The sequence below is a fragment of the Microtus oregoni genome, unplaced genomic scaffold (assembly GCF_018167655.1).
Source record: "Microtus oregoni isolate MIOR12 unplaced genomic scaffold, Mior012 000029F_ref0000214, whole genome shotgun sequence".
Lineage (NCBI taxonomy): Eukaryota > Metazoa > Chordata > Mammalia > Rodentia > Cricetidae > Microtus > Microtus oregoni.
Genome location: NW_024543088.1, coordinates 16,625,474 through 16,697,562, shown reverse-complemented (window position 1 = coordinate 16,697,562; position 72,089 = coordinate 16,625,474). Strand labels below are relative to the sequence as shown.

Sequence of the window (72,089 nt, the reverse complement as noted above, 5' to 3'; positions counted from 1 at the left end):
TTGTTAATGTATCTATTCTGGTCTTGTTTAAAGGAGCATCCATTTCTGGGCAATTGCAGTTTAATGTGCTGTGCCACGAAAAGGGAATTTAAATATAAATGAATCCGTTGCTAGACCTCTTGGTGCAGACCTATGTGTAATAGCTGCTGCTTGAAGGGCTAAGGCAGGGGGTCACAGCTCAAAGTCAGCCTGGGCTGCAGAGCACGGTCAAGGTCAGCCTGGTCACTGACCAAGATTCTGTCTCCACAAACAAATATTTTCCTGAGGGCTGGAAATATTGCTCAGTGGTGGAATTCTTGCCTAGTGTGTCCAAGACCCTGGGTACCATCTCTAGCACAACAAAACCAAGTAATGCGCAAAGAGCTTTCGCCTCCTTCTTTGGTTAAAAGCATCACCTCAGCCCCTAACATCCTTATCCAAAAATGTCTGGAATGTTTGATTGGGGGGCTTCACCCCAGGTCCCTGGCATCCATCTTGAAATATTGGGTGGAAAGTTCCATTTCAAAGCTCCCTCTCCTGGGAGTTGCCTCAGTCCAAACTCCACCTCCGAGAAAGCCCTCCAACCAGTGACCCCTCCCTAGGAAAGGTCAAGGCCACTCCCACAGGCTATTTAAACTGTTCCCCAGAGAATGAACAGGTGACGGTCTCTCCCTTTCCCTCTCCCGTGATCATTTCGGTTCTCCCACCTCCCCTCGTGTTTTCCCAGGGGGGTCACCTGGGAGTGCTGGTGTCCATTAAACCTGGACATCTTTTAATTTGGTCTGATTGGGATTATTGTGTCAGCAGAGAGGTTTGTGGGTCGGAAAATACTTAAGACTCCTTATGTATAAAATGACCTATAATTCAAATGCAAACTTGTCATATGTCACTGTGTTCAACAGAAAGGTATTGTTGCATTTAATAATAGTGTATGCAGTGCAGTTTGTTTTCAAGTGGGAAGAGGCTGGCAAGCTTCTTTTTAGAAATGAATTACCAAACAAAACATTTTTCTTAGCAAATAATTCTCTTTCTGTAACAAAAGTAAAACTGTAACCAAAAATATACATAACAGGTTAATGTAAAACCAAAAATATGCCTTGCAAGTTAAGAGTTCTGTTTATAGTCAAATCAGTTCCTGTCTGTTCCTAGCTAGGAGATATGTCCTCTGTCAAGTCCCTGCCAATGAAGACTTCTATTTGTAATCAGGAATAAGTTCCAGGTCTGATGTAAACTGACTGTAACTTCATTCACTTGATAGTGTTCTTGCCTTTGGTGTTTATCTTTGCCTTTGTTCCTTCCCTTTTATTGTATGGGTTGGAGGGATGGCTCGGCGGTTAAAGGCTAGGCCTACAGCTAAAAGTTATGGTGTCCTTTTAACAATAGATAGCCACCAACCCCTTGACCCTCCTGTGAATACCTTATCTCTCCTATAAAAGGAACTTTGAGAGCCCAGTGCTCTCAAAACTTGGACTTAGGAGGAGATAGGGTGGCCAGCCTGAGGTCCACCCAAATACAGCTTACTTTAATTTGGACAGTTGTGGACTTGGTCCTTTTTTTCTCTCAAATTTTGGGATTAACAGTAAACACATCTGTGGGGGGCAAAGAAGAATTTTAATATAGGTATTTGGAACAATGTTCCAAGCTACCTCATTTGAAGATTTCCTTTTCTTTCCTTTTTTTTTTCTTTTTGGTATTTGAAGACAGGGTTTCTCTGTATAGTCTTGCCTGTCTTCATGAGGCTAGTCTTGAACTCAGAGATCCATCTGCCTCTCCCTCCCAAGTGTTGTGATTAAATGTGTGTGCCACCACCACCTGGCTCCCTTGAAGATTTTCAAATCCTTATCTATATTTCTGATTCTTGATCCAGATTGTTCACATTTACCGATATACACTGACATCAATGCATGTCAGTGTTTTCACATGGAAAGTGTGATGATTTGAAAGAAAATGACCCCCAAATGGAATGGCACTATTAGGAGGTATGGCCTTGTTGGAGGAAGCGTGTCACTGCGGGGGCGGGCTTTAAGGTCTCTTTGGCTTAAGCTTCACTCAGTATGACAGTCAGTCGACTTCCTGTTGACTCTGAGTCTCTCAGCTCCAGCACTGTGTCTGCCTGCACGCCACCATGCTCCCTGCCATAATGATAATGGACAGAGCCTCTGAAACTGTAAGTGAGCCATCCCAATGAAACGTGTTCATTGGAAGGGTGCTGTGGTCATGGTGTCTTTTCCCAGAGATAAAAAACTGAGATGGAAGCCGGGCGGTGGTGGAGCACGCCTTTAATCCCAGCACTCGGGAGGCAGAGGCCGGCGGATCTCTGTGAGTTCGAGGCCAGCCTGGTCTACAAAGGGAGTTCCAGGACAGGCTCCAAAGCCACAAGAGAAACCCTGTCTCGAAAAACCAAAAAAAAAAAAAAAAAAAAAAAAACTGAGACGGAATGTTTTACAACTTCACTAGGAATTGACCTAACACAAACTTCATATATCATGCACGTAATGATATGCTGCTGGTTATTATTTTAATATAAATCATATTTTTATGACAGGATCTTTACATATAGGCCAGTCTGGCTTTGAATTCACTGTGCAGTTCAGCTTGGCCTGAAATTTGCGACAATCCTCCTGCCTGCATTTCTCTACTGCTGGGATTAAAGGAGTACCCCACCTTATCTAAAGGGCTTTGTTTTGGTGACTGTATTTTACCACACTAAACTAATGGAATCAATGGAATTTTATTTTATGTCAAGTTATATTTGGCTAAGGTATAAAAACATTGAATATTATCTTAGATATATAGTTTTAACATAACATTTTGTTAATATAGCTAACAGGAAATTTTGCACTAACTCGTTGATACTTATTGAGTGAGAAATGTATTGGATACCAAAAAGATTGATAAGCACAATAAATAGGTGTTTAGACCCTATTCTGTGACCAAGACAATTCTGAAGACTAACCAAACCCTTTCTAGTGTTTCTTGGGCAAATAGACAAAATTTAAACTGCCTTTGTAGAAGCAGGGATGTAGCTCAGGCCGAGAAACTTTGGCTGGGGAGCTGCTGTGGCTCCTGCCTACAGTTCCTCACTTACAAGGCTGAAGTAGAACGATTATGAATTTAATGCCAGACTGCTATTAAATTTAATACAGAAATTCTTCACAAAAGAAAAGGAAGAAATAGGGAGGAGGAAGGTGAGGTGGCTTCTAGCGTGTGAGCTCTGATCTACCGTACAAAAGGCTACCTTTCCTTCTAGCTGCCGCTTAGACTGCCAAAGGATTCGAACACTGCAGACCATGGTGAAGAGGAGTCATCCATTTTCTCAGAAATTAACATATAATGCTGGACTGGGGCATTTTAAGTCTTTGAACTGATTGTTTATATTTTCTAATGTACAAAAATTATATGTTGGAAGCCAGGTGTGATGGCACACACCTCTAATCCCAGCACTCTTGAGGCATAGGCAGGCACATCTCTGTGGGTTTGAGGCCAGTCTGGGCTATATAATGAGTTCCATGACAGCCAGAGCTACATAGAGAGACCCTGTCTTGTGTGTGTGTGTGTGTGTGTGTGTGTGTGTGGTGTGTGTTGGGGTTGGAGAGACGACTGAGTAACTAGAGGCACTTCCTGTTCTTGGAGAGGACCCAGTTTCAGGTCCCAAGCATCTACATGGTACTCAGAGCCATGTGAAGCTCCAGGTTCAGGGGATCCGATGCCTTCTTCTGACCCCTACAGGCACACATGTGATGTGTGGTGGTCTGAAGAATGGCCCCCAAAGGTTCATATGTTTGAGTACTTGGTTCACAGTCGGTAGAACTGTCTGTAAAGCATTGGGAGGTTGATGGAGAGGTGTGTCGCTGAGGAAGGGCTTTGAGGCTTCAAAAACCCATGCCATCCCCAGTTAACTCTCCCACCCCAGCATCCCTTGCGGTTGTTTTCTCAATGTATGAGCTCTTAGCTACTGCTTCAGTGCCACGCCTGACTGTCTGCCTGTGCCATATTCCCCACTTTGGTGGTCATGGACTCACCCTCTGTGTTATAGTTTAACACACTCAGAATAAACTTTTCTTTCATAATTTGCCTTAGGCATGCAGACAAAACAGTCATATAAATAAAATAAATCTTAAAAAAATCATGTTCATCATATTCCATCCTCTGTTACTATAACAAAATACTTGAATTCATAAAGAGTTGGTGCTAATGGGCCTGGAGAGATGGCTCAATAGTTAAAGAGCACTTACTGTTCTTCCAGAGGATCCAGGTTCAATTCCCAGCTCCTACATGTCACTCAAAACTATCTATAACTCCAGTTCTGGGAGGCCAACACCATTCCAGCCTCTATGGATACTACACATATGTGATACACCTATCTACATGCAGTCAAAATACCCATACACACAAAATAGAAATAAATAAAGGTCTTTAAGACTAGTTTACTTGTGTTCTGTACTTGGAGACTGAAATGTCTGAAGTAATGCATTTCCTTAAGACAATTCCATGCGTACGGGTCATTAACACATTGTTGTACTCTTTCTGGCATTCCTTGCCCTGGCCAATTCCCTTTCTTCTGCCACTGTTCTCCTACCATGTCACCACCAGAAATGTGTAGTGACACTTTGTTCTCCACATAGTCAGCCACATTTGTTCTTTGTTCTCTTGATGATGGTCATCCTGACTGGGATGAGATAGACTTTCAAGGCCATTTTAATTTGTGTGTCCCTAGTGGCTGATGTCCCAACTTGATATCCATTGCTGTGATAAACACCATGACCAAAAGCAACTTGGGGAGAAGAAAGTTTTCACATTCCAATCGCAGTTCATCATGAAGGGAAGTCAGGGCAGAAACCCAAGCAGGCACAAAAGCAGAAACCATAGAGGAATGCTGCTTACTGGCTTGCTCCCCGTGCCTTGCTCAGCTTGCATTTTTATATAACCCAAGACCACATGCACAAGGGCGGCACCACCCACGCTGGGCTGGGTCCTCACCTATCAATCATTAATCAACAAAATTCCCGCAGACATGCCCACAGGTATGGTGATATTTTGTTTATGATCTAACAAATAAAGCCTGCCTGAACATCAGAGTGCAGAGCTAGCTGTTAGTTAGCCATAGAGGCCAGGCAGTGGTGGCACATACCTTTAATCCTAGTACTTGGGAGACAGATGCCTTTAATCCCAGCACTAGGAAGGTAGAGAGATGAAGGGATTGGCTGGGTGGAGAGAGGACTATAAGGCAGGAGGAGACGGGAGCTCAGTGCATTCAGTTTTAGGATTGGTAGAGACAGGATCTTGCTCTTTGATCTGAGCATTGGGAGAGGCAAGAACTCTAGTGACTGACTGCCTGGCTTCTCTTTCAGCTTTCATCCCCTAATGTTTGACTCCAGATTTTGATTTAATAAGACTAATTAGGATTGTGTTACACACAGGCCAGTCTGATGGAGGCAATTCTTCAGCTAAGTCTCCCCCTTCCCAAGTGACCCTAATTTCAATCAAGTTTGCAAAAACTAATCAACATGGCTAAAGAATTTTGAACACTTTCTCAAACACCCATTGACTATTTGCATTTCCTGGTTTTTGTATTTATTTTTGTGTATGGGTGTTTGTCTGGATGCATGTCTGTGTACCAAGTGCATGCCTAGTGCCCACAGAGACCAAAAGTGGGCACTGACTCCCCTAGGACTGTGGTAACAAAGGGTTATGAGTTGCATTGTGGGTGCTAGGAACTGAACCCAGATTCTCTGGAAGAGCAACCAGTGCTCTTAACCACTGAGCCAGCCCCTGTATTTCTTGTTTTGAGAATTATATAGTCATTTCATTTGCCCATTTTTGGCTTATATTTTGTTTTTGAAATTGTGTAGGTTATGTTTTACTACACTGGTAGTTTTTTTTTTTTTTTAAGATTTATCTATTTATTATGTAGACAGTGTTCTGCCCGCACGTCTGCCTGCAGACCAGAAGAGGGCACCAGATCTCATTACAGATGGTTGTGAGCCACCATGTGGTTGTTGGGAATTGAACTCAGGCCCTCTGGAAGTGCCCTTAATCTCTGAGCCATCCTCTGGCCCGATAGTTTCCTTTGTTATACAGTAGTTGCCAACTCTCTGGAAGCGGCACCCTTCCAGAAGAAAACCAGTTTACTTCTCATCAGTAATTGTCAATGGCCAACAGATCTTTCACTGGAAGTGCGACTTTGTATTCATGCCCCTCTCCATGCTGGGCTTTTGTCTGCCTTGAGCTTGCACAGGTCTTGTTCATCCTATTTCAGCTTCTGTGAATTCATATGTGCAGCTTCCCACTGTGACCAGAAAACTCTTTTCTTGTACCCATTACCTACCTCTGGCTCCCTTCCACAATGATCTGAGTGTTGAGAGCATACGGTGTGATATAGGCATTTTATTTAGACCTGAGGAATGCCAGTCTCTTACTTGCTGTACCTTGATCCATTGTGGATCTCTGTTAATTGCCCTCTACTTCAAAAGGAAGCTTCTCTGATAAGTGCTAAGAGATGCTCTAAGCTACAAGCATAACTGTAAGTCCAGTTTAAAACTGCATCCATTTTGCAAAGTAGTAGAAGGAATTTCTATCCATGGCCTATGGCCAGTGTAGGCACAAGTTCTTCATCCCAAGAACAGTGCCAAATACGGACTTTAACTAAGAAAGTATTTGGTTACTTGCATCGCATTTGTGATATTCCTGCACCAAACGGCATGTCTTACCAGGCCATTTATTGTTGTGTTTTCAGACTTCACAGTTAAGTAAGACTGTGCTTCTCTTCCTCATCTGGTGGCATGCATACCACTTTCTGGCACTATGAGAGCTAGCTAGTGGGTATGAAGTTTATTGCTAAGTACAAGTTTGATTTCTCTGTTCCCTACCACTCAGAGTCCAGGGTCTTACCGTCACACTCGGAAGGGTAACCAAGAACATTGGCAATAGCTTATACTATTCTGGGATACATGGGACTTCATTTTTCAATGACTCCGAAAGCTGTAACCCATTCCTGCCACTGGGATGTTTACTTCTTATCCTGTGGTATCTAGGAGACACACTGTTGGCCAGCTATAGGGTGACTTCATTTATACTCTTTTTATATGTGTTATATGCACATATAGACCTTCTATAGTAGTAGTTTGCATATGATTTTTGACCTGCCTTTAGTGTTATCCTCCCCTATATAACTAATTATGCTAACCCCCATGCCTACCCTCCCAGCTCCGTCTCCAGTTAACCTTTCCTGCTCCCTTCATACTATGTTCTATCTTCTCCCCCACTGCTCCTTAATAATTACCTGACTTCTGTGGGTATTCTAATAGAACACACACATATGAAGACTCAAAGCTAACACCCACAAATAAGAGAAACCATATGGCATTTGTCTGTCTGGGTGTGGGTTACCTCACTCAGAATGCTTATTTCCAATCCCATCCATTTACCTGAGAATCTCACAATTTCACTTTTTAGACAGCTGAACAATTCCATTATTTAAATATACCACATTTATTCTTCATTCATCACTAATGGATGAAAGGTTTCAATACCCCAGTAATAAGTTTCTCCACTGATGCAGTAAGTCAGATCAAGTCAAGCTAAAATACTTATTGGGCCAAGCATTCCTGGGTGACCTTTCCAGCACCCCCACAGGTGAGGTGGGGGAAAAGATCAGGAGAAATCTTTGTGTGTGTGTGTGTGTGTGTGTCTGACATTTCTTCATTCCCTCACTACCCATTCTCGGGTTTCCAGGATCAAGCCAAACTGAACCCAGTACTTGGTCTTTCTCTATTTCTCTCTTTAATGGTCAAATCCATACAGTCTAACTTCAAAAGTACTTGTAGTCTTTAACAATTCTAGTGCTGCTTAAAAATCCAAAGAAAAGGAAGAAGAGGAGAAAATAATCTCAAATCAAAGTCTCATCTGAGACTCAGGGCAATTTCTCTACTGAGCATCTATGAAATCAGAAAAAAAGTGACATAATTCTAATAAACAGAATACAGATTTCCATTCCAAAAGGAAAGAGTAGGGCATAGCGAGAGCATACTGGACCAAAGGAAAACTCAAATCTAACTAGGCAAACATTAATCTTGCAGCTCTGTGTCCATGTCTGGCATTTAGATCTAATGGTGGAATCACCTGGCTTCCAAAGGGCTTGGGCAGCCCTAGCCCTCTACCTATGCTACCTTCAGCATGTCATCTCTCTCTTAAGCCAGCTTCACTCTCTTTGCCTTCACATTTCCTCAGTACCCATCCCATGGTACCGGTACCTCCAACATTGCAGATTTGTCATTAAAACTTAGGCTTCCTCTTTATGACTTCATGCAGTGGCCTCTTGGAACCTCCATGCAGTAACTCTGGCCCTGCCACATATTGCTTAATCTTGCAGGCTCTATGAAACCATGGCTTCCTCAATACTATGTCTTTCTTTCTTTTTTAATATTTTTTTATTTATTATGTATACAATATTCTGTCTGTGTGTATGCCTGCAGGCCAGAAGAGGGCACCAGACTTTATTACAGATGTTGTGAGCCACCATGTGATTGCTAGGAATTGAACTCAGGACCTTTGGAAGAGCAGGCAATGCTCTTAACTGCTGAGCCATGACTCCAGCCCCTACTGTGTCTTTCTTGACTATAAAATGAGTACCATGAAGACATTGCTCTGGTTCTGCCATCTGATAGGAATAGAACCTGCCCCCCTTAGACTACACTTATATTGGCTTTTATTTGTGGGCCATGGGGAAGCATTTTCCTAGGGGGTTATTTTTGAGCAGGGAGGCTTTCAGTATCATTCCAATTTAGGTGCTCTTCTTTAAATTAATTTACATTTTCACAAAATGGAGTCTTGGGCAGCTTTACTATTGTCCAAGTGCAGTGCTCATGATTATGCTATATCTGACAATACAGATACAACTTCTGCATCCCTCTCTGTATATTCCCATCAAATAAAGACCCCCAATCCATGCTTCTAACTCCATCCACTCCTACCAGAGTTTCTTCTCCATCTCTAGCCAGAGAACATAGACTCTCTCCAACTCAACTCCACTCGTTCCCAGTGCACACACCTGATCCCTTCTCTGAGCAGACACAGACAGGCACAGCCAACTACACCTATCCCATTGATCTGAGGAACAACCTCTTCAGCGATAGGGACCACTAGACCCACACCAGCAACTCTACCCACTCCTGTGCCCATGCCAATCATGCACAACCATTCAGCATTTCATCTGCCCTTTACACATGTTTACTTGCCTTTCCAAGTCCCTTTCCACATACACCTTTCAGAGAGCCCGAACCTGAACTGATATCCCCATCCACCCATGCCCGAATGTCTTTCCCTTATTCCTAGACAGGAAGACTAGACTCCCTGTTGAACTCCAATTCACACGCCCTCACCTACTCTACCCATCCAAGCTCCATACATCCAGTCCCTTCTCTGGCAAACACTAGACTCACATCAACTACATCTGCTTCCTAGACATGGGGACTATCCCTTTCCAGGGAAGGGCACTAGACCTACATTAGGAACTCTATCCACCTCCCCACAACTGATCTGAGGACCACACACCTGCCTTCTGACTATCCTTCATGGCCCTCTTCTTTAGGTACACAATCCCAGAACCATATCAGAACCATATCACCAACTCTACCAGTACCCTTTCTTGAACACCCCCACCACCACCACCAGACTGCTAAAGATGACTATGAGACTCCACTAATTCTACAAAGATTCTGCTCCTTGGCTTAGAAACCTCACTTAGCTAAAACTGAACTGAGTTTACTCCTGAAGCCCCACTCACACATCAATACTAAATCAAAGACCTATATTTGGTTAGCCAATGAGCAAGTTGAAATAACAGGAAACAAAACTTCAAACATCTATTCAACAAAGGGGAGTCAAATGTTTTATATCAAATACACAAACACGAATAACCAAAACCAAGTCTCCATCAAAACTGTGTGCTCCCATAGAAATGGCCCCCAAGAAAAGTGACTCAGATGATGTCAACACAATGGTTTTAAAGAAAGAATAACAAACATGACGAAAGAACTGAAAGAGATATGGATAGTGCTGAAATGTAGTCCGTGAGAACAATCAAATGAATGAGATAATACAAAGTCCAAGATCTGAAAACAGAATTTAATAAATCTATCAAGTTTTTACAATAGTCAAAAAATAAAACTTTCAGATATTCAAACAAAAACTTCAGAAGAAAACATCCCCAACAGATTGGACATAAGTGGAAGAAAGAATGCCAGGTCTTAATGACAAGGTAGATAAACTGGATCACTCAGTTAAAGACAAGTGTCAAATTCAAAATACCTCGAGAACAGAACATGCAGAAAATACCCTAAGAACAGAATATGTAGAACTCTGGGACACTATAACAAATAACAATAAAAATGAATAATAAATATAGAAGATGGAGAAGAGATTCAGATCAAAGGTACAGAAAATGTTTCAGCAAAATCATTGAAGAAAACTTCCCTAATCCAACAAAAGACATGCCTATTGACGTTCAAGAGACACATAGAACACCAAATGGACCAGAAAAGAAACTCCTTGTGTCACATATTAGTCAGAAGAATGAATGAGTGTAGCAAAGGGCACTGAAAGCAGCAAGAGAGGGAGATCAGATTATATTCAAAGGACGCCCATCAGAATCACAGCAGACACTAGTGCACTGTGGTCTCCGAGTTACGAAAGACTACAGTGCTCATCCAGACTACAGAAAAACTATCAGCCATAATTGAAGGGGGAAGAAAAGTTTTCACAATTAAAATGGATTTGGGAAATGTACAACCCTAAGGCATCTATGCAGAAGATACTGGAGGGATATTGAGGTGAAAGGACAAATAAACAATCCCAGAACACTGAATCAAAAGGAATCTAACAGAACATCATAAAAATGATGAAATGGCACAGATAAATGCCCATTGTTCAATAACAACTCTAAATATTAATGCTCTCAGCTCTATGATAAAGAGACATAGACTAATAGATTGGGTAAGATAACAAGAGCCATCATTTCACTGCCTCCAAAAATACCCCACAGGCAGTGGTAGACATCACCTTAGGATAAAGGAATGAAAAATTACTCCAAGGAAATGGAACCAAGAAACAATTAGGAGGAGCTATTCTAATATCTGATGAAATCAACCTCAAACCACAACTGATCAGAAGAGAGGAGAGACACTTTCTCCTTGGGAAAGGAGAAACCAAACAAGACGTAAAAGTCCTAAACATATATGCACCAACTTCATTAAAGAAATGCTTGGAATTAAAACCACAGATCTCCACCAGCACAAGGATGGAGATGATTCAGTTAAGCAGGAAAAAAGTTAAATAGAAAAGCTCTGGAATTAAATAATGTTCCCGAGTCAAGTGGACCTAAGAGATACTCATTTACAGAACATTCCACAAAAAAAAACAATAAAGAACATACATTTTCAGAGGCCCTTTGAACCTTCTCCAAAATAGATGACACCTTAGGACACAAAGAAAGTGTGGAGTCCCAAAGAGGCCAAAGGTCAGAGAGTTTGAGACTTGTTTTTAGTTCATTCAGGTTATTGTGCTTCTAATTCAAGCAAGAAGGTCCCACCTATATGTAAATCAGAGTTCCGCTCTCTCAAGGCTATTGTCAACAGGTGTGGCTAGTTGCCAGACCTTGTGCTCCTGAAATAGGGAAGTAGTTGGGTCCTACCTAAAACAAAAGTCCAAGGATCCAACTAAGTTCCAGTTCCCTTTATGGGAATAACTTGGGATTCCACCCAGGGAGTGGTTTGCCTACAGAGTGTTTGGTCTAGGGCGTGAGTCAGGGGCATGAGCAATGAGTGCTAGTAGCCTGTGACTTTCAATCTGTATGTTAATGCAGTCTTTTGTCTTACTCTTACGTTTGGGGGTCTGGGGTATATTAAACTCTCACATTTGGGGGTCAGGGGTATATTAAACTCTTACGTTTGGGGGTCAGGGGTATATTAAACTCTTACGTTTGGGGGTCAGGGGTATATTAAACTCTTACGTTTGGGGGTCAGGGGTATATTAAACTCTTACGTTTGGGGGTCAGGGGTATATTAACCAGTTGGAAATTAAACATGTGTGAATTTTCAGTACTCACTGATATTCCCTCCTGACACTATCCTATATGTTTCTGCGTTTTATTATTTTCATTCGCGTCTTCGTGTTCTTTACTATATTTCTAAATTCCCATGCCTCAGCTCCGGAAGAAAGGCATTTTTATCGAGGCTGACCCCCGACAAGAAAGCCTCAACAAATACAGGAAATCCGAAATCACACCCTGCATTCTACATGACCACCATTCATTAAAGATAATCAACACAAAAGACAGACAGCACATAAATACAGAAAAACTAAACTCTCAAAATTAAGTGAAGGAAAAAGTCAAGAAGGAAATTGAAAATTCCTAGAATTGAATGAAAATGAAAATACAACATATAAAATTCTATGATAAACAATTAAAGCAGTCATAACATGGAAGTTTATAACACCATGTGTCTATGTCAAGAAATTTGAGCAATCCCAGATTAATAATGGTTCATCTGAAGTCCTAAGAAAAAGTGGAATAATGAACATTTAAAAAGAGCAGGTAGGAAGAGATGTCCAAGACCAGGAAAAAGAAGAAAAAAGAAAACATTACAAAAACAAAAACAACAATGAAACAAAGAGTTGATACTCTGAAAATATTAACAGGATTGGCAAACCATTTGCCAAACTGACCAAAAGGAATTAAGAAATTAGCCAAACCCATAAAAATTGGAGATGCAAAGAGGAACATTCCATCAGAGGAAATTCAGAAAATTACAAAAGATACTTTAAGAATCTATATTCGGCTGGGTGGTGGCGGTGCATGCTTTTAATCCCAGCACTCAGGAGGTAGAGGCAGGCAGATCTCTGTGAGCTCAAGGCCTGGACTGTACAGAAAATTCCAGAACAGCCAGGGCTACACAGAGAAACCCTGTCTCAAACAAACAAACAACCTGTATTCAACTCTGTCCAGAAGAGCAGGTGGGCTGGCTACAGATCTCCCTCTCTCTGCTCTCCTTCAATGCTAAGGCCTGTCATAGCACAGTAGCAGGCCACCCGCTGTGGTCCCCATCTTCTCCGTCCCCATCTCCAGTGGCTCCCAAGAAAGATCTTCCTTAGAGAGATGTCATCCTTCTTTCCCTCCATGCATCTCGTCATTCCAGCCCCCAACATCAGCAGACACTCCCTGGAAACTGACAGACACTCCTCCCAGGGGAGGAGGTAACCTAACTGCATCTCCCCCTCTGCCTTCTCTCCTCCAAATCCAAGGCCCCTGTGTCACCCCCAACTCTGTAGCAGACCCCCTGCTGTGGCCGCTCCAGTCTCTCAGTCCCCACCTCCAGCTGCCCCTGCAGACCTTCTCCATCCTTCCTCCCCAGCATCCTATGATGCCAGCCACACTCTAGCAGGCACTCTCTGGAAACTTCCAGCCAAGACTGCCAGAGAAGCAAGTCGACCAGTGAAGCATGTAGGCAAACTTCAGATTTTCACTCTCCCTCCAGTCCTCCAAATCCAGTCCCCAGGCTCACCCCCAGCTCTGAAATAGACTACCTCTTGTAGCCTCTCCTTGCTCTCTGCCCTATTCCCAGGTGACTAAGCAGATCCTATTGGAACATCCTCCTATCTTCTCTATAGTGAACCCCCTAAGTGCTCCCCAGTCCATCCCCATTCTAAAGTGCCAACTCTCAATACCTAGAAACACATTCTACCCAGAACTCCCGGGGCCACACCTAACAGAGTCCCAGAAGAATTGCCTACCAGGCCAAACACAGCACCACACTCTCCTAATAACCAGAGCAGGCAGCAGAAACAAAGAAACATAACGCCTACCCAACAAAGACAAGACCAGATATCAGCTTCTAGAAGTGCAGTCTTCTCAAAGGCAGATGCCTAGACACCAGTGTAAAAACACAATCAGCAACAGCCAGGACAATCTGCCTCCACTAGAGCCTAGACATCAATGTAAAAACACAACCAACCAGCAACAGACAGGACAATCTGCCTCCACTAGAGCCCAGGAACCCTATACCACAAGGCCTGAGTATTGCAACATTCCTGAAGCACAAGACAAAGTCCTTAAAACAGCTTTATGAGTATGATAGAGTTCCTTAAAAAAAAATAAATCCCTTAAAGAATTTTGAAAACACAAATTAGGGAAGGAAATGAATAAAACAGTTCAATATCTGAAAATGGAGATAGACTCAATAAAGATAACCAAAACTGACAGAAAATTAAAAATAAAAAATTTAGACACTCAAACAGGTCCCACAGAGACAAGCCTCACAATCAGAATACCAGAAATAAAAGAGAATCTCAAGCATTGAAAACAAGATAGAAAAAATGGATACCTTGGTCATAAAAATATTAAATCTAAAAAATTGTGTCATAACACATTCAGGAAATCTGGAGTCTATGAAAAGACTTAATCTAAAAATAATAGGAATAGAGGCAGGAGAAGAAACCCAGGTCAAAGGTGCAGAAAATATTTTCAACAAAATCATGGAAGAAAATTTCTATAACCTAAAGAAGGAGCTATGTCTCAAGGTTACAAGTAACATACAAAACACCAAATAGAGTCTACCAGAAAAGAAATACCCTTCAGCAAAAACATTAAACATACAGAACAAAGAAAAATATTAAAAGCTACAAGGGGAAAAGACCAAGTAACATAAAAAGGTAGGTGTATTAAAATAACAACTGACTTCTCATAGAGACTCTAAAAGCCAGAAGGAGCTCAACAGATATCCTACTAAAGCTAAGAGATCACAGATGCCATCCCGTAATAAAATACCCAGAAAACTTTCAATCACAATAGATGGGGAAAATTCCACAATTTAAAAAAGCAAATTTGAGCATTATCTATCTACAAATTCAGGTGTACAAAAGGTGCTATAAGAAAAACTCAAATCTAAAGAGGTTAACCACACACAACAAAAAAATAAAGAAGAAATAATCCCAGATCAGCAAATCAAAAGAAAAAAATACACCACATAGGTAACATACACACACCACACAATACATACAACACACTCACACAAACCACACACAACACACGCGTGTGTGCACACAGCACACATACAAAACAACAGGAATCAACAAACACTACTCAATATCAAAATCATTGTTGATATCTCTCAACATCAATGGTTTCTATTCCCAAATAAAAAGACACAGACTAGAGCCGGGCGATGGTGGCGCACGCCTTTAATCCCAGCACTCGGGCGGCAGAGGCAGGCGGATCTCTGTGAGTTCGAGACCAGCCTGGTCTACAAGAGCTAGTTCCAGGACAGGCTCCAAAGCCACAGAGAAACCCTGTCTCGAAAAACCAAAAAAAAAAAAAAAAAAAAAAAAAAAAAAAAAAAAAAAAAGACACAGACTAACAAAAATGCATGCAAAAATAGGATCTATCCTCTCTGTTGTATCCAAGAAACACACTTAAAAGTTAAGGATAGACATTATTTCAGGGTAAAAAGATAGAAAAAGATATTCCAAGCAAGTGGACTTACGAAGCAAGCTGCTCTAGGCATTTTAATATCTGACAAAATAGACTTCGATCCAAAATCAATCAGAAGAGATAAGAGAAGACACTATATACTCATCAAAGGAAAAATTCACCAACGTGATATGGCATTCTTAAAATCTATGCACCAAACGCAAGAGCACCCAAGTTCATAAAAGAAACACAAACACAGCTTAAGTAACATATTGATCCTCACACAATAAATAGTAGAGACTTCACCACCCCACTGTCTTAGTTAGGGTTCGTTTTACTGCTGTGAAGAGACACCATGACCACAACAACTTTTATAAAGGAAAACATGTGATTGGCATTTGCTTACAGTTGCAGAGTTTTAGTCCATTATTGTCTTGCAGGAAGCGTGGGGGGCATGCAGGCAGATATGGTGCTGGAGAAGAATCTTAGAGTTGTGTACTTCTTGTTCCATAGGAAGCAAGGACTCAGCTCTGAGACCACAAACCCCACCCCCACTAACACACTTCCTACAGCAAGGTCACACCTACTCCAACAAGGCCACACCTCTTAAACTGTCCTTCCCCCACCAGACAAGATTTGAAGCACGTGAGTCTGGGGGGGGGGGCACGTGAGTCTCTGGGGGTTATTCCTATTCAAACCACCAAACTCACTAATGCTAATATGCAGGGCAGGTCATCCAGACAAAAGCTAAACAGAAACTTAGGAGTTAACTGACATCATAAACTAAATGGAATTAATAGATATTTACAGAATTTCCCTTATGAAATAGATGCAAAAAATTCTCAACAAAATACTTGTAAATTGAATTCAAGAACACATCAAAAAGATCATCTATCATGATCAGGCAGGTTTCATCCAAGAGAAGCAGGGAGGGTTCAACACACAAACAGGTAAATGTAATCCACCATAAACAAACTGAAAAAAAAACCACAAGGCCATCTCATTAGATGCAGAAAAGGCCTTTGACAAAATCCATGATAAAAATCATGATAAAAAAAAAACAACCCTGGAGAGATTAGGGATACAAGAAACACAATTTAACATAATAAAAGCAGTTTACAGCAAAGCTATTGCCAACATCAAATTAAATGCAAAGAAACTCAACACAATTCCACAAAAATTAGGAGCATGACTCCACTCTCTCCATACCTATTCAGTTGAGTAAAAAGTCTTAGCTGGAATAATAATGCAACTCTTTCTTCTAGGCAGTTTGCCTGGTCTCTGCTTCTTCCAGGGTGTCTCAGGCTCCTCTCTGATAGCTGGCTTCTCTGAGACTGACTCCCTGAGGGCCTTTCTATTTATATAGTCTTGGGAGGGAGGGTGAAGTGTATCTGGTCAGTTTCGGGGACTTTCTGAAGTTATTTTGAGTTGTTTACTTTTTGTCTTAGCGAGCTCTCCTGTAGGATAGAATGTTTCAGTCTCAGAGAAACTGCTATCTAAGACTCTGGAGTAAAGCTAAATTGATCACAATTTTATGTCTATATTCATCAGAGAGAGTGTCTGTAATTTTTCTTGTTATTTTGTCTAGTTTTCATAACAGGATAAAACTAGCTTCATAGAGAAGAGGGAATACATGAGCAGGGGAGGTCAAGATCATGATGGAGAAGTCTGCAGAAACAGCTGAGCCAAGCTCCTGGGAACTCATGGACTCTAGATCAGAAGCTGTGGAGCCTCCATGGACTGAAGTAGGCGGGAGTGGTGTAGCCTGGTCTGAGAGGCCCCTGGCAGGAAGATCAGATCTATCCCTGGTGCATTAGCTATCTTGTTGAAGATCATTTCCTATGGTGGGGTGCCATGCTCAGCTGTGATGCAGGGGAGAGGGGCTTGGTCCTGCCTCAACATCATATGCCAGACTTTGATGACTCCCATGGGAGTTCTTACCTGTTGGGAGAAATGGATAAGGGGTGGACTTGGGGGGGGGGGGGGTGGCAAGGGAAAATGGGAGGAGGGGTGGGGGGAAAACTGCAGATGGAATGTAGAATGAAATTTAAAAAATAAATAAATAACAAATTGTACTAAAAAATAAAAGAGAAGAATTTAATAATATTCCTTCCTTTCCTATTTTATGGTGAGAAGCCGGAAAAGATTTCATTTCTGTGCTGGACCCTTTTGGGACTTTGAACAGTACCCCAGTCCCCAGGAAAAGCTGAAGGTATGGGACCCCTCTTTAAAGGAAGTATCAGTTAATGGAAAAACCTAAGTTACACAAAGTTGCTGAATGCAGCCCATTCCCCCACCTGTAGTCATACAGAGAATATTGACCACCTAACTTCCCTTATCAGCTGAGTAATAATGAACCAATCAGATAGCATTCCAAACAGTCCCTGTGGTCAGCAGATGTCTGGAGGACGTGACCAGGGGACTGTTGCTATCCCCCTTAGATAATATTAGCCTATCAGGAACTAACAGCTGAGCTTTACCTAACCTCTAGCCAATTATGGTATAGGATAAGTAATTTTGTACTTTGAGACTATAACCTTGTGACTGTCTTGTGGTTTTTGTCTTTATAAACCCATTACTATAGTAGGCAAGGTCCTTCTCTGTCCATCTGCGGTGCCAGACTGTGAGGCAGAGGACCTTGCTTTTGCATTCGAAAGTGTGGTTTCCTGGTGATCTTCTTGGGGGTTCTAGGTCTCAGATACAACAATGGAAGTGAGTCCGTGTGGGACAGACAGGACTGTTTTCAGCTGGGAGATTTTTAATTACTGCTTCTATCTCACTGCTTATTATATAGCTTCTAAAATTTCACCTCCTCTTGGTTACATATTGGTAGGTCATATGCACCTAGAGATTGATTTATTTCTTTTATATTCTTTCCAATTAATGGAATATTTTTTTTTTTTTTGGTTTGGCTTGTTTTCTCAAGACAGGGTTTCTCTGTGTAACAACACTCCATCTGTCCTGGAACTTGCTCTGTGGATCAGGATGGGTTTGAACTCAGAGATCCTCCTGCCTCTGACACCCAAGTGCTGGAATTAAAGGTGTGAGCCACCATTGCTGCCTGGCAGGAACAAATGTTTTCAAGACAAAACAGAGATTTGCTGAATTTCAATGCTGTCGCTCCTTTCCTTTTTTAATTTTATAAATTTAACTCTTCTCTCTTTTTAAGTCTAGCTAAAAGTTAGCACTCTGTCTTTTCAAAGAATCAAGTTCTTGTTTTGTTGACTTTTTGTATCTCGTGTTTCCCGCATTTCCCATTGAAAGATAAAGTGTGGGCTACTCCCAAGGCCAAGTTCTCAGCACAAAGGAGATTTATTTGCCCCAGAGGGATAAAGGGCAGGGAATAAGAGACAAACACAGGAGAAAGAGGATGAGGGAGAAGGGGAAGGGGACAATGGAAAGGGGCTGGGGTACTTGTCCAGAGAGACAAAGGACTGCCTCTGGATAGAGAGGGGACAGACATGGCACATAGGAAAATGGCAGTTTATAAAAAGAAAGGGTGGGGGAACCCTATGTTAAGATGAACCATTTAATTTTAATTGGGTGCCTTAATTAGATGAGTGTGGGGGGCTTTTGATTGCTGGATTTCAATATTTGATAGCCAGACCTTGGTAGTCAGTCTCAGGAGAAGGAAGTAGCCAAATAAGGAACTAGATCTTGGTGACCAGCTTTAAGAGTGTACTCTTAACAGTTTTTAGCAAGGCAGGCAGAATGGGAGAGAAGGGCAAGGCCTGCCAGAGCTGTTCTTGCCACACTTGAGCTGGCCAGAGCTTAGTAATTACTATCTACTGATACAATATTTGGCTCATTTTCCTGCCAGAGAGTTAAGGTGCATCATTAAGATATTTATCTGAGATCCCTCTGATTTTGTATATGTGTGGAGATGTGAGAACGTGAGTCAGCAGGTGCCTGTGCAGAAGACAGAGGGGACTTAGGGTATTTTTAAGGTCACTTTCATTGAACCAGAAGCTCACGGTTTACGCTAGACGGGCTGGTCAGCAAGCTCTAGGGATCTGCTGTATACCTCTGCCCCCCATTGCCAAGCTGAGGTTACAGGCCCTCACAGCCATAGTCCTTTTGTTTGGTGCTTGGTATCTTCCCTCAAGTCTCCATGTTTGTAGAGCAGATGTCCTCATCCACTGAGTCATCTGCCCAGCCTCTTTGGTTCATTAGTGTAGGAACTTAAAGCTGTAAACTGTCTTCTTAGACCTGTTTTCTTTTTTTTTTTAATTTTTATTTATTTTTCCAATCAATTATTCACACTTCTTTCCCTCCTCCCAATCCCTTCCCGCTCCCCGACACCCACTCCTCCCTTTCCCACCCTGCTTGAGAGACAGCAGGGAACCCTGCTCTGTGGGAAGTCCAAGGCCCTCCCCCCTACATCCAGGCCTAGGGAGCAGTGCATCCATATAGACTAGGGTCCCAAAAAGCCGAAATATGCCGTAAACACAAGTCCCATTATCAATGGCTTCTCAGTCAGCCCCCATTGTCAGCCCCAATTTGAGAGTCTGGTTTGATCACATGCTCATTCAGACCCGGTCCAGCTGGATTTGGTGAGCTCCCATTAGAACAGGCACACTGCCTCAGTTGGTGGACCAACCCCTCATGGTCCTGACTTCCTTGTTCCTCTTCTCCCTCCTTCTGCCTTTCAACTGGACCTTGGGAGCTCAGTCCGTTCCTCTGATGAGGGTCTCTGTCTCTATCTCCATCTGTCGCCTGAGGAAGATTCTATGGTGATGTTCGAGATAAATATCATTGTGATAGTGGGGCAAGGATTAGGCCTGTTTTCATTGTATCTCATAGGCTTGGATTTTGGATTTTGGTTTTTCACTCAATTCTAGGATTTTTATCATTCCTTTGTTTGGCCAAAGATCCATTCATCATTCAATACTGTGTTGTTTAATCTCTATGGGTTTGTGTCTACTATAGAATTTCTCTTGATGTTGGCTTGGTAGTATTCCATTGTTGTAATGATCTGTCCTGTCCCTTTAAGAGACAAGCCACACTCCCTCCCTCCCTTGTCTGCTGAGGCTAGCTGATCTTCAGCTTCTAGCCTTGAGTCCCTACCATTTCTGTCTCTCCCTTCTCTGTCTCTGTCTGTCTCTGTCTCTGTCTCTGTCTCTCTCTCTGCCTCTCTGCTCTTCTCCCCTTCTCCCTTTCTTTTTCTTATTTTAGGCTAGTATTATTTGGTTTTGCCCTAGGTCCCTGTGCTATCTAGTCTCAGGTTCTCAGTAAGCCAAGCAGTGTGGAGTATGGGTTACATCTCTTGAAGTACCCTTAAGTCTGATCAGTTATTGGTTAGTCACCCCCACAAGTTTTGTGCCACTACTACCCTAGCATATCTTGCTGATAGCACACCATTGTAGCTAAAGGGGTGGAGGCTGACTTGGTGTTTACATTTCTCTTTTATAGCATGCAGAGTACCTTCCTGTAACAAAGACACTGGAACTCAGAGGTGGAGGCTCTACATCTTCATGGTCAATGAACTGTTGTAGGTGTTGTCTTCAGCAAAGGGGTCTGGCTGTCAGTTTGTGGAGAGCAACCTATAGCCTTGGCAATAGCCTGAGATGTTTGGGGTTCCTCTGGGACCCCTTTTGCCAACAGCTCAACTAGATTTAACCCATTCCCGTTACTGAAATCTTCTTTTGGGCAACAAGAGATGGCCAGTTGTGATTCTGTCTCACCCAATATTTGATGATTTCATTTAGTTACCTGAAGAGGAACACTAAAAAAAATCCCACACTAGCTCAGAATTGAATATAATAAAAGGTTATTTTTTTAGGGGTAGACTCATGGATCACAGTCCTCTGCTCAAACGGGGAATCTAGCAGCAGAGGAGAGAGGAAGTGTGTGCTTTACAAGGGCATTTATAATATAAGGGACCACGCCCAAGTGGGTTGGTAACTTAAAGGCTGAAGGATTTTCCTACAGCAGTTGCCTACATATATGCATATATTTTAAGAAGCTTCTACTGCATTAGGGTTCTATACTAACTATAAAATTCCCCTTAATTTTAGCTGTCTTTTCCTGTATTCCTACCTACTATCTTTATCCAACTCCCCACTTGATCCTCTCATCCCAGACCCCTCATCCATTCATTTTCCTTTCCTAATGAGATCTATCTGTTCCCTCTAGTCTCTTACTCTTTATCGCCCCCTGTGGTTCTATGGATTATAGCTTGGTTGTCATTGACTTAACAGCTAATTTCCACATATAAGCAAATACATACCATATTTATCTTCCAGGGTCTGGGATACCACACTCAGGATGATTTTATTCTAGTTCCATCCGTTTGCCTCCAAATTTCATGCTGTCATTTTTAAACAGCTAAATAATAATATATTGTGTAAATGTACCACATTTTCTTTACTTATTCATCTGGTGAGGGCCGTGTAGGTTACTTCCAACGTCTGGTTCTTGTGAAGAGAGCTTCAATAAACATGGTTGAGAAAGTGTCTCTGTGATAGGATGAAATATCCATTGGCTATGTGCTCAAGAGTGGCATGGTTGTGTCTTGAGGCAGATGGGCTTCCATCTTTCTGAGGAAGCACCATATTGATTTCCTAGTGACTGTATTAGTTTCCACCTCAACCAGCAGTGGATGAATGAGTATTCCTCTTACTCCACATCTGTATCATCTGAGTGATCACTTGTTTTGTTGATCTTAGCCATGCTGACACCTGTAGGATGAAATCTCAAAAAGTTTTGATTTTTGTTTCTATGATGGCTAAGGGTACTGAACATTTCTTTAAGTGTTTCTCAGGCCTTTGTGATTCTTCTCCTGAGAACTCTCTGTTTAGATCTGCACTCCATTTTTAATTGTGTTAGTTGTTTCCTTGATATCTAACTTCTTGAGTTCCTTATGTATCTTGGATGTTGGTCCTCTATCAGATGTTGTAGTTGGTAAAAATCTTATCCTATTCTGTAGGTGGCTGCTTTATTTTATTATTTATTTATTTATTTTGGTTTTTTTTTTTTTTTTCGAGACAGGGTTTCTCTGTGGTTTTGGAGCCTGTCCTGGAACTAGCTCTTGTCGACCAGGCTGGTCTCAAACACACAGATATCCTCCTGCCTCTGCCTCCTGAGTGCTGGGATTAAAGGCATGCACCACCACCGCCCGGCTGGCTGCTTTATTCTAATGATGGTGTCCTTTGCTGTATAGAAGCCTCTCAGTTTCATGAGGTCCCTTTTATTATTTGCTGATCTTAGTGCCTGTGCTATCAGTGTTCTGTTCGGGAAGTTGACTCCTGTGTCAATAATTTCAAGGTTATTCCCCACTTTCTATTCTAACATCTTCGGTGTATCGAGTTTTAAGCTGAGATCTTTGATCCATTAAGAGTTGGGTTTTGAGCAGAGTGGCACGTATGGATCTATTTGGGTTCTTTTATACAAAACCGTTCAGCTTTACCAGCACCATTTGCTGAAGCTGGTATCCTTTCTCCACTGTGTATTTCTGGCTTCTTTATCAAAAAAATCAGTTGCCCATGTGTGTGTAGACTTATGTCTGCAATTTCATGTCTGTTCCATTGATTGTTTGTTTTGTGCCAATACTGTGCTGTTTTTATTAGTATAGCTTTATAGTGCAACTCGAAATCAGGGATGGTGATGCCTCCAGCAGTTCTTTTATTATTCAGGACTGTTTTAGCTATCTGGAGTTTTGTGTTTCCATATGAAGCTGAGACTGATCCTTTCATAATATGGGAAGAATTGTGTTGGAATTTTAATAGGGACTGCATTAAATCTGGAGATTGCTTTGGTAGGATAGCTATTCTTACTACGTTAAGCCTATTGATCAATGAGCATGGGAGATCTTTCCATCTTCTGATATCTTTTTCAATTTCTTTCTTCAAACACTTGAAGCTTTATAGTACAAGTCTTTCACTTGATTCATTAATGTTTTATATTCTTGGAAGCTATTTTGAAAGGTGCTCTTCCCTGATTTCATTCTTTTTTTTTTCCATTTTTTTTATTGAGAAAAGGAGAAAGAAAAGAAAAAAAAACAAGTTTCCACCTCCTCCCAGCCTCCCATTTCCCTCCCCCTCCTCCCACCCTTCTCCCCCTCCTCCCACCCTTCTCCCCCTCCCCCCACTCCTCTCCCCCTCCCTCTCCAGTCCTGTTTCATTGATTCTTCTTATTGTTTTTGCTTCGTCGTTGTTAGTTTGTTGTAGGAATTTAGCAGTCACTGGACCTAGTGTAGACATTCAGAGTGAATAGTTGTTTTCTAAAAAGTATCATTTTGGCAAACAGCAAGGAATCTTTGTAGAGAACAGTGATTATTTTCTGTCATTTGTAGAATTTCTTGTTTGGTCACAAGATGCCTCTGGCACATTTGAGATTATTGTGTATTGCAAGTGATACACAATAAAGAACTGAAGTCTGAGGACATGTGATACTTTTTTTTAGAGAGACATACAGATTAGATTAGGTACCTTGGTATGAGGAAATACTTTATCCAAACACCAACTTAGTGTAACAATCAATAAATATGCCTTTGTATGGCTATTCAGGGTTCAGTCCATTACAGGCCTTAAGATTTCATCTTGAAGTGACCTCTTTCTTTGACCAACCAACAAATGAAACACCCCAACATTTGCTCACTTCTATTTTATTGACTTTAGTCATGAGGTTGATTATTTCATGCTGTCTACACCTTTGGAGCGTAATTTCTTCTTTTTGTAGTAAGCTTTTAGGTGTTCTGTTAAGTTACCAATATGAGCCGGGTGGTGGTGGCGCACGCCTTTAATCCCAGCACTCTGAAGGCAGAGGCAGGCGGATCTCTGAGAGTTGGAGACCAGCCTGGTCTACAAGAGCTAGTTCCAGGACAAGCTCCAAAACCACAGAGAAACCCTGTCTTGAAAAAAAAAGAGAAAAAAAAAGAAAAAAAAGTTACCAATATGAGATCTCTCCATTTTTTTTTTCTTAATGTAAGCACTTAGTGCTATGAACTTGCCTCTTAGAACAGCCTTCATTGTGTCCCACACATTTGGGTATGTTGTATATTCACTTTTATTCTAGAAAGTCTTTGAGTTCTTTCTTAACTTCTGTCTTAACTCATTTTTATTGTTGTTGTTCATTAAAGAGTTGTTCATTTTCCTTGAGTTTGTGAGGTTTCTGTTGTTTATGGTGTTGAAATCCAGCTTTAATTCTTGGTAGTTAGATAGGATCCAGGATGTTGTTTTGACTCTTGTATCTCACGAGACTTGCTTTTGTGACTGAGTATGTGATCAGTTTTGGAGAAAGTTCCATGAGATGCTGAGAAGGTATATTCTTTTGTGTTTATGTGCAATGTTCTGTTTTTGTTGTATCTATTTTATTTATATCTCTTAGCTCTAGTATTTTGTGTTCAGTTTTTGTCTGGATGACTTGTCCTTTGGTGAGAGTGGGGTGTTGAAGTCTCCCACTATCAGTATGTAAGGGCCAATATGTGACTTAACTGCAGTTGTGTTTCTTTTAAAAACCTGGGTGCCCTTGTGTTTGGGGCACAGACGGTAAGAACTGAAATGTCATCTGGATGGGTTTTTTCCCTTTGATTAGTATTTAGTGTTCTTCCCTTTCTCTTCTGATTAGTTTTGATTTGAAGTCTGTTTGGTCAGACATTAAAATGGCTTCATCAGCTTATTTTTTAAGTCCATTTGCGTGGAATATCTTTTTACAACTCTTTACTCTGAGGTGAAGTCTGTCCTTGACGTGAAGGTATGTTTCTTGAATGCAGCAGAAGGATGGATCCTGTTTACACATACATTCTGTCAGTCTTTTTATTTGGGAATTGTGACTGTAGAGATTAAGAGATATCAATGACCAATAAGTGTTGATTTCTCTTATGTTGCTGTTGTTATTGTGTATGTGTGTGTCTGTGTGTGTCTGTGCAAGTGCATGATCTTTCCTTCTTTTGTCTTGACTGCTTCGAAATTATCTATCCCCTGTGTTTTCTTGTATGTAGCTAACATATTTATGTTGGAATTTACCTTCTAGCAACTTCTGTAGGGCTGGATTTGTAGATAAATAGTTTGAATTTGGTTTGATCATGGAATGTTGTATTTTATCCATCTATGGTGATAGAAAGTTTTCTGGGTACACGGGTCTGGGCTGGAATCTGTGGTCTCCTAGAGCTTGCAGCTATTCAGACCTTTCTGACTTTTCAAGTTTTCATTGAGGTTAGATGTAATTCTAATAGGTCTGCCTTTATGTTACTTGGTCTTTCTCCCTTGCAGTTTTTAATATTCTTTTTTTCTGTAAATTTAGATTATTATGTGTCAAGGGAACTTTCTTTTCTGGTTCAGTCTATTTGGTATATTGTATGTCTTTTGGTCTTTGTTAGGCACCTCCTTTATATTAGGGAAATTTTCTTCTATGATTTTGTTGAAAATATTTTCTGTGCCTTTGATTTGTGTCTCTTCTTCCTCTATTCCTGTTAGTTGTAGATTTGGTCTTATAGTATCCTAGATTTCCTGTGATCTTTTGTGCCAAGACATATTTATATTTAACATTTTCTTTGGCTGATGTATTCATTTCTTCTATCATGTCTTCAGTGTCTGAGATTCTCTCTTTCATCTCATGTATCCCTTTGGTGATGCTTGCCTCTGAGGTTTCTGTTTCAGTTCCTAAAGTCTTCATTTCCAGATTTCCCTCAGTTTGGGTTTTTTATTGATTCTATTTCTATTTTCAGGTCTTGATTTGTTTTAATAATTTTCTTCCACTATGGTTTGTATTTTTATAGTTTTTAAAAGGGACTTAAACGTTTTCTCTTTAAGGACTTCTATCATATACATAAAGGCTGTTTTAAGGTCTTTCTTTTGTGCTTTAGTTATATTGGACTGTTGAGAGCCTGCCTTGGTAGTGTTGTTTGGTTCTAATGGAGGCATACTGACCTGTTTGTTATTGTGTTTTTACAGTGGTGTCTAGGCTTCTGGGAGATTGCAATTCTAGGTGTTTGATGTCTGGTTTTATTTTTGTTGGGTGGGTGTTTTGTTCTTTGGTTTCTGTTTCCTCTTTGGTTTCTAAGAGACTGTGGTGGCTGTGTGTTGCCCATAGGAAAATCTTCTGGAGTCCTGATAGGTCTGGCTACTGGGAGTTCCAGATAAAATGTATTTCTGCATTTTTGGAGCTGAGACTTAGGAATGTGTATGGGCTTGGGTTGGTGCAAGAAATAGAAAAGGTGGGTGTTCAATCAAGATCTGTTTGTTTATTTTAGTCATATTTAAGCACAGCACAATTTTAGAGAAATAGTTTTCTGATGACAATTAACTCAGTCCCATGAGCGTAGCAAACTTAAGACATGTTTACAAAATACATTTGGCTTCTCTCAAAGATGGGTACTGTTGACTCATAAGCAGTGCTCAAGATTTAGGGTCTAGAGAGAATGACTGAGCTAAACATAATGCTTATCAGAGTCAGGGTTGACCTGGCCCAAAGATGACATAGAAGTCACTTAGACTGTTGTAAAGTACAAGTGCCGTCTCTCACCTGGTTGGATTCTGTGGCCTAGAAGCAAAGCTCAAGATTTAGGGGAAAGTGTCTGGGATAAACTGAACTTAAGTTCTAGGTCATAAGGGTGAGCCTGGTCCTACAGTTAGCAAAGGATCCCCAGGTTGTAAGCTGTGCCCTTTCCCAGTGTTCTGTAAGAAGGGCAGGCGACATCTTCCTTTGAAGAGGTAAGCATGCATGTTTAGCTTTCCTGATTTCTCCAGTGCTTATCTGTGTGACAAGAACCTCTTGTCCTCTCCACAGAGGGTGTGGTTTGTGGACTCTGGGCAGTTCTTTTTCCTCTGTTCTTTCTATCTCTGGGATTAGAGAGAGTGAGTGTCTTTTGCCTAGGCAGGCAGCAGCCGATTCTATTTTCCAAACTTGTGGCAAGACATTGCAATTCTGTGTCTCCATTCCTCTAAACACCAACTGCAAACTCCCTCGTCCTCTGTGGAGAGTCTAGACTTTCCCTGCTAAGAGCCTTGCTGAGGCTTCCTGTTGTATAGAGCCCTTCATAGTCCTGCAGATCATCTCAGCATGCATCCCCAGACACTTGGGTTTACAGAGTGGACGATGCAGGGAAGGGCCTTTGTCTCTGTAGTGTTGTCTCTCTGAAATGATTTGCATGCTGCCTCAAAGTCTAGTGCAGATTTCCTTGGGCTCTGTCTTTAGCTTGGTTCCTTCTCTCTGCAGCTGGACTCATCCTGCAGCCATAACTAAGCCCTCCACTCACTCAAAGCATTCCCACCCTCTCTGTTCAGTTTTAACGTCTTTCCTCCCCTCCCTGCTGCTCATTTCCCCTGCTCTTATCTTTTCACTTCTTCTCTCCAGCTCTACGCTCTCTCCTACTGAAGCTACAATACCATCCACAGTTGCCCAGCTCACAGGAACAACTGCTTTCCAAACTGTCAGCTTTCTTCCCCAGAGAATCCAACAGTGCGTGAGTATCATCTGCCTTCTGATCCTCTGTGCCGCAAACACCGTGTCAGGAATCTGCATGTCCAACACGGACAAAAGTAGCGCATTTTCTTTTTTTTTTTTTTTTTTTTGGATTTTCGAGACAGGGTTTCTCTGTGGTTTTGGAGCCTGTCCTGGAACTATCTCTTGTAGACCAGTCTGGTCTCGAATTCACAGAGATCCGCCTGCCTCTGCCTCCCGAGTGCTGGGATTAAAGGCGTGCGCCACCACCGCCCGGCTAGTAGCGCATTTTCTATTTGCTTGAAACATACCTACAATATTTTCTGCTGTTTATATAATCATCTAAGTTGTTCTTAAGTATTTAATCAAATCAGGGTTCCATTGCCCATGCACGACGCCCTGGGAGAGTTCAGTCACCTCAGCTGTGTCCCGCTGCTCTGTTAGCAGACAGTTCTTCTCCAAGCCTTCTCATCTCCCAAACTGATGTTTTCTTCTTCTTCACTGTCGCAGCTTCAGCAGGACATGTTTGCACATAATTCATTACACGTTTCGCCTGATTCCACTCATTTCACTACTGCCTCAGTTTACTCCCAGTGTGTTCCTCACTCTTCCCATGAGGTGTGAAGTGTCTGTATCAGAGAGACAGGGATGACGTCGGAACGGGGAAATATGTATTATAATGGTTAATAACCCAGAAAATGGAAATTTACATGAAACTGAAAGATTGTGAGGAAGAAGTGGGTGAGTTCATCTATGCCAGGCTGTTATTGCTTTTATTGTGTAAGTAAAATAACTCAGAGGAAAAGTAAACATACGTAGCCTACTTTATTATTTTCATTAATATGTAAACAACCCACAAACAGATATTAGTGGGTTTAAAACTGAGCTGAATTTAAATGTTGGATGAGTCACTCAAAATAAGGTTAACTGGCTTTATTGAGTTGTATAATGGGTTGCAGCTTAAACAAGTCCTTCTTTAAATATTTCTACCAAAGCGTTCACATATTCTTGCATTGAACTGCTACGTATAGTATAAAAAAACTTCTCAAGAAATCTCATTTTTTAAAAAAAAAAAAATCTCAGCTCCCTGTGGGCCTCTAACAAAATGTATGCTTTCAGTTTTGTTGCCCTGTAATACATAATATAATTAGTGTTGTTCTTGGGACAGAGTCCAGAGATGGTCTGAGAGGCCAAATCGCAAGACCAGGAGCCAGAGAAAGTCTCTTCCCTGACTCACGAATATTCTTGAGGATCTGGAGTCTGGGAACATGTCTCAGGTGCTGTTGTCAAGCTGCGTCTTAACTGATGATAATGTTGCTGTCCGATCCCAGTGACTGTGGCTGACTTCCTGGAGAACCTGATGGCTAACAGACACTGAGATCGTTGTCCTGGATTTCAAACATTAGATGGTTGGATACTCAGAGGCGGCTATGGGCTGGATGAGGGAAGGGCACAGGAGAAGAGTGTTAGGGACTTTATGTGATGGCTCTCAAGGAATGTTGGGCTTTACATGTTGTCTTAGGGTTTGTCACGGACTATTGCTGTGAAGAGACACCATAACCATGGCAACTCTTTTTTTTTTAAAAATATTTATTTATTTATTATGTATACAATGTTCTGTCTGTGTGTATGTCCGCAGGCCAGAAGAGGACACCAGACCTCATTCCAGATGGTTGTGAGCCACCATGTGGTTGCTGGGAATTGAACTCAGGACCTTTGGAAGAGCAGGCAATGCTCTTAACCACTGAGCCATCTCTCCAGCCCCCCATGGCAACTCTTATAAGGAAACCATTTAATTGAGAGGGGTCACTTACAGTTTCAGAGGTTCAGTCCTTTATCATCATGGCAGGGAGCATGTTAGCATGCAAGCAGAAGTGGGGTTCAATTGCATCAAACTACCACATTCTTTTCCCTGGTCCCCATAAGCTTCTAACAATATTGTAATGCGCAATGCATTTAGTCAAACTTCAAAAGTACCCATAGTCTATCACAGTCTCAACGATGTTTTAAGGTCCAAAGTTGAAAGTCTCTTCTGAGATTCATGCAATCTCTTAATTGTAATCCCCTGTAAAAGTAAAAATTAAAAAAGAATTACATACCTCCAACATATAATGGCACAGAATATACATCATCATTCTAAAATATATGGAAGGGAGCACAGTGAGGAAATACTGGACCAAATACCAGTTGTGCAAACTCCAACTCTCTTTCTCCATGCCTGATGTCAAAGCACTCTTCAGATCTCCAGTTCTGTTCAGCTTTCTTGACTGCAACACACTTTCCCTTGGGCCTGTTCCACTCCCAGTTAGCAGCTCTCCTCGGCAGGTATCCCACAATTCCAGCTTCTCTAACACTTAAGTTCTCCAAGGCAATCCAGGCTTCAACTTCACAGCTTCAATAAAATGTATGTCTTGGGACTTTAAAACACAAATTACAGAAATGTATTTTTTAAAGTGCAAAAGGTATTGAACACAATTTATTTGCAATTCCGGAATGAGAATGAATTAATATTTTCCCTTTGTACAGGGATGAACACCAATTTTTCAGTTTAATTTTTGCCAGTTACAGGAAGAATGTTTTTATTCAATTACATTATATATGAAACAAAAATGCACCTTAACTTCAGATTAAATGTGTTTTATGTGTACAGAATTTGAAAATGAGTTTTAAGACTAAGACTTAAATGAAGACCAGATAATTGAAGTTTGTAAAAGTAAAAACTTCTATAAATCTACACAAGATTCTGCAAAGAATGAGATACAGTCTAGTAGGAAGTAGCATTTCCATATGATACAGATGAAAGAAACCTCATCAATTACAAATCTGATAATGAGTAGACAAAATGTTATGCCCAACAGCCAGAACCTGAATTCTGGAGATATCTTGGTAGTATCCTACAGACTGTCTATGGCACACCCAAGGCACCACAGGACTGAAAAAAATCCCCTTCAGGAAATGTCTGAGAAGCAACTGGGAAGCAATGTTGAATGGTTTGAGGTTCTGTATGTTGAAGAATAAGTCATAGCAACAGAGGCCACCACAATGTCAAACCAAGAAAGAGTAGATTTCAGTGTAACTCTGATGCGGTACTGGCAATTGGGCCATCTTTGAAGGACCATGGTCATATATGCTGCCATACTAGAGTAGCATTGAGCATCGTGGTATGCTGTCCAGTGACTGCAACTGAAGACTCAGAGATTCTGCCCTTAACTGGCTCATCAGATACATGGACCAGATCCTTGTAATTCTGTTCTCCCCCAAAGTTTAGGGATTTCATGATATAAAGACTAAAAAACTATATCCTGATCCCTCTTACTGGTTACAATGAATAATTAATTATCAGGTTAATGTAGAATATAGTTGGTAGTGATTTGAGTAAACGTTTTCTTCTGTGTTCATTAATGAGTTTGTCTTGTAATATAGTAACATGTTAATGGTCCTTTATTGTTGAATAATATAGACGGAAGTGACCCATAGCTGCATGTAATTTACTTCCTTGGGAGGCAATCAAAAAATCAAAAATTGTCTTCTCAAAAGGCCTCCAGCCTGCTCATCTGGGGATAGAAGTATGATGGATACCAGAAGCAGACCTGAAAACTGCCTGTCTGCTGCAGCTGACAAGGAGCTAGTAGGCCTGGCTTGTGAAGGCTCAGAAGTTGAGAGTCCCTTAAAGACTCTATCAGGGCTGTGATCAGATGTACCTGAAGAATCAGCTAATTCTAAGAAGAAACCAGACCCAAACTGATGTGAAACCTTTGCCTTACTGGGACAATAGATCCTGATGAGCTGGGGCTGAAGACTCAGTTATGTCTAATAAGAGACCAGTGTCATTGAGTTGAATCTTCTGGGAATGATTTCTTTAGGGTCAATATACAAAGGCTGTGGTCCAGAGAGGCCAAAGCTCCATCTTGTGCTGTCAGCCTAAGTCAGTAATGTATAAGTCCCTCACCTGGTACTGACTTGGGTGGCATAAAAGCTACAGGAAATGGCAGGACTGTGGGATAACCTCTAAGGACAGCAGCAGCTGTGTTGTGGAGCTGAGTTGAGCCTATGAGATGAACTATGTGTGCTGTGGGGGCAGAGCTTGAGAAATAGCCCTTTGGAGCCCAGATGATTGTGAATAGGCCCTGGACATTGGACGCTGATCTATTTCTGTTTATAACTGTGTCCTGATTCTTTCCTCTTGGTGTAGTGATATTTCATAAATAAAGCTTGCCTGAAGATTAGAAAGTAAAACAGTCTGACGGGGCAGCCTTACAGACCAGGCAGTGGTAGCACATATCTTTAATCCCAGTAGCCATGCTAGTTTGCCATAGAAACTGGGTGGTATATCCCTTTAATCACAGGGGTGCATGCATTTAATCCCAGAACTAGAGAGGATTATAGAACGGGAGGAGATAGCTCTCAGTCTCAGTCTCATTCTGAGATTCCTGGAGGCAGGATCGCATTTTCGGACTGATGTGGAGGTAAGAGCCAGTGGCTGACTGCTTTGCTTTTCGGATCTTCAGGTTGAACACCAATTTCTGTCTCTGAGTTTTTATTAATTGTCTGTTGATAGAGATTAATAACAATGATCCCAAAAGCGATAGATTTAACCGTATAAAGAGAACTACTTGGATTCCTTCCCTAATTGTATGTGATGCACCAATAACTGGAGCCCATACATTTAATACTGATGCAAATAAATCAGGAAAGACAGGTTACAAATCAAAAGAATTAAGTAAGGTGGAACAAAGCCCTTATAATTCTGTTCAGAAGACAGAGTTATATTATATTCTCATGATACTAAGGGCTTTTAAAGAACCTCTCAATATAGTTACTGATTTGCAGTATGCAGAAGGAGTTGTCTTGCATATTGAAACCACTGAATTTATAGCAGATGATGCAGAATTGACTTAATTAGTCTATCACGTTCAAGACATAATCAGGAATAGGCTTTGTCCTATATACATAACACACATCTGAACCCATACAGGTCTGCCAGGTTCTCTAGTACAAGGTAATATAGAAATTGATCGATTTTTGATTGGAAGCATGCTAAGGGCCTCAGAATTTCATGAAAAACATCATGTCAATAGCAAAGGTCTAAAGAAAGAACTTCTTATTACATGACAACAAGCTAAGGAGATTATAAAGAGGTGTCCTACTTGTTCCTTCTAAAACCAGATACTGTTACCTGCAGGGAGTAACCCAAAAGGTACTCAAAGGATTGAGATCTGGCAGATGGATGTGTTCCACTTTATGGCATTTGGAAAATTAAAATATGTACACCACACCATTGACACTTATTCAGGTTTTCAATGGGCAACTGTTTTTGGCTCAGAAAAGGCTGATTCAATAATCACACATTTATTAGAAGTTATGGTCATCATGGGTATTCCTGCACAAATAAAGACAGACAATGATCCAGCATATGTATCTAAGGAAATGAAACAGATTTTTGCTTGTTATAATATAAAGCACATTACACGTATACCAAATAATCCTACAGGTCAGGCAGTTATAGTAAGGTCAAATCAAACTATAAAGGGTTGCTAGACAAACAGAAAGGGATGGAAAATACCAGAAATTGATTGCATAATGCTTTATTAATCTTGAATTTTCTTAATGCCAACGAGAAAGGAACAACACAATTTCTATTGGATAATAAAAAAAAAACTTTTGAATTAAATCAGCCAGTGTATTCCAAGGATGTGTTGGCCTCACAATGGAAACCAGGAGATGTACTACGTTGGGGAAGGGGTCTTGCTCTTGTTTCCATAGAAGAAAAAAACTATGGATACCATCAAAATTAATAAAGATTCCCTTTGAAAAAGAGAAACTTCTTGAGAAAGAAAAGTGACAGCTTATCCACAGAGGTGACAACCATACAGGTGGTAAGGAAACCTCATATAGGGTTGGGGCAGGGTTCTGTTCTTGTCTTTGCAGGAAAATACACATCTTCAAAAGTCAAGAGATCCTGGACATTTGGATGCTGAAAGAATAAAATATAATTCTCCAGAAAGGATCATCAAGCAAAAAGTAATATGACTTATGAGGACAGGTGATCACTATATATATATATATACATATATATATATGTATATATATATATATATGTATAACTGGTTTTGGAGTTGGACAGTGGCTATCCTTCTCTAAATCCAAGCATGTTGTTTAATGAAACATTCAGAGTTTTTGTCTCATGTCAGGTGCCATCTGGTATGGGACATAAAGAAGAAAGAATTTAGGAATTTTTTTACTTTCGCCATGCCTATTTTGTCTATATCATATTTTCATCGAATATATGTCTATATGAATAGTGTTTAAGTTTTCCACAATGAACAGTAGATTTTTCTATAAATCCTTTTCCTGCAGTAATCTTTGAAGTTATCAAGAAGAAGATGGGGCCCCCACAGCAACGACTCCACCTGGTTGAGATGGCATCATGATGCCGATAGTGCTACTACAAAATTGGTTGATGGGTACCAACTGCTGAAATGGTACACCTTCTCATAACATTCTGGCCAGAGCTCCAAATAAGAACTTTAGAGAAACTCTATCCACTACTCAGAAATCATTTGCAATTATACTATCCAGTAATCTTGAAACTTAACCATCGCTTTACTTTTACAGGATCCCATAGAAAGAACATCACTCCCATGACAACTGGAAGCATTTCTAGAAGACAACATCCCCTCTCACATTCTGTGAGAATTATAACTGGAAACTTTTGGAGCTGGCTTGGGTTATTTGACTCTTGTCCTCACCCCCCTTTTTCAGTAACACTGCTCCTCGTTAACAGACTGGATATATCCATCCAGTGGACTGGGGACAGAGCAGGGAGAGGGCAGCTCCAACCCAAGACTTCTTTATTTCTCTTCCTCCATTTCATTGCAGATGGGACAAACCTTCCCTAAAGGTCACACTTCTCATCTGCCATCTTAGACTCTGGACAGAATCAGATTGCTGGACTCTTGGCAACCTTGGCTTCCTTTTGTCTGGGGAAACAGTCCCAGTGTTCCGAGCGCTGTTTCCCTTGAGGAATTCAGATTCACCTGAATATACAGGTCTTCCTTGTTGGGCTCCAGAGAGTCTGTGGTTCCTTTCTCCAGCACAAACCCTGACCCATATATGGCATGTAACTTCAGAAAACTGCAGGCATGAGATAAGGCCGACAAAAGATCAAAAGAAGGCCACTAGGGCAGAGGAGTGCTGAGGAACTCAAGTAAGCAGTCAGAGATGCAGTTTGCTCGAGCTCTGCTTGCAATGATATATTCAAGCAGCAGTGGGAAAAATAAAAAATTGTCTATTCTTGAAGTGATCCCAGAATCCTGTCTCTTTCTACCAATACCCTTCTTTCCAGGTCCCTGAAGCCAAAGCAGCTTTGGTTCTACAAAGGAGTGCATGAACCTGGGAACACACTAGCTCACAACTGATAAATACTCATAGTATGAGGAAATCTGAGAGTGTCCAGAAACATTATGTCTCCTTACTGAGTAGTGTTTGGGCTAAGGGAAATTAAAATTAATAAAGACAATTTAGATCAATGTTTAGACACTATATTGAGCCTAAATCCGTGGTTTTCAGAAGGGGAAACATTAGCTTCTGAGACTTGACAGAGAATAGGAAGAATCATAAAATGAAAACTTGAGCAAGCTGAACCAATTCTTGTAAAATTCTTTTGTATTTGGAGTGCTGGTGCTGTTGTCTTGGAGCACCTATAAGACAAGCACCTCTAAGTCTTCCTTCAGTGGCCAGGAAACGGCTGGGGAAATTAAAATTTCTTGTCCTCCCTCAACAGTCACCATATGAAGACTTTAGTCCAGATTATAGTAATTTAAGATTAAAAAAGAAATATTTTTAAAGTATAGAAAGTGCTAAGGAAAGGGTTAAAACAGACTTCACAGGAGTGCCCAGAGATTCCAAACTATGTCCCCTACAACAAGCCTGTAAACTTTCATCTCTAGGCAACCCATGCATGTCTGTGTGGGCATGCACTCCTGTAGGACTCCTTGTTCCAGGCCCTATCTTCATCAGACAGTTCAACAACCCTGCCATCTGCTGCTACAGCAGAAGCAGGCCTCCGGGATGCCTGGCCATTCCATCCACGGCAAAACAGTCTCCTTTCATCTTAAAAACATTCTGGCATCAGAATAAATTTGGATGCAAAGGATGGGCATGTTGTTGCTGGTGATACAAATATGAGAACTTTAAAAACAAACTTATTTACCCAAGTCTCTTAAGAAAAAGTTGAGGCTCAATAACTTGTCAATCTCAATTGGTTAATAAAAAAAAAAAAGAAAACTCTCAGTGGGCTTACAGACTCTGCCACAAGAGCTTAAAGTAAGTAAATTAATAAATGAACATAATAAAAGTCCTTATCTTAAGACACACTGTTACGGGAAGTCCACCAGAGAGGACCACTCAGGCACAATTTTTTTTTTTTGTTTTGTTTTTCGAGACAGGGTTTCTCTGTAGCTTTGGAGCCTGTCCTGGAACTTGCTCTTGTAGACCAGGATGGCCTTGAACTCACAGAGATCCACCTGCCTCTGTCTCCCTAGTGCTGGGATTAAAGGCGTGCGCCACCACTGCCCGGCTCACTCAGACACAATTTTTTTAGTATGTTTGTAGTCAATTGAAAGTCTTTATTCCAGCCCAGTGGGACTACACACAGGTAGTCAGGGATCCAGGTGTAGCACTGAGGCTTACTAGCACTCAGGTGCAGTCCAGAGCCTGGGGGTGTTGAAGGTAGAAACTACATCCTGGTGTCTTGTTCTACAGCTGTAGTCTGGGCCTAAGCAAGCAGCTTAACAGACGCTAAGGGGTTAGCTGGAGGAGGTTCTGTATACACAGGAAGTTTATCAGAACAATGACATCCTACCTTGGATTCCACAATTGTGTTAGGTGATTTTCCATGGAATTCTTTATCTTTCTTTTTTTTTTTAATATTTATTTATTTATTATGCATACAATATTCTGTCTGTGTGCAGGCCTGAAGAGGGCACCAGACCTCATTACAGATGGTTGTCAGCCACCATGTGGTTGCTGGGAATTGAACTCAGGACCTTTGGAAGAGCAGGCAATGCTCTTAACCGCTGAGCCATCTCTCCAGCCCCCATGGCATTCTTTATCAAGAAGATCAAATTCTAGTTAACCTGAAATGGCCTCATCAAGAATATGAGATGGAGGAACTTCTGCACTGTCTGTCTCTGTCACAACACTCAGGATCTTCTTCTAGTAGTGAACATAAACCTTCAAAGACCTTTATAAAGACTTTGTTATTGTTCTACAACAGGCTCTAAAGAGACAAATTATAAGGAGATTGCTTCTACCCTGTTTCACTGACTTATAAAAAGACAGACTCTAACTAGGCCCCCTAAATATTTCACATGTAAAAATCATGCTTTTCTATAGAGCTAACAGCCTTTCCACTGACATTCTCACAAACAGGTTTTGAAATACTAGGAGATCAACAGACTCTCTGGCACGCAGACAGACAGACGAAGGAGGGGACCATGGCCAGATAATAAAGGCAGTGAACTTCCAAGATGGCACCCTTTTTCCTGATCTTCCTGACAAAAGCCTGGTATCTTAAAACAAAGGCTTTGTAGGATTTCTTCTCCCACCAGCAGGCCTACTGCTGATGAACTGGCTCAACAAGTTCAAGGCCTGATCAGTACTTTGGCTTTCCTCAGTCAACAGAGGGACATTGTTCCCAGTAACCAAACTCTTAGAATTCTGATTGAACACAGATAGCCAAAAGAGCCATTCTGCTTATACCACTGTTAGTTGACCTGGGGATTACAGTTGGGATAGGTACTAGAATAGGAGGAATTATTCATCAGCCACCTTCTATCCAAATTATCCAGGGACTTGGCAGCTGACCTTATAGGACCAACTAAACTCCTTAGCTGTGGTAGTCACTCAAAATAGAACTACATCTATTGACTACTGGAAAAGGTCTGCCTCTTCTTAAATGAGGAATGCTATTTATATGTAAACAAGTCATGTAGTAAGGAACGTGGCTCAGCACCTAAAGGCTTGAATTACAAAATGAGAGATAAGAAGTAACAATACTTGGCATTGGGCATCCTAGCTCCTCCCACTGGCTGACCTCCAGTTACTGTTCCACAGCTGTGATGAAACGTCACGACCGATGCAACTTATAAAAGGAAGCATTTGATTGGAGGCTCGCTTACAGTTTCAGAGAGTTGGTCTGTGATTATCATGGTGGGAAGCATGGTAACAGGCAGGCTGGCGGGTTGCTGGAGCTTTCATCCTGACCCACAGACAAGAGGCAGAGAGAAGAAGAGGGGGGGAGATTCGACTGTCATGAGCTTTTGAAACCTCAAAGTCCACCCTCCAACACATCCTCTAATTAGATCACGCCTCCTAAACGTCCACTAGCTTAGAGCCAAACATTTACATATATGAAACCATGGGGGTCATTCTCATCCAAACCACTGCATTCCACTCCCTGACCCCCAGAATCTGGTAGCCATATCATAAAGTTAAATGTGTTCAGTCCAGCGTCAGACGTTCCTATAGTCTTTCAGTCTCATCTCTGTTTAAAACAATCCCATAACTATAAACCCCTGTAAAATAAAACAAAATTCAGATCACATACTTCCAACTACAATGGCACAAAATATTTATTACCATTCCAAAAGGGTGTAATGGGGGCATAGTGAGAAAACCAAAGCAAGCCTGAAACACAGCTGGGAAAATTACAAATCCTGTAAATCTACACTTGTTGGGCTTATCTTGGAAGAAGCCGCTTTTCATTTCCCTACTGCCCAAACTCCTGAAATAATCACACAGAAACTATATTATTTAAATCACTGCTTGGCCAATAAGTGTATTTCTAGCTAGCTCTTATAACTTTGGTTAACCCATTTCTATTCACCTGTGTATCGTCACGTGTCCGTGGTATACCAGCAATTTTCCAGTATGTCTGTCTGCAGTGGCTACATGGCTTCTCCTGTCTCTACTTTCTTTCTTCCAGCATTCAGTTTAGTTTTTCCTACCTACCTCTATTCTGCCCTATCACAGGCCAAAATAGTTTCTTTATTCATAAACCAATAAAAGACATATACAGAAGGACTTCACATATCATTTCCCCCTTTTTGTCTAAAAAAGGAAGGTTTTAATTTTAACATAGCACGATTACATGTAACAAAAGTTATCAAGCAAAAATTATAGTTATATAATATTTATATAAAATATATAATATTTATACATACTTTATCTTTTATCATAACTAAGGAACTCTATAACTATTCTTCAGCTCCATCAAAGACTCTAGAAGGATATAATATTACCTAAGTAAACAGGAAGTGCATTGTAAGCAAATTCCAAAACTCTAGAATTGACAGAGACATCCTGATGCCTGGACAGTCACTCAAAGTTCCTCTGTAACATTGGAGCATCCATCTTCAGCCTACTGGCCTATAGCATCTGGCAGACTTTTCCATGAAGCAGGAAATTTCAAAAACATTTCTGTCTATATTGACAGTATGTCAGACACTTTCTTCTGAGTCCAGCAAAAATGTTTGGCAGACTCTTTCATGAAGCTGGAACCCTGAAGGATTGTTTTGTCTTCTTTAGGAAACTTTAGGAGTCATTTTTCTGTGGGCTCTGCATGTCCAGTTTATACATCATATCATCAAAGCAGTTCAGGCAAGAGCAGTTCCTTGCCAAAATGCCTAACAAATTCCACAAGGAGCCTCTTCAATGCCTATCATCCTCTTGAAGTAGATTGGTGCTGCCAGGAGCAGATGTGTCTCATTATCATGAAAAGTCTAAGTTCTTAAAACATTTTAAATACCATATTCTGTAGTCTTTGAAAGATCTGAAGAATATCTATCCATCTGAAATATATCTCTGTACATTTAGAAAACCTAACTAACATGACTACAAGCTTGACTCTTATAGATGATTATCTATTAACCTATATTCCTTAATTATACATTGCATTTTAAAATTTACTTTTCCATTCAAAAATTTACATTTCCTCCCCTCCTCCCATTCCCCTACTGCTCTCCCACTCCCCCTCCTCCCTCCCCTCCTTTCTTAAGAGAGGGCAGGGAATCCTGCCTTGTGGGAAGTCCAAGCCCCCCTCCCGCATCCAGGCCTAGGAAGCCAAATAGACTAGGGTCCCAAAAAGCCAGTACACACAGTAGAAACAAGTCCTAGTGCCTTTATCAATGGCTTTTCAGTCATCCCCCATTTTCAGCCACATTCAGAGAGTCCAGTTTGATCACATGCTCATTCAGTCCCAGTCCAGCTGGATTTGGTGAGCTCCCATTAGAACAGGCACACTGTTTCAGTGGGTGGACCAACCCCTTGTGGTCCAGACTTCCTTGCTCATCTTCTCCCTCCTCTGCTCTTCAACTGAACCTTGGGGGCTCAGTCCATTGCTCTGATGAGGGACTTTGTCTCTATCTCCATCCATCGCCAGACTAAGACTCTATGGTGGGGCTGGAGAGATGGCTCAGTGGTTAAGAGCATTGCCTGCTCTTCCAAAGGTCCTGAGTTCAATTCGTAGCAACCACATGGCAGCTCACAACCATCTGTAATGAGGTCTGGTGCCCTCTTCTGGCCTGCAGACATACACACAGACAGAATATTGTATACATAATAAATAAATATTTTTAAAAAAAGACTCTATGGTGATATTCGAGATAATCATCATTGTGATAGCAGCATTATTTGTAATTGCCAGATCCTGGAAACAACCTAGATGCCCCTCAATGGAAGAATGGATAAAGAAAGTGTGGAATATATACACATTAGAGTACTACTCAGTGGTAAAAAATAATGACATTTTGAATTTTGCATGCAAATGGATGGAAATAGAAAACACTATCCTGAGTGAGATAACCCAGACCCAAAAAGATGAATATGGTATGTACTCACTCATTAGTGGACTCTAGCCATAAACAAAGGACATTAAACCTATAGTTCACAGGCATAGAGAAGCCAAATAACAAGGTGAACCCAAAGAAAAACATATATAGATCCTCTTGGAAATTGGAAGCAAACAAGGTTGTCCGGCAAAAATTGGGAGCATGGGGGTGGGGTTGGGGGAAGGGAAGAGGGGGAGAGAGAAGGGAAAAAAGAAAGACTGGAGAGTGCTTGGGGGAGTGGAAGGGTGGAGATAGAGGAAGGACAGATATAGGAGCAGGGAAGAAGGTATCTACATTAAGGAATCCATTTTAGGGCTGGCAAGAGACTTGGCTCTAGAGGGGATCCCAGGTGTCCACGGGGATATTCCCAGCTAGGTTCTTGGGCAGCAGAGTAGAGGGTGCCTGAACTGGCCTTGCCCCACTACATTACATTTTTAAATGAGCTGCATAAACACAATACACCTTAATCAAGAGCAGAAATATATACATATTTATGTATATATATGTATGTATAACAAAATTGACCTTAAATTTGTATCAATAAATCAAGATTCATACAAATGCAAATCTCTATAGCATATCTCCCTTTAAATGTAAACAAACATTTATAAACAATATTTGGGAATTTGATCATTGCTCTCTCCAAAATGCTTCCTACTTTTCATTGGGCAAAATAATTTTTGGGGGGGATATTCACAGTGACCTTTTGGAGGCTCTTGGTCCATTAAACCACATTAATCTGGAAGAAATCCATAGGTTCTCATTTTCTGTGGAAACAAAAGCAGAACCTTTTTCCCAAAACAACTAATTCTTAGGCCCAAATTCTGAAGTCATGATACCTTTAAAATATATATCACAGGGCAGGGAACCCTGACTGCTCTTTGGACTGGAGAGGGAGGGGGAGAGGAGTGGGGGGAGGGGGAGAAGGGTGGGAGGAGGGGGAGGGAAATGGGAGGCTGGGAGGAGGTGGAGACTTGTTTTTTTTTCTCCTTTTCTCAATATATATATATATATATATATATATATATATATATATATATATACTGGTTTAGCTTAGCAGCCCATACAATAAAATGTCTCTCTGTACTTAGTTCCTTCACAGTCAAAAAATTTAAAGAAAACATAATAATGTACATACTCCAGACTCTCTGTATATATTTCATCTTTATGTGGCTTATTTGTTTTTACTCTATTACTTTTTCTACAAGTTTAATATTTATTTTATTATCTTGACTCCCTTAACCTATGACTGTCTATACTCTTATAACTGCCTATAGTCTTTCCCCCCTCTCTGTCTTCCTGTCTCTCTCTCCTTCTCTCAAACCTACATACATTTATCAAATACTGTGACCCATTTAGAGGCTTTAAAAATCTGAATCTGTCTTTATTGTGTATCTGTATTATTTTCTGACCATAAACACCTTTTTTTAATGCTATGTGGACCTGGATAGGGCCAACATGGTCCTGCCTGCTTGCTCTGCCCAGTTGAACATGGTGGAGGCATGTTCGCTGCCTCTGCAAGCCACGCACATACCACAGTTCCAAGAATGCAGCAGATCTATGTCGAGCCATTAAGCAATTTGTAACATGCTGCTTACAAACCCCATTAAAATGCTCCTTGGCCAGATCTCCCAAAAGAGTCAGAGCCATTTTTGCTGGCAAACCAGGATGCCACTCTTTTGAAACCACATTTTTTTTTCTTTTAAATTTGCTAGTGCTGAATCAGGAAGACCTCTCTTTAAGGAGCTGCAGCATGCCACTATCAAGCAGAGCCCATCTGAAAAAAAAAATGCTGCTAAACTTTTTTAGTGTCTAGAATTACTTTCCAAGCCCTATCAGGTTTTATGTGGATTTAACTATCATAAGTTGGAGTGCCAATTTGTTGGAAGAAGCTGTTTGTGTGTTTTCCAACTGCCCAGACTCCCGAAATAATCACACAGAAACTGTATTATTTAAATCACTGCTTGGCCAATCACTTAAGCATATTGCTAGCTAGCTCTTACATTCTTGGATAGCGCATTTCTATTAATCTGTGTACAGCCATGTTGGGTGGCTGCATGGCTTCTCCCGACTCCACTTTCTTTCTCTCAGTGTTCAGTTTACTTTTCCCTGCCTAGCTCTATTCTGCCATATCACAGGCCAAAGTAGTTTCTTTATTTATTCAGAGAAATATCACTTCCCACTGTTAGGAGTTCTATAAATAACACCAACCTAACAGCCATAACATATGCAGAGGACCTGGTACAGACACATGTAGACCCCATGATTGCTGCTCCAGTCTCTATGAACCCATGTGAGCCTCGTTTGGTTGATTCAGTGGGCCATGTTCTCCTGGTGTCCTCTATCCCCTCTGACTCCTACAGTCTCCCCCTCCCCACTTATAAAGGATTCCTGGTTTCCCAGAGGATAGACAAAATAGAGACCTCCAATTTGGACTCTATCTGCATGTTGGGCTGTGGGTCTCTGAATCTGCTCCCAACCACTGCCAGAGGAAGCCACTCAGATGACTGGACAAGGTACCAACCTATGAGTATAGCAGAATATCATTAGGAAACTTTTCATCCATTCTTTTCCTTATTTTGCCAGTTGTGTTCGGTTCTACCCTAGGTTTCCAGTTTCTGGCCAACCAGGCAGCGTAGGGCTTGGGCTCCCTCTCATGCATTGGCCTCAAGTTAAACCAAGCAGTTATTGGCCACTCCTATAAGTTCTGGGCCACAATTACCCCAGCACATTTTGCATGCAGGACAGATTGTAGTTTGAGGGTTTTGTGCCTGGGTTTGTGTCCATGTTTCTCTTCCCATAGCCTGAAGAGTATCTTCTCAGTACAAAGAGACTAAAACACAGGGGTGAAGACTCCATGCCTGTACCAGCTCGACCTCTCAATGATTTCAATGAGCTGTGTGGATGCTGTCCTTGCAATGGGGCTCTTCAGTCAGTTTTCAGAGAGCAACTAGAGATGTACTAGCATCAACCTGGGTTGTTGAGGGGTCGTCATGAAATCCCCTCGGCCAACTACTGAATGCAACCTAGTTCCACCACTAGAAGCCTTTCCTGGCTACAAAAGATGGCCAGTTCAGACTCTATATCCTCTATTACTAGGAGTCCTCACTAGGGTCACCCTCATAAATTTCAGGAAGATTCCACTGCACTAGGTTTCCACATTGCTCCTCTGATGCTCCCCAATTCCAGCTGTCTCTCCCTCTCCTCTCTTTATTCTATCTCCCCTTCAACCTGATCTTTCCTGCTCCTAAATCCATCCACCCCTAGTCCACCTGCAAAATTTATTCTAGTTCCCTTTCTCAGGGAGGTTCCTGTGTCCCTCCCTAGAGCCCTCCTTTTTAACCTAACTTCTCTGGGTCTGTGGATTGTAGCCTGATTATTATTTACTTAATAGCTGATATCCGCTTATAAGCAAAAATATACCTATTTGTCTTCCTGGGTCTAGGCTACCTCACTCAGGATAATTTTTTTTTCTAATTGCACCCATTTGCCTGAAAATTTCATGATGTCATTACTTTTAAAAGCTGAGTAGTAAATACTCCATTGTGTAAATGAAACACATTTTTCTTTATCCATTCTTCAGTTGAGGGACATCTAGGTTGTTTCCAATTTCTGAATATTATGAATAAAGTCATCAGGAACTTGTCCTTGTGGTAGGATGGAACGTATTTTGGGTATATGCCCAATATGGGCATAGCTGGGTCTTGGATTGCTTCCCGGTTTTCTGAGGAACCACCATATTGACCTCCATGGTGTCTGCACACTTTTGCACTCCCACCAGCAAGGGAGGAGTGTTCCCCTTGTTCTACATCCTCAGCAGCATAAGTTGTCATTTTTGTTATTGATCTTAGCCATTCTGACAGGTGTAAGATGGTATCTCAAAGTTGTTTTGATTTGCATTTCCCTGATGGCTAAGGATGTTGAGCATTTCTTTAAGTATTTCTCTGTACCCCATTTTTAATTGGATTATTTGGTTTCTCGATATCTAATTTCTTGAGTTCTTTATATATTTTGGATATTAGACCTCTACCAAATGTAGTAATTAGGGCGGCAGGGTTGCGGTCCCAGCACCCCGGCCGCCTGCTCGGCTAGCTTATGCCCGAAATAACAACACACAAACTGTATTCATTTAATTACTGCTTGGCCCATTCTCTTCTAGGCTAATTCTCACATATTAATTTAGCCCATTTCTAATCATCTGTGTGTAGCACCCCAAGGTGCGCTTACAGGAGAGATTTTAGCCTATGTCCATCCTGGGTCGGAGCTTCATAGCGTGCGTCTGCCCAGGAGCCAGGAGCATGGCGTCTCTCTCAGGCGTCTGCTCCCGAGAGGAGAGCTGTCGAGTCTGACCTCACTTTCTCTTCCTCCCAGCGTTCTGTTCTGTTTTCTCCTCCCACCTATCTTCTAACCAATAAAATGGGCCAAGGCAGTTCCTTTATTAGCCAATGACCTTCCTCCATCAACCAAATATGGAATTGGTAAAAAAATAAAAAATATTTCCCATCCCATAGGTTGCCTCTTTGTCCTATTAACAATGTCCTTTGCCTTACAGAAGCTTTTCAGTTTTATGAGGTTATTGTTGACATTATTGTCTCCACTATTTGTGTTCTGTTCAGAAAGTTGTCTCCTGGACCAGTGCATTTACCGCCATTCCCCACTGTTTCTTCTATCAGATTCAGTTTGTCTGGCTTCATATTGATGTCTTTGAACCACTTGGATTTGAGTTTTGAGTGTGGATCTATTTATGTTTTTCTCATGCAAGACATCCAGTCAGACCAGCACCATTTGTTGAAGAAGCTTTCTATTTTCCTGTGTGTATTTTTTGGCTTCTTTATCTAAAAAACTCAGGTGTACATAGCTGTGTGAATTTATTCCTAGTCTTCAATTTGATTCCATTGATTACCCTGTCTGCTTCTACGCCTATTTGGCAGTTGTTTTTATGACTATAGATCAACACAGTTTGAAATCTGGGATGGTGATACCTTTGAAGAGCCCAGGTTCTTGCCCAAAGCCCTGCCATGACAGCCTACAGAAAAGACCCAGCAGGATATAGCAGGATGTATAGTGACCCGGACCTTGCCCTTCCTATTGGGGGTCAACTACCTGATATGCTCCACATGGTAACGAACCAGTCAGAAGTTAGGGCCGGATGTGCCTTACTGATAAGGGAGAAAATACAGTAACCACAGTAATGTTCCCCAGATGCCCTCCAAATGTAACAACCTTTCCACAGCTACGGCTGACCAATTAACGCAGGATAGGTACCCCACCCCAAAGGTGCACTAATCTTGAGACTGTTACTATGCAACTTGCTGACCCCTAGATAAGCTTTGTTCTCCTGCTGCCTGGGTGTCTCTTACGCCACTGCTGTGCCGGACAGATGGGAAACCGGGTTCAAATTCACAATTAACAAGACTCTTCGTTTTTTGCATTGGATCTGGTCTCTTGGTAGTCTTTGGGAGTCCAGACTCTGGGTACAACACCTTAAGCTATTCATTCATTGTTCAGGATTATTATTTTATTATATATTATTTTATTATTATTGTTTTTGCTATCCTGGATATTTTGTTTTTCCACATGAAGTTGAGAATTGTCCTTTCAAGGTCTATAAAGAATTGTGTTGGAATTTTGATGGGAATTGCATTGAATCTTTAGATTGCTTTTGGTAAGATCTTTCCATCTTCTGATATCTTCTTCAATTTCTTTCTTCAAAGATCTTATAAGTGACCACTGTGAACACAGACACCATGTTTAGGTGGCTGACAGAATCTATTGAAGCCACAGTTCCATTCTGGCTAGCTGCTGAGACCATTTCAAGCATGTTTCTTCCTCCTTCACTCTTCCTTCTCTCTCTCTCTCTCTCTCTCTCTCTCTCTCTCTCTTTGTCTTCTGTGTGTTTGTGTGTTTTCATCTATGGATCCATTTCTGTGTATAGTTGTCCTTGAGAACTCTCTTAATGAGATGCCATGGGATGGAACCAAGGGGGCACACTGTAAGTTGAGACCATCCACAGCGATCCTAGGTCCAGAGGTTCTACCATCTACCATTACAAAAGACCGAGTTTCCATATAAATTTTGGAGAATAGGTTCAGGGTATATATAGCTCAGTTGTAGAGTGAAGGCCCAGCATAAACCATGTTCTGAGTTAGATTTAGCACTGTACAGATATAAAAGGCCAATAAAATTCATCTAAACACATAGGAGGTGGAGGCAGCAGAAGTTTGAAGTCACTCTTAGATACATAACAGATTCACTCACCTTTGGACTGGAATACAGGCCTGAATCCCCCCCCCAAAAAAAAATCAAAATCAAAATCAAATGAACCAAACATAAATTTGTCCCGAGGGACACAAATTGCGCCACAAAAGTGAAAGGATCGGTTTCTCCTAATCACTCGTGTGTGTGTGTGTGTGTGTGTGTGTTGGCCTCTCAGTGTGTGCAGATGCACTTGCTTACACATACGTTCATTCCATGTATGTGCATGCAGAAGGCCCAGGATTTCCTCAATGTTTGATCCTCAGATATATTCACCCTGTTTTTTTGCCGACAGGGTTTCTCATCTGTGTTAAGGTCTCAGTGACTCAGCTCGGCTGCCTGGCTGGACTGTGAGCCTCAAGAAGAGGCAGATCTCCACTTTGGAAGTGGCGAGATAACACACACAGCACCACAGGTGTTTGACAAGGCCCTTGCAAGCTTTCCTTTTCTACCTTCCCCCCAGTTTCCCTGCATCTTCTTGTGTCTCCCCGATTCCTGAAGCATGTCTGTGCAGACTGCTGAGAAGCAGGAGCAGGGACATTGGAACTAAGCTGCCTTCTCTGGCCTCTGTTGTTTCATTGACCTGTAAATATTTCCCTCTGGGGTTGGCAGCTTTATATCCCTTGGGGTATCTTTTTCATTTGCCCCTCCCAGAAAATATGTTTTGTTCCCACCAACCAAAGCTCTGTGACCTTGTGACCCTAAGCATACGAGGCTTTCTTTAGCTCCTTCCTGTACTATTCATGTTAGTCCAGTCAAGAAGCCAATTGCCGGGTTCCCATGTCATTTGATAAATGTCCGTTCAGTTGGCTTGGTTATAAAAACTAATAACCAATGATTTGTGGATCATCGGAAGAGGGGAACAGTTGCCTGGTGATGCAATTCTGCTACTATAGCTTCTAGCATCTTTGAATGCATGGAGTTGGCCCAACTAGGAGTTGGCCAGACCCCTGCAGAGAAGAAGGCCTTTGCCTCAGCATCTCAAGATGCCTCACAGCCCAGAAGGAACTCTTCTTGATGAACTAGAGGGGGAGATTTGCACTCATAACCAGATGCTGTGCCGGCCAGGCCCATTGTCCTGAAATTTGTTCTCCCTGGTTATTTATAACTCATCAGTTGTCTGGAGAGTTTGGGGATGCTCAAAGGAATGTCTGGGAGCTGATGGAGGACTTAGAAGACAGTGCAATGCTCCTATTTTGCATCTCAAGAACATGAAGCTGAGTTTGACTGGCTGATATTGCTAATGCAGCCACATGTGGAAACGAATATTGCACAGGATCTGAGGAGCAGTCTCAGGTCAGTGACAGACACACACACCTGATGAAAGGTTAAGATGTGAATCTTTCTGTGAGGTTGCAAAAGGGATGCGGTGGTGATGAGGACCCGGTCAGAGGAAGAAAAGGATGAAAACTGACAGCCTTGACTGACACCTGCCAGGGCAGATGCTGCTCTATGCTGCTCTCTGCATTCAGCCTTGGACAATAATCTGACTTTCCTGGATCCTCAAGAAAAATTGATTTAAGACAGGGTGCTGGATTCTGACACTGTCAGGTGTTTGCACACAGGCTCACCAACAGCCCTGTGACCATGCTGCAGACATGACATGTCAGAGCTTCAGAACCGGTTACCAGTAAGAAAGACAAATGTGCCTTTGTCAAAGAGCAGCTAGAAGTGTCAGTGCCAAAGCTGTGTGCTGGAATAGCTCAGAAAGTGCACGCCATGATAAAGAGTACACAGGGCTAGAAGATCGTGACTGAGAAGCAAGTGACCCGATATTTCTCTTCGCTTGTGTTTGGATGTCATGGGTTTCTTTCAAGGAGAAGCAATGGCCAGGATAATAATTAAGTAAACATTTAATAAAATAATTTCCACACCAGGCCTGTAGAAATCTTGTTTAAATTATAGAGATAATTACACTGTTAAAGTTTCTTCAAGTGACTTGTGTTTGAATACACGGGGTCCAAAGCTCTGACATATTGTGGTCAAGTCTCCCACAAGAAGCCAAGGGCTGCTGGGCTGTGTCCCTCCCAGCCAGACATTCAAGAGAGCTCATCAGCTGTTCTTCAGATTCCAGACACTCAATAATGCTCTTCAGCAGACACATCTGATGAGACAAAAATCAAATTCACACACATTTATGCATGAGCCATTCACTAGAATGTTGCTTAACAAAAAACACGTTAGCAGGTTGAGAAACAGATCTCACACAGCAGAACCATCACTGGTGAACGGTGAAATGCCCACTAATGGTTTTCTCTATTTCCCCTTCCCATACGCCCTGTCTTGGGTGTCCTTGTCTAGATAGGGCTGTCTGACCTCATGAGTGTGTTCTGGAGCACTTGCATGTGTTGGCTCAGGTGTGAGTACTGAGGAGTCTCAACTGTCCTATCGTCCGTGTTTTCTGAGAGCTTTGCCCTGAAGCTGGAGGTGAGAAATGTGGCCCAGCCCTCTGCAGGGGAATCCCAAGGAGTCTGTCTCCTTCTGTCTCCACTGGCATGACACCATGGGCTCTCACTGTCGTGCAAGGCTTTCATGTGTTGCCACATCTGAGCCCAGATCCTCATATTTGCAGAACCAACAGTCGGTATAGCTGAGCTATCATTCCTGGAACAAGACGGGCAAGTGTTGACGGCTAGGTTCTTCATGTCATATCTCTCACGAGCGCGTATTATGTACAGTACAGGCAGCATATGGATCATAGACCTTTGCGGTGGTCGATCCCATGCTGCAGCTCTGTCCCTGGAGACGGAGTCTAGTCCCTGCACTGTGGGGTTTGAAGCACTTGAGGGAACATACAAACTGAGATACCCCATTGGTTTTCATCAGTTTACTTCCATGGTGAGCAGCTTGCAGAACCAGGGAGGTTAGGTAGAAAAGGTATGCCGGGACTTGTATTTAAAATCTACACTGTGGTTTTGCTGACTCAAAGGGGCACACAAGTGTTCCTCTCCTGTGATGAGCAAAGTCCCCAAGGAAGATGAGGCCTGGTGTCTTAGATCCATTGAAAGGAAGTAACCTGGCCTATTGGGTGGTGACTCTAATGGACTCAATAACTTTGTCTGTCAGGAACACATTTCCTTCACATTGCCTGAGGTTAGGTAGCCTTTGCCTCGAGGGGAGATGGGCAGACCTATGCCTTAGGTTCTCACTGTAACCCAGTGTTCAGTCTGAATACCCTGGTTCCCAGTGCTATTCAACCATGACAGAAATAATTGATGAGGTGATGTTTGCCCAGAGTTTACCATTTCTACCACTTCTTCCAAAGCCTCACGAGGGGCCGGGTGGTGGCGCACGCCTTTAATCCCAGCACTCGGGAGGCAGAGGCAGTCGGATCTCTGTGAGTTCAAGGCCAGCCTGGTCTACAAGAGCTAGTTCCAGGACAGGAACCAAAAGCTACGGAGAAACCCTGTCTCAAAAATCCAAAAACAAAACAAAACAAAACAAAACAAACTAAAAAAACCCAAAGCCTCACGAGGAAGGTTGTGAAAATCTTTCATTGCTTGCTAAGAAGACTCTCCCATGTCTTTGGGCCAGGTTCCACATGGCATGGGAGGGTTGACAGGCTGCCACTGGGGTCAGATTTCCATTGTCACACACGGCAGACCACTGGTAGTGAGTCTGTCTCTCAATGAGAATTGTGGGGTCTGCTTGTTATTTGTTCTTCTCCAGAGACACAGTCTCAAAATCTAGCCTGTTCTGACCTTGTGTGGTGGTCATGAGACATCCAACATGGGTTCAGGGAGCCAAACATGGGGCCGGTGTGAATGCCGCTTCCTCCAAAAAGTTTCTGAGGGAAAGAAATGGATCGCAATCGCCTCTTCTCACATCTTCCTGAGATGATCATAAGGGACAAGGCTGGAAAACATTGAGGATGTTTCCTAGAACACCTGCTGGGGAAGAGAGACACAGTGACACTTCTGCACCCTGAAAATGCCATCAGAGCACAGGGGGGTGATTTCACCAGTCAGAACACAGTGTACTGTTATCCCAAGGGACCTTGTGAAGTGCTTAGATAATCTTCGGTATTATTTTGAATGAGAATGGACCCCATAGATGCACATATTTGGATACTTAGCCCACAGATTGTGAAACACTTTGGGAAGGATCAGAAGGTTGGTTGGAGGAGGTGTGTCACTAGGGAGTTAAAAAGCATTAAGGATTCAAAAGCCAAAACCATTCCAAGTAAGCTCTCTCTCTACAAATCTGTGTCTGTCTGTCTGTCTGTCTGTCTCTCTCTCTCTCTCCCTCAGACTATGCGTGAGAACCAGATGTAAACTATCAGTGACTGCTCTAACAAAATGACAGCCTGCCTATCGCTATATTGCCTTTCCTACAACGGTCACATATTCTAAGCCTTTAGAAATGTCGACCATACATAACACGCTTTCTCTTGTAAGTTGTCTGGGTCATAGTGTTGTCACAGCCATGAGCTAGAAACAAACAAACGAGCAATGCAGGAAAAGGCCAATTCAGTAAGCAGATGCTGGAAGAGCATTTTGCGTCTTTCTGCACCTCGTTCCTGTCTCCTGGGCCCGAGAGCAGCTGGGAAAGGTTTCAGGGAGTCCAGTCCTCATTATGAGGACACACTGCGTCATCATCGTCACAGGTGGAGCAGTGTAGACTGTCATAGCAGCTTGGTCTTGGCTACAGGTATGGTTCAGGAACTCTTTTTCCAGAGAAATTGCTGAGCTTGCACAGAGGTCTGCATTCCCAGTGACCAAGGCCAGCAGCCTCTGCAGAGGAACAAAGGTCAATTTCATTGCTGTGTTTATGGCAAGATCAGATAGCAGAATCTTATCTTGCACCACAAAGAGATATAAGTATCTCTTAGTGAAGTCAAACCACTTCATCTGAGTGGTCTCCATAGATTAGGCACTTACATTCCTGTTGCCAGCACTTCCTGCTGACCCAGAAAGCTGCCCCCTACCTTAAAGGTGCCAGGGGGACATTGCAGACACCTCACCCAGTAAGGCTGCACACACACTACGGCAGCTCTGAGGCAATTAGGTGTCCTTCTATTCTTGACCCTGAAGGTGGACACTGGGATCAAAGAAGTCCCATGGATGCCGGCATTGCCTGGGCAGTGATGCTCCACACGCTGTCAAGCACTACTTACCATTCACAGCAGACAGAACGATCGTAGACCTTCACTCAATTAAAGCCAAGGAATCCCCCACGGGGACATAAAATTTATCCGTGTGAATACTCCTTGGATGGGACAGCAGCCCCTTGGGGTCTGAAGGAAGGAGGCTGAGAAGACAAAGACACAGATGTCACCAGATCAATCCAAGCCTGGGTCAAGCAGAAAGAGGAAGAGGCTTCTGGGAAGTATGTGGCTTCTCTTCTCTGCAGCCACACCCTGTCTGAGCATCTCAGGTCGAGAGCAGATTTCTCAGACAGCATTCACCTGCTGCAGCTTGGAATAAGCTGGAACCCATGAGGAAGACAGGGTCTTCTTCTTGGGGTACCCATGCATCACCTGCTCCCTAATCTCCTCTTCAGGGAAATTCTGCTCCTCTCCTTCTTGGTTGTGGACCCTGTCACCACCCACACATTCATCCCTTACTTTTCTGCTCTCGGAATGGAATTTCCTCTGGATAAATTACCTCCTCTTCATCCACACGCAAGCCCTTTCTTCTGCCCTCTCTCACCACCTTTATCCATTGACATGTCCCACTTGCCCCACTCCTCCTTCCCCCTCCTCTTCCTGTGCCTCCTTACCACCTAAGAGGAAAGCGTGCAAGCACTTCTTTACATGTGCTCATTGATTCTGTTGATGGAAGTGAGGGGAGAAGGAGATGGGGACCCAGAGTCATCTGGGGCACTTACTTCTGTCACATGGACTACCGAGGAGGGTGGTTATGTGGCTGGCTTCTCTGTCCAGGCACTAGTGCTGGAGGAACAATGCTCGTCAGTGGGGGAGATGGTTGCTCATACTCTGCAGGAGAGGAAGGTACAGAGAAGGCGACCTGGTTGCTAGAGGTGTCTGGCAGGTAACAACAGGTTTGGGGTACACCTCCTTTGAAGTTCTGGACTGGCTTCTCCGGGGATGTTAAGTCACACCAGGCTGAACACGGACCAATGGTTTAGGAACCATGGGCCTGGGCCTCATCTTTAACCCTTGAAAGACACAACAAAGGACTGTTAGTGACTTTGACATAGAAGGACTTGGCAAAGAGCTGCCTTGTGATACCACAGCTCTCCACAAGCTTCTTCCCTTCCTAAACTGTTGTCCCTTTGACAAAGCCCTCCTTCCTCCTGTCTCCCTCCATCCCCAACCCCTGCCAACACCCTCTGCTGTCTGCTACTGGTTCAACTTCCCCAGACTCCTCATGAGCAGGATTCAGTGTGAAGCTCCTTTGGGGGCTCCAGACACCTTAAGGTTTGTGTCTCATAAAGGGCTGCAGCCTGGCAGTGGCAAAGTGCCTTTGAAAAAAAGACATATTAAATACATATGTGAATTTTCTGGTCCCGCCCACTTCATCTTCCATTCCTTGTTATCCCTTACCTGGATGCTGTGTCTTTTGTTCTTGGGGTGGGGAAACAGCAACAAACCTTCTAAACAGGTTCCTAATCTCCTTCCAGTTCCTTCTGCTGTGCTTTTTGGAGTCTCTGGGTGCCTCCCGGGGCTGCTCATTTGCAGTTGCTGAAGCATGTCTTTGACTATTTCATGTTGGTCGTTTCCACGACAGGGAGGGGACACATCATATATGTGATCCCACGCCATCTGGCTGATAATGTTCTGTACTGGTGATGTTGTTCTCTCTAATGTCAGTAACATCCTCTGGTCCAAGGTCCTTTTGGTAGTGGGTATCCTCCGAGAACCCTAAGACATCCAGAGTCGTGAGGACAAAAGCGAGGTACCGCCAGTCTTGTCCATCTCAGCCTCCACGTGTCCCCTTACGTGTGTCATCAAATGGGGCAGCATTTTCTGTCTCCTCAGACTTGCTTAATGCCTTCAAACAATCACCCCGTGGGGGCAGAATTCACAGGTGAGTTAATATCTGATGTATAAGTCAGATGAGCTGGTCCTCTAGAGAAGCCCTTGGTACCTTTTTCATTTACTTCCTGCACTTTGTTGCCTTTTGCTGATGCCATGAACTCTGGTAGAGTCAGCTCACGGCATCTCCTCTTTAAGGGAAAGGGAGGGAGGAGGAGGTGACATGTAGGCTTCCTGATGGAGCAGATCTTTTGCTGATGTTCTATTCGCCCAAGGATGGAAATTTTTCTCTGGTACAGGATATCATTTTGGGACGGGAACTCAAAAAAATCTCTTTGTTCCAGTAGTTTCCAAAGTTGTTTTCTGCCATGTGGCTCAGGAACACAATGCTCACCAGGGTGGAGACATACCACCTCGAGCCTATTTGTCTGGACGCTGGTGATAAATTGGCATTGCTGAGATTCCATGATATTCTCTCTACCTTATCAGGAGGAGAATGGCACCACCACAAAATGCTAGAAACAAAACAAAACAAAATCAGCTCCAGGAGTCAAGGTTATGGCTACCAATTTGTAGTCATGAAAATCAAAGGCCTCTCCAGCATCCTAATGAGGCATCTTGGGGTCAAAGTTAAAAAAAAAAAAAAACCCAACCCAAACCCCAAAGCAGTTATGAGAAAGGAAAAGGAAGATCAGAGCTGGAAATAACTGGACACTTGGCTGGTTAAACAAAAGTCAGAGAAACAAAGAGCTGGTCCTTTGAAAGAACCAACAAATCTGACAACCCTTGATGTGAGCCACCCAAAAGAAGATACAAATTACTGAATGTGAGACAGGAAAGAGACGAGTATGATCCATGGGAACTCTAGGGGCTGCGAGAAAACCTTGTACTCCAAAGTGTTGACAACCCTCAAAGAGATTGCTCAATTCACAAAAGGACGCCAACATTTGATGGAGGAAGGTCATTGGCCCATTTTATTGGTTAGGACATAGGTAGGTGGAGTAAACAGAACAAAACGCTGGGAGGAAGAGGAAGTGAGGTCAGACTCCACAGCTCTCTCGGGAGCAGACGCCTGAGAGAGACGCCATGCCCCGCTCCTGGGATGAAGCTCTGACCCAGGATGGACTAGCCTAGAATCTTCCCTGTAAGACCGGTTCTCACAGATTATTAGAGATGAGTTGATCAGGATGTGAGAATTAGCCTGTAAGTGCTAGAGCTAAAGGGCCAAGCAGTGCTTAAAAGAATACAGTGTCTGTGTAATTATTTTGGGGCATAAGCTAGCCGAGCAGGCGGCCGGGGTGCTGGGAATGCAGCCCCGCCGCCCCTATTACTACAGTTGGCGCCCAGACGTGTGGACAACTAAACCCACTTAAAAAACCTGAGAAGGCTTAAAAATAAGGGAGCGAGAGTTTAACACAGATTTTTGCTGTTTGTTGGTGGCATGCTGTAGAGAGATTTCCTGATTCGGCAACAGTAGCAGAAAAAAACACTGTGTCATTTTAAAGCGCGACTTCCTGGGGCTGTGCCGCCATTGCGATCTCTGTCTGGCTCCTGCGGGAGACAGAGCTTTTGAATAGAGCATTTGGAGTAAAGGGCTATGATTTGTTTGATGGCAACTAGACTCGCTGTGTTCTCGGGTCTGCTCTGCTTGTTAGAGGCAAGCAAGCGCCTCATCTAAGAGAGGCTTCCTGACTCAGCTTTAGCTGCAAAGCCTGCAGCTCATTAAGAGGTCCTGCCACGAAACACTTAAATGGTGTTGACGAAAAGCTGAACGCATGCTTTTCGGTTTTCAGCCGTAGCAGGAAAAAAGCTGCGCCATTTAAAAATGCCAGCTTTCTGGGCTGTCCTGCCAGGGCAAACTCTGACTGTTTGAGGCAGGAGGGCTGGCTACCGAGAGGACTTGAGTGTTGCCTGCTGTAGCTCACTTGCTGGCAGGGACCTTGAAATGCCATGCAGTTGTTGCAGTAAACATGGCTACAGCCTGTATATCCGCCATGAGGCTGGAAAGCTAAGGAATGGACTGGATCTAGCTGGCAAAGCCACGCCTTTAGTCCTACTGAGATTGCTTGGTAAATTAAAGATTCATGTGGTCAGAAAAAGAGAGATATACAGTAAAGAGAGATTCAAAGACAGAGAAAATTTCTGAATGGTTTAAAGTGTGTTAAAAATATATGCAGACTAAAAGTTGAAGTTCTTAAAATAAAAAACAAAAAAAGGAAGAGAGTTGTTGTGTGTGGTAGCACACGCCTTTAATCCCAGTGCCTAGAAGGCAGAGGCAAACAGATCTCTGTGAGTTCAAGGTGTAGTAGTTTACACCTTTAATCCCAATGCCTGGGAGGCAGAGACAGGCGGATCTCTGAGAGTTCAAAGACAGCCTGGTCTACAGAGTTACTTCAGGTCAAAGATACAGAGAACCTGTCTCAAAAAACAAAAAGTTAAAAGTAAAAATAAACGAAATAGAGATTAAAATAATGCCACACGATGATGGAAAATACACAGAGAATCTTGATACTGTATACTATTATGCTCTCTTTGAATCGTTTGAATGCTGAGGAAGGACAAACAACTGCTAAAAGATATTTGTTTATAAATGATGCTGAACTAATCCAACATAGATATTTTGAATTTGTATCTAAGGATATGATACTTTGGAAAAGAGTTTCTTATTTTGTTTTCACAGAGGATGAGACGCTGTTCATTTCTTCTATTCCGATTTGGTATGATGGACCACGCCCTCCTGAAGGGTTGGTGTGAACATCTTCAGAAAATTGCTTCGCTCAACTGCCAACTGAGATGAAACTAGCACACAGGTTATACCATGAAAGACCTAATTAACGACGCCCCCATTCAGCAGGAAGCAGTTTGGAGAGAAATAACTGCGCCCCTATTCCCAAAAAATGTTTATAAATGTTCTTTTACATTTAAAGGGGGATATGATATAGGTATGAATAATTTGCATTAGTATAGATTTTGCTTTATTGATAGAGATTTAAGGTCAATTTTGTTATATGTATAAGTGTTTCTGATATTGATTAAGGTATTGTGATTGTGTAGTTCATTATTAAAATGTAATGTATAATTAGGAAATATAGGTTGTTGATGGATAATCATAAATAATAGTAAAGCTTGTAGTCATGTTAGTTAGATTTTCTAGATATATAGAGATATATTTTAGATAGACATTCTTCATGTCTTTCAAAGATTACAGAATAGGACATTTAATGTTTTAATAACTTAGGACTTTTCATGACAATGAGACACTCTGCTCCTGGCAGCACCAATCTACTTCAAGAGGAAGATAGGCATCGAAGAGGCACCTTATGGAGTTTGATAGCCATTTGGGCAAGAAACTGCTCTTGCCTGGACTATTGCATAAACTGGACACAGAGAACCCGCAGAGAGAGGACTACTGAACTTGCCTAAGGTGAGATGATCTTTCGGGGTTCCTGATTCATGAAAGAGTCTGCGAGACATTCTGCAGGACACAACAGATAGTGACTGAACTGACTTTGAATTTTCCTGCTTTATGGAAATGTCTGCTGGATACCATGGGCCTGAAGGCTGAAGATGGATGCCCCAACGGTACAAAAGAACTTTGGGTGACTGTCCAGGCAGCGAGATGTCTTTGTCATTTCTAGAGTTTGAAGTTTCTTAGTTCTTGTTTACTTAGGTAATATTATATCTTTCTGGAGTCTTTGATGGAGTTAAGAATAGTTAGTTATAGTTATAGTTTTCCTTAGTTATGATAAAGATTATTGTAACTTTTACTTGATAACTGTTTTGTTATATGTAATTTTGCTATGTTAAAGCCTTTTTTTTTGTTTAAACCGAAAACGGGGAAATGATGGAGGAAGGTCATTGGCCCATTTTATTGGTTAGGACATAGGTAGGTGGAGTAAACAGAACAAAACGCTGGGAGGAAGAGGAAGTGAGGTCAGACTCCACAGCTCTCTCGGGAGCAGACGCCTGAGAGAGACGCCATGCCCCGCTCCTGGGATGAAGCTCTGACCCAGGATGGACTAGCCTAGAATCTTCCCGGTAAGACCGGTTCTCACAGATTATTAGAGATGAGTTGATCAGGATGTGAGAATTAGCCTGTAAGTGCTAGAGCTAAAGGGCCAAGCAGTGCTTAAAAGAATACAGTGTCTGTGTAATTATTTTGGGGCATAAGCTAGCCGAGCAGGCGGCCGGGGTGCTGGGAATGCAGCCCCGCCGCCCCTATTACTACAAACATTGATGTAAGAGGTTACCAAACATGTACCGGCTGCTGCCTTCCCTCTGCTGTGCTCCAAGATCCCTCTGAGCATGTTTTGTTTCACGAGTGGCATGGGGGCAGAGGAAGAGTCTTACAACGATAAGGGAATTGATAAGCCTGGGGAAATGCTGTGGGAAGTAGCAAAGCTATTGAGTTGGGTCCAAGTGCATGGTATAGTCAAACTATTTTCTAAAGCTAATATGTATTGACAAAAGCTTTAGGGTTAGAAATAAACCAATGTACAAAATGGCTAAGATAAATGAATAGACAGCAATACAAATATGGATGATAACAAAAATAACTGAAGCAAATGCACAAAGTAAATCTCAAACTACAAACAGTAAACCAAAATCTATGCCCCAATACTACCCATCCTCCCATCCCCCCCACGCCCAGGAAATAAACTCACTGTGTTCAGGTCAATGGCGATCACCGATGTCCAATTCCAAAGATGGATACTAACAAACTAACACTCCCAGAACAAAATTATGAGTCTCACTGCTTCACTGCAGTATAAGGACAAGGTCCAGGCCAAGCTGGTCCCTTACATGGGTTGGGGACTCTTTCCTCACAGTGAGGCAACTGTTATCACTGCACTGATAGTCTTCTCTGGTCTCTTAAGGACCAACCACCTCCAGCCAGGCCAGACATCGAAGAGTTTCTTAATTGCTCAAACAGGACCACCTAAGGAGACCAAGGGATCAAGCACATGGGACAGTATAAGATATGTCATATTCAACCCATGACAAAGACCTTTTACCCTTAATGGTAAGTGTGTGTGTGTGTGTGTGTGTGTGTGTGTGTGTGTGGAGAGAGAGAGAGAGAGAGAGAGAGAGAGAGACTGGTAGATTTACTGTGTAATTTGTGATGTATCACTACTATTCCTGTCTAAAGTCGGGATAACTGAAGATGTTCACCGAAGCAGAGGTTTTAAGGAAAGTGAGACTGATGCATCTCTGCCTTTGAAACATCCACTCCTTGTCAATTTGTTATTCGGTAAATTCTGGCATAGTGGAAAGACGTAGTGTTCCTTTGTGTGTGTGACAAAGTATGCTTAGGACACACCCTCTTTTTAGGGGTGTATAATTTTCTGGGGACACCTTCCACTCAGCTGAGCTGAACCTTGGCATACAGCTGTTCACTATTCTTTTTCTTCAAATGATCCTAGCTCCACCACCACCTCCCTTCTCTGCCAGACCCAATTCCCCTCCATTTCCTCCTCAGAAAAGAGCAGGGTCTCCAAGAGACAAAAGCAAAGCATGACAAAGGAAGATACAAGGAGACAAGACAAAGGCTCCTGTGAAGGAGGAAGGGCAACCCAATGTGAGGAAAAGAGTCTCAAGAGCAGGCATAAAAGTCAGAAAAACACAAGCTCCTACTATTAGGAGTCCCCCCAAAATACCAAGATAACAACCCATAACATCTACACAGAGAACCTGGGGCAGACCCATGCAGGTCCTGGGCTTGTAGCTTCCATTTCTGTGGGCCCCTGAGTCCTACTTAGTTTCTTTGGTGGGACACGTCAAATTTCCTTATTTCAATTGAGTGTTTTCTTTGATAAGAAGTGTGACAAAGACACTAGCCTTTAACTGTCAACGTTAATATCTGGGCTAACACCTCCTACTGGTGAAAAAATAAGAATGTCAGAACCAGAGAACAACCCAAGGATGCTGTACATCAAACACCAATAGACACAAAGTACACCTTGACCACTTACATATTTGGGAAGTATAATCAAGTTACTTTTTCTGTTAATGTGACAAAAGACCTGACGAGAGCAATGCAAGCAGGGTCCATTTGGGCTCATATTTAGGGTGCAATCTGTTCCAGTAGAGTCCATGCTGACTGCTGCTGCTGCTGCTGCTGCTGCTAAGGCCTTAGTACCTGCTGAAGACCTTCCTCTTTCACAGGTCTCGCTAGGCTCCTGCAGAGACACTGCCTATGCATCTTCATCTAATACATTTCCAAAACCATGGTTGTTATTGCAATATTTTATTTATGTTTAAATAAAGCTTGCCTAAAGATCATCTCCCTATAGCAACTGGCACCCAACATGGTCAACTATTTAGTAAAACCTGAAGTCGGGGTGGGGGTGCTTCATCACCAACAGGGATGATCTGAACATGACCATAGGAAAAAATGCAAGAAGAATGCAGAAGGAAGGGCAGCTTCAGACTTCATTGCTGCTTTGAATCAGAGTAATCCAAACTTTAATTTATAGACTTTCCACTTGACCAAGTCAGGCCCACCAAGACATCTCAGTTTGGGCCATTTCTTAGGAAAATGACCTGTAAACTGTGCCAAGTCCCTTTACACTATCACCTGGGTCACGTTTAGTGAGGTGACTCCTGGGATGTGTGCAGGCTTCACAGGGCACTACTCCCCTCCTCCCTCCCAGGGAGCTATCCTAAAAGCATGTCCTATGGAGACACATACTAGAAGGGAAGTTGTAGTCCACAGCTGAGTTGAGCCAAGGTGACAGGCACAGAGCTCTCTCTCTTGGAACTTGCAGCTTTGACCAGATGTGCTTTACTTCCCTTTGGTTTTGGTTTGGTTTTTACATTTATTTCTGAACTCATACCATGGCATATATGTGGCTGTCTGAGGACAACTGAAGGAGTCGGTCCTGTGTCCATATGGACTTGAACTTTTGCCATCAGACTTGCCAGGAAGTACCATGTCACTGTCAGGTCCAAAGTGGGAAACTGTACCGGTTGGTTTAATGTCAATTTGACACAAACTGGAATCATCAGAGAGGAGGGAGCCTCAACTGAGAAAATACCTCCCTAAGATCCAGCTGTAGGCAGGCTTAAAGGGTAAGATCTTAACTAATAATTTATGGGGAAGAACCCAGCCCAGTATGGATGGTGCCATCCTGGGACTGGTGGTCCTGGGTTTGCATAACAAAGCAGGCTGAGCAAGCCAGGCGGAGCAATCCAATAAGCAGCATACTCCATGGTTTCTGCATCATCTTCTGTCTCCAGCTGCCTGCCATGCTTAAGTTCCCGTTCTGGATTCCATTGATTATCCACTGTGATGTAGAAGAGGAAGATGAATAAATGTTTTCCTCCCAAGTTGCTTTGGTCATAGTGTTAAAGCTATACTAACCCTAGCTGAGACAGGCCCCCAGGCCCAAAATGACAGTCTGGGTTCATGGCAAGCTGGATTTTGACTGGGCAAACAGACGGATTGCTAGTGGAAAAACAAAAGTGTAAAATCAAAATTCTCAGAAACTTGTGAATAAGTTTATGTTTTGTCAGGAAGAGCCATCAGTGTCCTTATCTGCACATTCGCGATGCTGGAGTCAAACCTGTGAGAGAAACTCATGCAAAGATAGGTTTGCAGAAAGAAACTGAGATAATTTCCCCTAAGATGAGCTTTATAGGAAAGAGAGTCAGAGGAACATTGGCAGTTAGGCTCATGTTCAGGCCCTGAAGAGGGGAAAGAGAAGAAATGGAAAGCTATGCCAGAGGCAGCATGATGGGGTTTAGGCAGGAAGGGAGAGGGCAAGAGTGAGACAGAGGAGGAATGGGAAGCTTCCCTCTAGAACCTGGACAGGAGGTGCACTAGGAAAATGAGCATTTTAACAGACAGAATGTGGGATAATGAAGGAAGACGGAGAAATGATAAAGCCCCACCCCCGACCCAAAGCTGAACCAGACTGGACAGTTATCATGTACAATATTGCAGAAGTTGATGGACCAGACTGACTCCATCTTGAGGACGGAAGCCATTTTCCTATAAGGTTACAACAAGTTGACTTCTGTTTGCTGCAAAATTCTGCCGACCATGTTTTAACTTGCTTCTGAATTTGACATGCTCCCAACACAGGGGAGTTTGATTCATAACATGACTATATCCTGATAAGATGTTCTGCAAAATAATTTTAAAATATTCAACCAAGTTCCTACATAAGCAAAATTTCTCTGGAAATCTCCCAACCCTTGAAAAGCCCCTAGCCTTGCAGTTTTTTGGACAATGCAAACTCCACCTTCTCCTGTATTTGATGCTATTTTGTTTTCAACTCCTGCTTTAGGGAGATAGCCCTGTCTTGACAGAAAATAAAGCTTGGTTGTTTTGACTGTAGAATTAGGGTAATGGTCTTTACTCTCACTTGGTGGGCTTAATGAAGTCAGAAGGATTGAGGTATTAGTTTCTATATCATGCCACGTGAACTAGCTGCACACACCAAGAGAGTGGTGACAAGGTAGGTCTATGAGAGTATTCTGCTAATGATAAGAAAATGGAAAAATGCAAGCCCACGGGAAGGCTGGTTTCTCACCAACTCTGTGTCTCAGAGACAGCTGTGGGGAACAGGGCACATGCTGTATTCTGAGAAGGGGGAGACACTTGGAGGGCCCATGACATAGCACAGCTCTTCGCTCATCCACAGCCCCAGAACTGTCTGAAGTCAGTGTGCCCAGCCTGGTATAAATCATGTTTTACTTTGTCTACAGGAGTTAGCAACCTGCAGCACCTTCTTTCCTTTTGTTTTATTAGTGAACTGCCCCACTTTCCACTGAAGGAAGAGCAGTACACCTTCTCTTCAGCAGACCTGAAAAGTGACGTCCATGGGTGTCAACTTCGGGATCACTATGGAGTAAAACACAGGGAACTGAACACAGGTTCACTTTCCACTGAAGGAAGAGCAGTACACCTTCTCTTCAGCAGACCTGAGAAGTGGTATCCATGGGTGTCAACTTCAGGATCACTATGGAGTAAAACACAGGGAACTGAACACAGGTTCGGAAGCACCCAGTGAGTCTACTTAATACCAAGGATGTAACTGAGGGGATAATGAGCAGGAGCCTAGGCTGTACAGACACGAGGTGAAGGGCTGCTCACCCGAGGTGGCATGGTGATGGACGGCAGAAGAGTGTGTGACTTCACACTTGGGGAGTTTGCCTTTCTGGAAAGTTTCACGTCACATAGTCAAGCCACCATGACTGAAGTTAAGTGAAATTGTGGAAATGGGGGAAGTGTATATTTGAAGTGAGTTTCTAGATGTGGACTCACAGCAGGGTAAAAATCCAGCAGGCACCTCAGTCTCTCTATAAATTGCTGGAGTGGAACACAGCCGCCATGTGTGTCCTGGAGGCAGATTCGGTCACTTACTGTCCCCTCTCTAACGCTCCTTGTAATGGCTTGCCAGCTCAGCCCGTGGTCAGAAGTACTGGGGGCAGATCTGGACCCTGTATCTCTAACACTCCAGGTTCAGCTACCTGTCCTCAATAAGACAGTCTGAAAAATAAATTAAGAATGAAAAACAGCTAGGTGGTGGTGTTGCACACCTTCAATACCAGTACTTGGGAGGCAGAGGCAGACGGCTCTCTGGTGAGTTTGAGTCCAGCCTGGTCTCCAGAATTCCAGGTCAGCCAGGGCTGTCACATAGAGAATCCCCACCTCAGGGAAAAAAAAATCAAATAAATAAATAGAGAAAAACAGTAAAGGGAGATTTATTCAAGTGTCCACATTGGGAAGAAGAAGAGGGTAGGAGTTCAGTCATTCTGAGTCTTGGTGCTGGCCTGAGGGTTAGGTTGAAGCAGAGAGCAGAAAGTATTCGTGAATGAGTGGAGGGAAGATGTGCAGGAATGACACACCTTGCAAGGTGTTGCACAGGCCACCTCTCAGGAATTTCAGTGTGTGGATAAAAGGTCAGAGGTCAGCGTCCTGAGAGGGGGCAGGGCAGCAGGAAGGCAGGCATGGTGGAACAGTAGCCGAGAGCTTCATCCTGATCCCTGAGCACAGTCTGGAGAGGGAGCTGACTTGGAATGGTTCAGAATTCTTAACACTCAACATCCATGTCAGTGACACACTTCCTTCAACAAGCTCACGCCTACTTCTCCTTCCCAAAGCTTCCACGAAGGAGGACATAGTATTCAACACTTAGGGGCCATTCTCATCCAAACTACCACAATTGATAAAGAACTTGCTGAACAAGGACTTGAGTTCGAACCTAGAATTCACATAAAATACCAGGCATGGTGACATTTACCTGTAAATCCAGGTAAGACACAGTGGATCCTCAGAGCATGCTGTGCAGCCTTCAGTGACAGTCCCTGCTTCAAATAATAAACTAGAAGTCAACAGAAGACAGCCAGTGCCAACCTCTGACCTCCGCACGGTCAGGTATACTCTGCACACTTAGCAGACATACATGCAGCAAACACACACACACTCTCACACACAGAGGGAGGGGACAGAGATAGAAACAGAAAGAGATGGAAGGAAAGAAATAGAAGTTGGATGGAAAGAGAGCAAGGGAGAAGAGATAGAGACAGAGTGAAAGAGACTGGATTACACTAGAAGGCCAATGGCAAAAGACTGTGGAGTTTATTTCCCAGTGATTTGGGGCTGGGGACCATTCACAGTGGATATGTTTTCCAGCTTAAAGACCTTCCAGACTTCTCCTTCCCTCTCCTAGAAATCCAGTCACACCCCTGGAGCTGATTATCCAGCCCTCCCACACCCATTGCCCATCCAGTTAAGAAACTGTGACAGGCTCTGGCCTTGAAGCCTTTCCCCTCACAACTGCAGGTGAAGTTTATGGCCCTGATCCCTGCCAAGGGTATCAGTTGGCACATAGGCTACGGCACACTGAATCATGTGCCCTGGAACTTCCCGCCATTGTCTTGAAAAATCCATTAAAGCCAGAATCCTCCTTACTGCTGGCATTCCTCCGGGGGCTCTCTTCCCTCCAGGCCTCTCCAAAGTCTTGTACGTGGTTGAGTCTCTCTGTCGCTCCCATTTCAAGGATGTCTCCTAACACAGGTCCTTCCCAAGAAAAGGGAATGGTCTCTCACACTCCAGGTGTCCTCATGCTGCCATGCTCCCTGTCGTGGTAGTCACGGACTTATCCTCTGAAACTACATGTCCCAATAAACACTTCTATAATTGCCTGAGTTGTGATCTCATCACAGCAATAGAAGTAACTAATATGACCACTGAGCCACGTCCCTAGCCTGTGCCCCTCTACGCTTTTCTCACAGCCGTGACACACCTGGAAGCACTCTTTCTTGATAAGCCCTCCGTGCTTTTACAACTATCCACATGTCCCTGTCCAATTTACTGTTATGTGCACAAGAGCCTGGGATGCCCTGGAGTACCTGAGACTCCCTCCTCTCCTGTAGCACCACTTCACCAGGACATGGAGAATCCTCTTAAGAATGTGACATGAGCATGGCCAGCTGGAATGGTCAGAACCATTCAGAAGCACAGACGGCGCTTAGGGCCATTGGCAGAACTCCATGCCCACTGTATGTCCTCCTCTTCTACCCATCTGAAAGCGAATGATTCAGACTAGAGTATTTAAAGAGAGGGAAGCAAGGGTTAGAGACGGCTTAGCAGTTTCTTACATCTCTTCAGAAGGCCAAAGTTTGGTTTCCAGGACCCAAGTGGATGTAAGTGGCTCCTAAGCTCTATAACCCTGTCCAGGGGATCCAGCACCTTCCCTCCTCTGATCACTCCAGGGATTTACAGACACACCACAAACACACACACACACACACACACACACACACACACACACACACCACGCACATACATTTTAAAAAAGAAGTCTAATTATAAAGTGGGAACTATTCTGGCATATCTGCCTAGGGACTATAATTGCTGACATCGACCACATTTAGAGTTGGAAACCACACCCACGAGAACACACTGAATCCTCAGTACACCAGGTCTTCAGCTTCCTATTTGCTCAAGCTCTTCTCGGGGTGAACAGGAGGAAGAGCATATGATGAAGCCTCCAGACACTTGAGGCAGACGAACACCGCCTTGGGCTACTCTCAGACAAGATGCAGCCTGATTGCGTGCAGACAAGAAGGCTAAGAACTGAAGTGAGCTCATGCCTTTAATCTTAGCACTCGGGAAGCAGAGACAGATGGAGCTCTGTGAGTTTGAGGCCAGCCTGATCAGTCTACAGAGTGAGTTCCAGGCCAGCCAGCGCTAAACAAATAAACCCTGTCTGGAAAAAACAAAATCAATTTCCCCCCAACTCCCTCAAAAAAAAAAAAAATGAAATGAATGTCACTTGTGTCTTTTCAATCCCCAGGAATACTTTCCTACAAGTTCTTCTCAAATATTTATATAAAATATAGGCCTTATATAGCTAAACATTTGAGATTTGTTTAATATGACAGGCAACCAGTCAAATGGTTGTGTAAATAACAGGGTAGTAAAATGTTCATACATGATAAAATGAATTAAGGACACACAAATGGTCAGTCACACATGAATGAAGACATCGGGGAAGTAGAGGGGCGAGGAGTGTGCACAAACACTTGGTCTCCTCCCTAAAAAAGCCTGGGATAAAACCGGACTCGCTGAACATAGTGGACAATGAGAACTACTGAGAACTCAAGGTCAATGGCAACGGGTTTTTGATCCTACTGCACGTACTGGCTTTGTGGGAGCCTAGGCAGTTTGGATGCTCACCTTACTAGACCTGGATGGAGGTGGGTGGTCCTTGGACTTCCCACAGGGCAGGGAACCCTGATTGCTCTTTGGGCTGACGAGGGAGGGGGACTCGATTGGGGGAGGGAAATGGGAGGCGGTGGCAGGGAAGAGACAGAAATCTTTAATAAACAAATTAAAAAAAAGAAATGTACTTTCGGGACAAAAGAAAATTTTTACTTTTCTGTGTTAAAATCCTGCAGTACAGACCTCACAGGGAACCAAGCCACAGGACTTAGACACAAAGTATGGTATGGCTGACACAGAACTTTCCAAGGGTCTTATTAGTGTGCACTCGGCTTCTGACGCCAGTGGCAGCGAGGCATCTGCAGCTGTGCTGGACACATTAACCAAATTTGGACCATGTCTGTATTTCAGAACGGGGCACAAGCTGGCGTCAGACAGCCTGGCTCTAGACACAGAGACTCCACTTGCTAGCTGTGCCCATTTGGGCATTTCCTTAACGTATTAGCTGATTAATAACTAGAGCCTCCAGAGATGTGATGTGTTCCCCGCCTGTATCTCCTAGGAGCCCAGGAAGAGGCCTCAATCTGAAGCTCTTACATCATCACTTCTTTGCTCTGCTTCAAAACGTCCTTTGCCCATGAGACGGTTTCACCTTGTCACAGAGTAAGCCTGCATCCTGCTATTGCATAAAACAATTGCTATGATTTTTTGGTTTTGTTTTCTTGCTCTGAACGACTCCAATTTACAAACAGGTTTGACTTCATCTTGAGACGGGAGGAACATATTCCAGGAGGACACATAGCAAGGGCATCCGTCAGCACCACCCACACAACACCCCTGGTGTTGAAAGAGTGCCACCCTCCAAGGCTATGGGGCTGGTTGAGACTGCAGGGAAACAATGTGTATTAATATCCTATCAGGATAAGGCCTCTGTAGTTTGAATGAGGATTTCCCCCCAAAGTCTCTGCACTGAATATTCAGTCCTCAGTTGATGGCACAGTTTGGGGAGCTGTAGGAGGTGTGGCCTTGCTGGAGGAAGTGTGCTATAGGAGACAGATGTTGAGAGTGCAGACTCATGCTATTCCTGTTTGCTCTCTATGCTCTTACGTGGTGCAAGCTGGGCGCTTGTAGCTGCTGCTCCAGTAGCCTTTGCTCCGCTGTCAGGGACTTTTACCCCTCTGGAACTGAAAACACAAACTCTTCTAAAAATTCTTCTAAAAGTTGCCTTGATTCTAGTGTTTTATAAAAGCAACAGAAAAATATCAAATATAGTTGCCTCCAACAACTTGGCTTCTAGTAGTTAAAAGAAATTGAGAGAACGGTTAGTAGCTATTTGATACACAGAGAATTGATGAATAAATACCTCACTGAAAGAACTGATAATCTAGTAAAATTACCAACAGCAAACAGACAGGCTTGATTTAATTTAATGGCCATAACTAAATTTCTGTGTGGGCAGAGGAAGCACATTACCACCTAACACGTGTGGGCTGTCTAAAAGAACTAACTTCATTGAATCCCGTTAGCCTCAAAGATTCACTGTTGCAGGATGTTCGATCACACTGTGAACCCCGAGATTGTATTATTCAAATAAAACCAATCATAGGTCAAGACACAGAGAAGCAGCCAGATGACTGGAAGTAACCATAGAAAGTGAGAAGTTGGAACATGGGGGGGGGGGGCACAGGAAGTAGGCAGAAGGGACATCCGGTTGGAGGAGTTTTGTTTCAGACAGCCCAGGAGAGAGTCCTCTTTCTGAGATGATGGTAGAGGAGGAAGGGCAGCCGGCTGCCGACTCTGCCTGTCCGAGCTAGCAGGTTTTCACTCCAGCATCTGGCTCCTAAGTCTCCATAGGTAAAGTAAAAAGATAGCGACCTAGTTAAAACCACATTTGCCTCCCTATGTGGAGGCGTGAAGGTGGCTGAGGTGGCGGCAGCCAGATGTGAAGGCTCCCCAGGCTGCGGGGTTGCTGACCCCGCATTGGGTCATTGGGTCCCGTGAGGCATTGGCTGCGGAGAAGCAGACCGCAGCTGAGGTGCAGTGGTAGGACTAGGTGCAACCGCTGTGCTGCAGATGAAAAACAAGATGTAAAATGTGTTAAATTGTTTAGTGTGTGTGTGAATATGAGTGTGCATATGTGTGTGTGTGCCCGCACACTTGAGCCCTTGCACACATACATGTAACTCGTGGGAGTCATTTCTTTGTTTCCATCATTAGGTTCCAAGGGCCAATCTCAGGTTGATTTAACCACAGAAACTGTCTACCGCACTAAACTGTGTGCCCACAAAGCTTCATCAGGTATCAGCCCAGGGCACTGAGGGCACTGACTCAGCCATATGTTGCCAGGGGTTTCAAAAAACAGGAACACATTCTGAGTATGGGGACTCATTCCTACATCCTAGGACAGGGGAGGCTGAGGCAGGAGCATTGCTGTGAGTTGGAGGCTAGCGGGATCTACATAATATGTTTCAGGACAGCTTGGGCAGAGTGGGACACTATGTCAGAAAAACAAATGAAAACCAAAAACAAAATAGTGGCAAACAGGACCCTGCTCATGTTACAAAAGAAATCGTCAAGGAACAGTCACAGGCTAACTGGCTGGGAGGAGTACCCAGATTGGATTAGCCTGGGGCCGTGACCTTGGGGAATTATCTGCCAGCTAGGAGGTCATTGAGGGCTGGCCCAGGTCACTGAGGCAGGGCACACACAAAGCGAGCACAGTATATAAATTTAGAGGGCCAGAGAGTCTGAATAGGAGGCTGGCTCCTGGGGCAGCACATGGTCCAGTCTGAGAGCGCACCCAGTCAGCACATAACAATTTGGGTATTTTATAGCTGAAGCTCACCTTCGGTTCTGTGAGGCCTCTAGAGCAGCGCTTCTCAACCTTCCTAATGCTGTCACTAGTTAATACAGTTACTCATGCTGTAGTGACCACAACCATAAAATTATTGCTACTTTGTAACTAATTTTGCTTGCCACTTCAGGCTCTGTGAGCCCATCTGCACCCTGCCGCAAATGTGCTGGGGCAGTGGTGGTGCAGAGCTCATGGGAGTGGCCAACCAACTTCTGTTTTAATTTGAGGCCTGGGCCATGAGAGGGAGCTGCCACTGGTTGGATGGCAGGAACCGGAGATGGGATAGCCCACAGACCTAGACTAGAAACAAACAAGACGGGCAAAAAGAAAAAAAAAAAATCAATGAAACGATTCCTAATGGTATTCTGTTATACTCATAGATCAGAGCCTTATCAAGTTGTTATCAGAGAGGCTTCCTCTGGCAGCAACTGTAGAGACCCACAGTCTGGCATTATACAGACAGAGAGACCCTATATTTGAGATCTCAAACGAGTTCCTCTCCTCGGAGTTCTGGAAATTCCGTGGAAGCAGGGGAGGAAAGGTTGTGGGGGGAGAGCAGGAAGACACGTTCCTGTCCCTCTGAATCAACGAAGCAGGGTGCAGATGGGCTCACAGAGCCTGAAGTGGCAAGCATGGGGTCTGCATGTGTTTGCACCAGGTCCTCTGAGTATATATCTTGGCTGTTAGCTTGGTGTTTTTGTGGGACTTCTAACAGTGGGAGCGGGTGTGTTTCTGACCCTTTCGCCTTCTCTTGGGCCTCTTTTTCTCCTGTTGGGTTGCCTTGCCCAGCTTTGGTGTGAGGGCTTGTGGTTTTTCGTACTGTATTTGATTGTTATGTCTTGGAGGCCTGCTCTTTTCTAATGGGAGATGGAGAGGGAGTGGATCTGGTGGAGAGGGGAGGTGGGGAGAGGTTAGGAGGAGTGGGAGGAGGTGAAATTATGGTCTGGATGTACTGCCCGAGAGAAGAATCTAATTTCAATTAGAAAGAACTGTATAGGTGCTCAAAATTTCTGCTTTCAACTACATCTCTGACAAGGGTTGGCCCTATAATAAATGCATGCGATCAGCCATCAATACATAGAAAGAGAATCTAGTACAGTGGAAGCCATGATTTGACATCCCAGAATGAGAAGAGGAGACACAGTTGATCTTGTCTTGAGGAGACAGGGATTAATCTTCCCTGTTTGAGACAGCTGTAGCACTGACCGAGGGTGGGCCATCTGGGGGAGGTTTTGTCTTACATCCCAACCCCATCTGACTACTGCTGCTATCACAATAACCAGCCTCATCCTCGGTCTTCAGATCAGCTACGGTCCGAGAGGCTGAGTCGGAGGAGCTGTCAATGGAGCCAGAGAACTGATTAGGAACCCCAGATAGTCTATTAATAAAGTTTTATAGAATACAACAGCTGGGGTACCATCCCAGTGCTGATCCTGCTCACAAAGTAGCTCCCGAGATCGCTGCTGCTCCAGGAACAGGAGACTTTGAAACGATGTGAGGCTGAGTTGGTGCCAACTTGGTCCACGGTCTTTGACGAAATGAGCAACACCAATTATGACCATCCAGAACCAAGGCTGAACGAGAGGATACCATCCAAGGGGTAGCCAATTGTCTTCCAAAAGTCATCTAAAAGTCCCTTTGCAGTGAGCAAGGGAGTGAGAAGCAGTTTAGCCCAGTTCACAGGAAGATGCTACAACCTCTGCTTCCTGCTCTTCTCTGCGAGACCCGATGCTGGCTGCTGACCCTTCTTATTCTTAGCTGCCATTAATGTGGGGGTGTTTTATGCAAATATTTCTCATTCTTGAGATTGTATAAGCCCCCTCTTTGACTCCAGACTGGCTCTTTGCAAAACTTTCAGAAAGTATATTAGGGAAGTGGGAAGATTCTACCATGTGATGGGACAGACACACCTATAAATAACAGACAAAGAGCTGAGGAGCTGGGGAGCAGTAGCCTGCTGCTCCGGCACTAGTAAGCTCACTGCCAAGTCACAGTTATCTTTGACTGAGTGTGAGAAGCACAGGGAATACATTACAATGATGCAATTCTGTAACTATCAACAAAAACAAGTGTGGGTGAATGAACTAGTTTCTTTTCTTTTCTTTTTTTTTTTTTTGTTGCGATTAAACCTCTTGACAAAAAGCCAGTTAGGAAAGGAAAGGGTTTCTTGGGCTTACAGTTTCAGGTTTCCATCCATTATTGCAGCAAAGTCCAGACAAGAATTTGAGCAGCTAGAACATGATCTCCACAGACAGAAACAAAAGAGAATATGAGCATCCTGGCATGCCTGTTGCTTTCTTCACTCTTCTCCAGTTCAGGACCCACTCCACGAAACTGTGCCTCCCACACTCACACTGGATATTCCTGCCTCGATTAAGAATCAATACTACCCTTCAAAGACAGCCCCCGCGAATTAACTTATAAAACTCATCACCGAGACTTCTCCCAGGTGATTCCAAGTTGTCAAACTGAGTTAAAACTAACTGCACAATCCAGCCAGTCCTTGTCAATTCATACGCAAACACATCACTCTAAGTCATAATCCATCCATTGTCTCAAAAGTCTCATGTTAATATCATGATATAAAATAAGACCAACTCCAGAAGGCTCCTGAAGTCTTTAAAAACCCCAACATTTCAAATGTCCAAAGT

General features: G+C 42.9%; 1 long non-coding RNA gene across 1 annotated transcript; it reads right to left on the bottom strand.

Annotated features, from left to right (window-relative positions):
• Positions 1 to 48,858: 48,858 nt before the first annotated feature.
• Positions 48,859 to 58,815, bottom strand: LOC121465095. Its single transcript, XR_005976614.1, has 7 exons — positions 58,573 to 58,815; positions 53,477 to 54,423; positions 52,798 to 53,088; positions 52,085 to 52,218; positions 51,481 to 51,701; positions 50,670 to 50,855; positions 48,859 to 49,072 (listed from the first exon to the last, which is right to left on the bottom strand). It is a non-coding gene; the product is annotated as an uncharacterized LOC121465095 (long non-coding RNA).
• Positions 58,816 to 72,089: the final 13,274 nt, after the last annotated feature.